Genomic DNA, 72,089 nt, shown 5'->3' with positions numbered 1-72,089 from the left:
TGGTCATCAAACCGTACCAAGGTATGACGTCTTCCTCAGGCCAGGGTGACGGATCATATGTTTGCCTATCAGCTGTCTCCCCTCACAATCCGTGTTTGTCTCTATGCCAGTGTTATAATTAACAGAATGCTGGCTCCACAAATGAGAGCTCAATCACAGGCATGTCTTTGATGGCCAATGTATTCATCATCTTGCGTTGCACCGATGAAGCAATCTTAACAGGTAAGAAACAGGGCGATGGAACCCACTGGTACCTCTGACCCAAGCAGCCCATCTCTGTCCCTCCAGGAGCTTTCAGACTGACACCTACAATTCATCCGCTCAACATCGAGCCCATCCGTGACCTCACCAGCTCCAGACACACAGGCACGTGCACAGCATCTGGCAGCGCCAATACACCAGTTACAGGTCAACACACCATTCATCTCACAAAAGCGCAGGAAAGGAAGAGGGTGGCTCCAGCCTGCTGCAGGGCTTATCGGCCAGGGAACATTCTGTGTTTTTAGTGATACAACAATGCTTGTACTTGCAGCGGAAGGCACTAAATTGTAAAGCTGCGCGGCACGTAATGGGCACTTCCATTGATGCAGTGGAACGCCTGTGTCCTGGTAGACGGTGGCGGTTCCAATTGACAGCCTGCTGAAACCAAGATGTTTGTTATGCATTTCTCAGGGCAGAAGCATGCACACTAGTCAGTGCTTGCGTATTCATAGAGCAGAGTATTCATATCCACCAAGTTCAGCATCGCTGTGCTTCCCTACCACAGGAATGAGGCGAAATCATACAGTGGCGAACACTTACACACGCAAAGAAGAAGAGCATTACTGTGATACGAAGAAGAAGGGGTGGCTGCAATGAAACAGGGAGACCCAAGAAGTGGGGACACCTTAGGGGTCAACTCCGTGCCAGTATAGGGACTTTTTCTGAAATATCTGGGGCATTTCTTACTTCTGTTAATTATTTTCATGGATAACATGTTTCAGGAATGCAACACGTTGTTCTTCACTGGAACCATTTCTAGATGAGAACAAATATATGTTTCTGATTTTAATTTGCTTTGTCCATTTAGGCTTGGAAACAAGTGGGTTTGTTGTTTTCAAGTATATATTGCTGAACAATTCTGCACATTTTCAGAAAACAATATTTGGCCCTCTCCCTTTCCCCACATGACGTGTGGCAACGGTGTTTTATCAAATATAGCCCATACCGATCAGCACCTGCACAAAGGTTCATCTCTTTCATTCTTGATTTAAAAAATGAGCTGGGCCACAAAATACCCCACAGACCTTACAATCCCCATCCAGTTGCCCCGTGCCCTTTATGTCCTTCATCGACAGCCCACCTGCCACCATGGACCGCCCCCTGTGATGTTGCACCACAGATGCATTGATTTAAACTTCTCATAAAGAACAGTACTTGCTGGCCATTTTATTTTTAAGATTGCTTCTTATATGCAACTTTAGCTTAAGTATAAACTTCCTCAACCAGTCACTATGTAGCAGGTGTGAGACACTCTGTCACTAAAGTGTAGCATGAGAATGGTTAATTACCACTGTGGTTTATGGTGGCAGAACTCCCCAACAGTGTACGTCTTGGACACAAGTGTGCATCGGCTGTTGTGCAGAGATTACCTTGAGCACTAAGGATTTAGAATATTACGTAGGTTTTAGGTCTAGTCACTTGTAAACAAACACACCGTGGACTTGGTATTAGCATAATTGACCTAAAAACATTTGACCGAAAACATTTGATCGATTTTTTTTTAAATTTCTTTTCGGTCAAAATGTATTAAAAATATATATGGGGTTGTTAAGGGTATACAAAACACTGAGATAAAGTGTAAACATGCATACTGTGGCAAAAGAGTAACATATCACACATAGGCATGTGACTGCAAGTGCCAATCATCAAAGAGGGAAGTGGTTGCAGGCTTATGCTGGTTGGATTTAAACACTATTTTACCCTGCTTGAAATTCACAATCTCCGAAATTAGGCCTGTTGGTGGACCCCGCTGAGGTAGAACTGACAGCAAATGAGGAAACGCGGTTGCCGAATGTATGTCAGACTGATCTAGGCGATGTAGCTGTCCCAATCTTGCTGTGGTGCATAGAATCAAAACGCAGGAAGGGCTCAGTCTCTGGGCAAAGAAGAAACAGGGTGTGCAAGCAAACAACACCTGGCATGATTACACACAAATAATGGATAAGTGGCTCAAAGACAGTGCACTGCAGCTGAGGTGGCAGTATTGGTTCTGAAACAGGAGGTTCTTGCAGGGTACCCATGGGTGAGTGACATACATTCCCACGCAACTCTGTCATGAAAGATTGCCATTTATGTGTAGTTTTCCCTCCAGTTGTGTACCCCCCAACTTTTTTCTGATGTCTGAACACCATAGTCTGACTTTACCAGAGGAGCACAGTCTTCTGCTGAACTCCCCAGGGCTTTTCTCTCACTTCTTATGTGGAAACTGACATGCCCTTAAAGACAGTCAGTACTGGGAGACTTTGTCAACATTTAACAAGTGCACAATGTAAACAAGTGCACAATGTACCTTCCAGTATAGTGCATGTGGGTCAATTAGTAATTTCCAAAGGCTCTAGATACACTTGAAGGATTTTTTAGGAGATGTGCAGATGTGCCTTGGACAGGGCTGGTGGCAGCTTATCATTTCGCATATTTTTTACCCTTTCCTGCCAGGTAAACTACGATCACCGCATTTGGCAAAAACAGGTGGCCTGGCTCCAAAATGGCCATGCCACGAGGTTCTTTGTCCTGTCCTTTGGCCATCTTGCCCCTTCACCTTCCCCAGGTCCAGCCGACTCAGGTCAGTCCTTATTTGAGCATGCATTCTCCCGTGAAGCGCCAAGCTTTCACGGACTTCAGCATGCCTTGTGTGTGTGCCTCCAGGATGTGGACTGGAACGTCTGGTTCCAATACACATCCTGGATGCCAGAGAGTCTGGAGTGCTGTGAATGCCTGGGACCATTGTGGTCCCTGATTGGTCCATGTATGGTATGCCTGTATGTGAGCAGATCTCCCATTGGGTCCTTCTGGATAAGAGAAGGCCCCAAACACCCATACCATGTCGATCTCTGGAGTTCTCACTGAACGAAGGATAGGATCCAAGTATCCTGAAACTAAGAAGCTGAGTCGAGGAACCGCTGGAAGGTTTGGCACCCTGAGCCCGCTGTCGTCTCGCTGGACCGCTCTGCATCTGATTGTCCTAGAAGGACTGCGAAGGCGCTTCGACCCATTGGAATGGTGGGACCAACTTTTCTCTGCACCTCCATCTTAACCTCCAAGTGAACCGTTTCGGAAGTGTCCCTGGGCCATCCAGTGGACTGACAAGCTTGCACAGTCATTGGGCTCTGATACCGCCGCTGTTTCAAGGAGGCCCTTGAAACTTTGCACATCACAAGCTCTGTGTTCACGGCACTCTCACACCGAATTTCATACAGTTGGCATTCCCAGGTCTGGAGTAAAGTGAGTGCGCCCGAACCAGAGTTTTCGTGGTTGCCGTGCCGCCCAGCCATGGTGACAAACTTTGCAAGTTCATTGCAGCTGTGGTCCTCTGTGCCGTGAAGCCTGCTGCAGCAGAACTGGCCTGATCCATCCACCTGTAAAGGATAAATTGGCATTGTGCCGTAGGGGAATCAACGCTGTAACATTGTCGCTGAATGCCGCAGAGCCGCGTGATTGTCGCATTTGAACCTGCAACTGAAGTGGACTCGACTGCCGAAGTTTGGTCCGGAGTACGCCGGGGCTCGGTGAGTAATCGCAACCCTAACCGGTGGACCCTAGCACATTCATCCATTTCTATGCAGCAGTGGTCCCTCTACTTTCCACTGCTAGTGCAAACTAACAATCTATTCCCAACTCTTGGAATCGACTCTGCCCTCAAGTGGAGGCCCTCCTCGAATAGTGGGAACCTATTCTTAATTGCCTCACCCACCTTCCTGAGCTGCTACAGACCCTTGAAGAGACCCCGTTTTGCCCATTTGAACTACTGCGTGCGCCAGCAGTGCAAGTACATTTGAGCAATAAGCTCCACTCTTCTTAGGGATTCGAATGCCTCTTAGTTAGGAGTGTGTTGGATGCAGAAGGGACTAAAGACTATTTGCACTGCCTGTTTCCTTCCCCTTTTAGGTTGTGGACCAAGTTCATGCATTAACTCTTTACACCCAATTGGTCTTGTATATATGTATTTAGATAGGATTGTGTTGGTCTAAAAGTATTGCTGTGATTTGATTTGATTTGTGTGTTGGAACTCAAAGGCCTTGAAATACAAGTATTTGTATTTTTAATATATCTACACCTGACTGGGAGTGATTTGTAAGTGTCCTTTGCTCTAGTGCTCATTGAGGTCTTTCAGTCACCCTCACACCTCCTCAGACCTAGTCTTGACCGCCGCCATAGCTATCTTGATTGGTCTGGCTTGTCTGCCCAGCAGGTCGCAGTTCAGAAATCCATCTTAACAAACTCCAATTATAAATACCACCCACTAATACCGGAATAGGTAGAACATTCCATAAAATGGAGCTTTGCCCCAACAGAATCTGTCTCAGCTTCTGGATAAATATCTGCAAGAACTCCCAACAGGGTAAACAAGTTCTTATTCTCTGGGGTAATCAGCATAGTGAGAGGTGTGTACCCGTCTTCTGGGTCTCTCACTTTCCAAGAAACAACCAATATTTGAGTAGGGACAGAATCTGACCCATTGTCCTCTTTGGACTCCAAGTTCTCTTTCTTTCATAAGCAGGGAGCTGAGTGCGTAGGGATCTGGTACAGGAATTATGAGACTGGGTCTCCACTGGCATGAAGACTGCATGATGACAGGCTTCCCTCTGAAGGGGAGAACAAGGTATCAGGGCACTCCCTAGTCCCTCCTTCCACACTCCAGTGACAGACTCTCTTCAGCCTCTTTACACTGAAAAGGAAACACTGTCATTTATCATTGTCCCTTGTATGTTATATTCTTAAAAATTAATATATTGATTGCACAGACACTGTTATGTAGCTTACTGTATCTTTATTCCTTAACTAACTGAAGATTCTCCCCATCCCACATTCTAGAATTCTCCACACTAACCACTCTACATTCCATCATTTTATCTGTCCTAATGCTACCTTGGCTTCCTAATACAACAATGATACATAACAACACCCCCTTACTTTTCATCTAAATTCTTATCTAAATACAATAAACATTACATTTGCTCAATCAACCGAGCTGGTTTGCGAATAATTCCTTGAGGCCTGTAATTACCTGCAAGGTCCCCAGTCTCTAACATTCCATGTGGTCTGTTATTACCTTCCAGGTCGACTGCCTCGGACATTCCATGTTCATCATCAATCCTCACTTGTCTGGCATTGCGATCAGAACCTTCCCCATCCTCTTCATACAGCCATGCCATATCAATGTCAGTGTCATTTAACTAGTTCATCTCACCATCCTCCCCCCTGAATCACTCTGAAACAATCTTTTGAAAAAGGATACATTTCTGGTTATCTCACAGTCACTTCCTTCCGCTGTGATCATGGACCCTTTGATATCCGTAAGACTTATTGGCATTGGCCAATATTTGGAATTCTTCGTTGTTTCTGTCGAACCACCACTACATCTCCTTCTTGAAGGTTGCTTTCCCCAGCCTTCCATTTGCGATCCCTCCACTCTTTTGTTTTTGTTCTTTTCACTTGATCTTTCTCTCTGATCTCATTGTCCTCTTCAGCCGTGTAATCCTCCACGCATGGAAGTCTTGTACGGGGTTTATACTTTATCATCAACTCTGAAGGAGAATGTCCGGTCATAGATTGTGGAGTATTCCAATAACTTCTTAACATCTGTGACACAGCCTGTGGGAATGGTATATTATCTACAATTGCGTTTTGCAAAGTTCTCTTTAAATTGCTCATAAATCTTTCGACCATGCCATTTGCTTGAGGCCACAAAGGTGTTATTTTTTGATTTTTAAATCCCATGTGTAAAGCAAACTTGCTGAATTCATGACCTTGAAATGGCGGCCCATTATCTGTCTTCACTATTCGAGGAACTCCCCATTCACTAAAAAGCACATCTAAGACCAGCACCACATGATGAAACGCAGTGGATCTAACATGTTTCACTAAAGGAAACTGCGAATATTCATCTATGGCCACCAATAAGTATCCCCCTTCATCTAGTGGTCCAAAGAAATCAACAGCAACCCAGTTCCATGGGCCAGAAGGAAGGGGCACTATTTGAAGAGGCGTTGTCTCGGTATTGGATGCCGCCACTTGGCACGCAAAGCAATTTTGCAGGATATCTTCCACAATGACATCCATACATGGGAGCCATACTTGAGTCCTTAGAATTTTTTTGTGTTCACAACTCCTCTGTGACCTTCATGAGCCAGCATTACTAGGGTTTTTTCTCAGACTTTTTGGAGCCACTAGTCTGTTTCCCCTTAGAAGCATGTCTTCTTCCGTCGCTGATAGTTCATTACTCATCCTTGACAGTTTTTGGAGATCCTTCATGTCTCCTTCCTCCAACCCTTCCTCCATGTTGAGTCAATGCCATTTCCCTGCCCTAGTAAGCCTGACTGCCACCCGAATAATCAGATCTACTTGGCTTTTCTCTATGAACATTTCTTTGGTAATAGCTGGCGGTAGAGCATTCAGTGAAACATACAATATATATTCCTCTGCCTCCTTTTGCATTTCACTATCTGCTGTGCCTGTTGGATGTCTCGATAAATAGTCAGCCGGATTTGCCTCTTTCCAGGTTTGTGAACAATTTTATAATCGTATTCCTGTAGTCGCATGCCCCACCTTTCAATTCTGGGAGGCATCTTGTTTCTTGGGTTTCCAAATAGGGAAATGAGGGCTTGATGATCCGTAACAAGAACAAAAGGTTTTCCGATTACAAAATGATTAAACTTTTCACATGCCCATACAGCGGCCAAGCTTTCTCTCTCTGCTTGGGAGTATGCTTGTTCAGTTTCGTTTAGCTCTCTGCTAGCATAAGCAACAATATGTGGTTCACCTTTCTGTTCCTCAATTGGATCTATCTGTGCCAGGATCGCACCTAAACCCACTGGACTGCCATCAACAATTATCCAGCGCCTTCAGACCATACCAACGGTATATAAGGCGCTATATAAATGCAAAATAACATAACATAACATCTCAGTCTCCAGTTCCGGATTAAAATATGCCAGCCGTCTGTCATTGACTAGTTCCTCCTTTATGTTCTTGAAGCTTCTCTCACACTTTCCATTCCATACAAATGCTGTATCCTTCTTTAACAGTTGTCTCAGGGAGTCAGTGAGAGTTGTATAGTTTGGTAGGCATCTTGCACAATAGCCGGCCATCCCAAGGAAAGATCTTATTTCCGCCATGTCCTTAGGAGGCTCTAGATTCAGGATGCTTCTCACTTTTTCTGGATCTGCTCTCATTCCATTCTCTGAAAATATAGGTCCAAAGAATTTTAAACTTCTTTCATTTATGTCACATTTTTGTCCGTTTAGAGTCAGACCATTTTCTTGCAGCAGTTTGCACACTTGTTCCAGCACTTCGTTATGCTGAGGTTGATTGATTCCGTAGACTAGAACATCATCACTATAATTAAATGCATTTTGTACTGGTGCAATGAATTTTCTTATGGCCTCTTGAAAAATTTCTGCTGCAGACGAGATTCCAAAACTGAGTCTATTATACCTAAACAAACCTTCACAAGTGCTAAAAGTTGTTATGGGTGGAGGTTCTGGATCAATCAGCAGCTGATGATATCCTTGATTCAGATCCAGTTTGCTGAATCATCTGGCCTGATTCAGATGTATTATCACGTCATCTATGTTAGGTCCCGGATGTCTTTCCCTCATGATGGCTAAATTAGGAACTCTCATGTCTACACATAGACGAAGACGTCCATCTGCCTTAGGTACTACCACCAATGGAGATACCCAAGGTGTTGGCCCACTTTCAACCCTTTCAATGATATCATTGTCTCTCAGTTGTTTCAACTCCTGTAATACCCTTGTTTGCAAATGAAATCCTATGCGCCTTGGATGCTGAGGCACCGGTTGAATTGATTTGTCGATGTGTAGATGTACCATATTGTTTTTTAGTCTCCCAATTCCTTGAAATAAACTCAGACATGTTACTTTCAGCTTTTCCAAGTCTATTACTTCCTCTGATATGAATCTTAGATCATGACATCCTGATGGGACACCTTCTATCATTTCTGACTGTTTGTATCGCACATCAATAAGTTTTAAATCCGTGGCAGTTTTACAGCTATTGAGGCATCTACCAACAACAGGACTTTTTCTGACATGTATATTCGTTGATACACATTGCCCCTCCTGAATCAAATCACATTGAAAATGTCCTTTGTTCAGCAGTGGCTGTTCGGCTCCCCAATGAAAAATTTCAGCCTTTGATGACTGTAATGGATATTGGCTAGCAATCTTTCCATATGCTTCCTCACTCATGACATTCACTGTAGCTCCAGTATCCACCAGAAAAGATATTTTTTTTCCACATAAATTCACCATTACCTTTATGGCAGCTTCACCGCTTTCATTGTCACATATCAACCTCACATATTCTTTGCTGTATCCATCATATTCCTGATAATGATCCATTACTAGTTCCTCCTCCACACCAAGCATGGGCAGATTTTCATATGGATCTTCATATTTTATTTCCTCTTGACTTTGATCTTGATGAAATGATGCTGTCCTTTGGCTCAGTTCTGGATCACTTTGATCTGTTACTCCAATCTGTAGACTATCCACGGCTCTAATAAAACCTGGTCGGGTTATTTGTTGACTTGGTCTTGAAATAGGAATGGGTCTTGTTTCTCGTTCTGTATAAATTCGTCCTCCCAGACTCCTCTGGTTATTATATCTTCTATTAGGTATTATTTGAAGGTTGTGGCTGCCTATCAGTGTTGTTATTCTTTCTCTACACATTGTTGGAAGTGATTTTCCTGCCCGCATCGTAAGCATACTTGGCCAAGAGCAGGGCAGGGGCCCTTGTGGGGAAACTCAAATCCGAACCTATAGCATTGTGCCGCCACTATGCTTCTGCGCACTAATCCTGGTGACGCCTTCCAGAGTATCTTCTTTGCCACTGTGTATTTTTATTCATGACAGCGATTGTGTCCATCCTCTTTGGATTTTCTATGTTAGCTGCTTGTGTGTCCAACCTTTCATATATTCTGCGAGTTCTAACACTTCTTTTAGGGGCAGAGGTTTTTTTAACAGATGTTTTCTGAATTGCGACAATAGGCATCCCTCAATGACCCTCAGGCGTATTGCTTCGTCATCATTGAAGTTGATGAATTCACAACATGTTGCCTTTTTTGCAACCTTACCACAAATTGAGCTATGGTCTCATGCGGGCTTTGTGTGCATTGATAGAACACATATCTTTCATAGTCTCTGTTGAGTGGAATTATTATTTGGGCATTAATTGCCACTATTAACGACTGATATGTTGTTCTGTCTTGCATTGGTATTGTTTTAATTATACTCTTTACTTCATTTCCCACCAGGTTCATGAAAATGTCCAATTTATTTGTGGCATTTTGATCCCCTACAACTCTTAAGAATTCCTGAAATTCATCAATCCACTCCTGCCATCTTTGGCCTTGTGTTTCTTGTGGTTCTAAGTTGAAGGGATTTGGGCGCCGTAAATAATTTAGTGGATTAGCTGCCATAAGCGTAGCCGTGTTGCTTTGAGATATTCCCTGTTGTCCACTTATATCTCCACTTGCATGTTCTGTTGAAATGTTTATTTATTCAATTTACCTTCAATATTTCAAATTTTCAGTTGTCCTATTTCTTTTGAGGTTCACCTGTGGGTCTAACTCTGTTTCCAATATGGCTTTTTATTTTATTTAATATGTTCACAGTTTGTTTTATTGTTTATGGACAGATTATTGTTTTTTAGTTCGTTCAGTTCAATGTTTCACTTTTGTGTACATTAAAATCGTTCACTACTCAATGTTAATGCTTTCACTTTTTTTTTTCTTTTTTTCTCTACGATCGTACACCATATGTGTCAAGCTGATCATCCGTTTTATGTTATAGGATGTTTACATTCCGGCTTTGGTTATGTCTGTGCTGACGTTCGGCCGACCTTTTCTGTGTTTCCTTATGTTGATGTTATAAAGATGGCAGCATTTGTTATTTGACACTCATATGTCCTTTCCTCTGATGGTTTCAAGCCTGTTGGTTTATTTCCTGAAATACAGCACATACTGGACGTATTTTGGGTCCCCCCCTTTTTTTTTTACATTGATCCTAACGTGCTCTGCCGGTATGTAGTTCAAAAAATGCTTCAATGTTTACAATAACTTCTTTGCGTTTAACTTCAATTATAGTCAATATTATGCTTTTTATTCCTTGTGCTGCATGCACTTGCTTTAATTTCTCCCTTTTACTTTGATGTGCGGTTTACCGTTTATGGTATCTGTTATTCCTGCGATCAAAATTGTATCATGTTCATTCTTCTCCATTTAACTCGGTGTGCTTTCCCAGCATTTTCTGTTTTTGTGGACTTTGTTTCCTCCTCGTTGCCACTGTTATATTCTTAAATATTAATATATTGATTGCACAGACACTGTTATGTAGCTTACTGTATCTTTATTCCTTAACTAACTGAAGATTCTCCCCATCCCACATTCTAGAATTCCCCACACTTACCACTCTACATTCTATCATTCTATCTGTCCTAATGCTACCTTGGCTTCCTAATACAACAATGATACATAACATTGTAGGGGTCATTTAAGTTTCCTGGTCTCTTGTAGATTCTCTTATTCCCACCTCATTACCCCTCTGCCACTCCGAGGGATTGGAGGGAGAACAGCAACCATTTGGTTTCCACATCACCTCAGGGAAACTCCCTCCCACTTATCCAAGACTGACAGACCGATGCTAGAGACTACCTTATGTGGTTGACCAATGACATCTGCCTCTGCATTACCTTTGTACCATCCCTGGCAGCAGTAGCCTCCCTTTTCTAATCAGGAAAGGACTATGCTGATACCAGGGACTATCGTACATACTGGTTTCAAACTATAGGCACATTTCGGCATGAGTGTGACCCGCCGGGTCACTTTGTGGTGCTAGTGTCCAACACATATAATATAGGGATTCCTGTGATTGGCCAGGGCAACAGAAGCGTGGGGAGCTTTTCATATATTTAAGGAAGTTACTGCCACACTTCTCCCTGTTTGTACAGTGCCAGTGACTGATCTTTGGTGCCCCCAAAGTATATCTTGGGCTTGGGGCTTTATTTGTGGACCAGCTAGTGTGGGTCCTACAAATGGGCATTGTTCCTCCTCTCCCTCGTTTGTACATGTCCAGTGCATTTATTTCAGGCCCATTGCAGCCCTTCCAAGTGCTCGGGGAACAAAGGAGCAAACGGAAAATCCCCCAAAATTCATTCACCAGCTTTGCATGCTAAAACTCCCTTGCCTCTACAGTCCCCCTATTTCCAGCAAGGTGAACATTGTCTGAGTGGCCCGACATGTTGTGGATCCTGTTTGGACTTGTGTCCAGATCCAGAATCGATTGATCCCCCCTGCTGGCTCTTTTGCTGGCAGGCAAGTGAAATAGACTTAGTGGAAGCTCATGTGTGAAAATCCTCAAGGAATGCAGGTAGACCGGTCATGTGGAAGCAAGTTGGAGGTGTACAATGTCCACATCCGTACAATTAAATCATATGAGAATAACTATGCCTTTCATGCAATGCCATTGAAGAATGCATGGAACGTCAAATATTCAAGTACAATCCAAATGGTGCCCAAGAGGGAAACATCATTCGTGTGGCCCACTATAGCAACAGCTTGTTTGTTTGTTTGTTTATTTAATATGGTGCTCAAAACCCAGAGGTAACAGGGTGCAACAGAGAACAGGAAGATAAGATTACATAAAAACGTATTTACAAGGTAACGAGCTATGCACTCATTGTATTACCCATTAGCACCCTGATGAGGGGAGCCACCAATCAGGTGGCTAGGAACATAAGCTGAAACCGGCGTCTCAGATCACGTTCCAAGGCACCTCATGGCCATTTTGCCCCACTGCCATATTCCCCCACCCCGCAATTACTTCATTTCGGCAGCAACACTGGCTGCCTCTGCACCCGCTCCTTCCTCTCAGCCCCCGAAGGCCACCATGGAAATGGAAGTGCTCCGTATGGAGCCCACCTTCCCTTTCCAGGGCAGCCATTTTTTAATAGTATTTTCCTTCTGACGAACGAAAATACTTTTAATTAGCTCTACCCAGTCCTTGGCTTCTCCCTTCATACCTAAAACCCAGGACATCCTGTCCACCCTCTTAGCTTCTCCTTCTTCTCCCTCCACTCTCTTTTCTTCTTCTAGCCCCATTGCGGCCACCCCCTCCCTTCTCTGCCTTTCCTCTCTTCTCCCCTGATGAGGTTTCTAGACAAGTCTGATCTATGAAAACCTCATCTAAGAAGGTTCTTCCCTGTTCTTCCAAAACCATCAAGGACCACATTGACACCATTGCTCCAGCCTTGGCTGACTTCTGCAACCAGTCCTTCACCTCTGGAACCTTCTCCTCACTCCTTAAGCAATCTATTGTGGACACTCTCCTCAAGAAATCCTCAGCCGACCCCTCCCTCCCAGCTAATTATCACCTGATCTCTATACCTCCTTTCCTGGGCAAACTCCTGGAAAAGCTAGCCATCTCCTAGCTTAAACTTCACATTGAATATGTTGGCTGTCTCCATGACCATCAGTCTGGCTTTCAAGCAGCCAAATGCACGGAAATTACACTCCTGAACATCTGTGAAAACCTGCTCTCTAACCTTGATTCTAACCTCCCCTCTTTCCTCATCCTACTGGATCTCTCTTCTGCCTTTGACACAGTCAACCATGCCATCCTGCTCAACCGGTTCTGAGATAATCTGGGTATCGCTGATCAGGCTCTGGACTGGCTGACTTCTTTCCTCTCTGACCGACCCTCCCAATTCAAACTTGGATCCTTCTTCTCCTCCATCTCTCTCTCTACCTGTGGTGTTCCCCAGGGGTCTAACCTTTCTCCCTGGTTGTTCAACCAATACCTTGCACCTCTCGACCACCACATTGCTGAGCTCTTCTCCAACTACCAGTGCTATGCAGATGACACGCAACTCGACTGTATGTCTGCAATACCGGAGTGGGGTGCCGCTAAAATAAGACAGATATCCTCCTCATCGGCACACCTGCACCCTCCTTTCCCAACTCTCTCTGGCCTGCCTCCCATGGCCCTCTTCCTGCTCCCACCTGTGAGGCTTAGAACCTCAGGGTTATCTTTGACTTCTTAGAGATGTTGGAATTGTGAGGGGAGAAGGAGAGGGTGGAATCAAACTACCAACTGCACCTACTCAGAGGTATTCTTACTTTACTCGCCTTTCCCCAGAAACTCACAGTCTCCTGAGTTCAAGTTTTCTCCAGGCTTGACTACTGTAACAGCCTCCTTTTAAATCTACCCTCCTCTACTCTCCACGCTCTGCAACTCATCCAGAACAGGACTGCAAGACTTGTCCTTGGCCTCAAGTCCAGGGATCGTATCTCTCAAGTACTGACATTTCTCCATTTGTTCCCAGTGGCTGCAAGGATAAAATTCAAGACCCTTTGCATTGTTCACAAGGCATTCTGGGACCTGGTACCAACATACCTCAGGCTTTCTCTTCAGAAGTATATTCTTTCTCCAGCTCTTTGTTCTTTCACCTCCAACTCCCTGAGGGTCAGTTGCTTTTCTAAGCAACGAGTTGAGGGCAGAACTCTCTCTTTGGCTGGTGCCTACCTCTGGAACAGCCTGCCGGCCTCTCTCAAACTTGAGCAGAGCCATTGCTGGTTCCAAAAGCAGCTCAAGACTTTTCTCTTTGCTTGTGCCTTATTTCTTCCACTTCCCTGCTGATCTCATGTCTTATAATTCACTGGTTACCTGATTACCTTCTGAATCAAGGCCCAGGTCTCTGCCCACCCAGTTGCACACTTGCACCGCCTCCTGGCAACCCTGCACTTGGGGGCTATATCTACATCCATACAGTCCCCCTACCTGCACTTATCCAACACTTGATTGAACTTAACCCTGCACTGCCACCTGTTGGCCGCACTCTTTTTCATATGTCTTGATCCTATGCCTGGCACTTCTCCTACTCCCCCTCCTCTTGCACTTTTCCCCTTCCCTCCGCACTTGTGCAATCTCAATGTCACTTGGCCTAGTAAGATAAGTGTCTTGTCCTCCCTTGTTCCCCCCTTGCCCTGTCGTGCCTTGAAACACTTGTGTATATGCATGCTATAATATAATATAAAATCGGTGACTCCGATCTGCTCTTATTTGCTATCTTTGTTGTGGTGGCTTGGCTATGGTCACACTTGTTATTGCTGTTGTGGTTTCAGTTAAGGTCTCAGTAAGGGTGCTGGTAGGCTACTTATCGGTTATGGTTGCAATCCTGTTAGCCTGAGGCATGCTGATAGTTGTCAGTATCTAATTTATGGCGTACCTTTGTGTCAGTTACAGTGTCTGTTTTGTTCCCACCTGTGATATTCATTATGGTCTCAGGGCAATTGTTCTGTACTTTTCATCCATCAAGGCTAATCTGTCACACATACCATCAACTAGCACACGTTGCTGATCAAGATAAATGTCTGCTATTTCTCTGAGATCTCCAGTGGCATTTGAAATGAAAGTCTGTGCAGTGATTACAAGCAGGAGGACTCTGCTAAGAAGCCATACATGAAGTTGTGTTGTAATTGGTAATTTATAACGTGATTGATCCCGAATAGGTTTCTAAGCGTGGACCCGGGGATCAAACCTGTGTTGCTCCACATTGTTTTGCTTCAAAGGTGAGCGTGTTGCCCCTGAGCTATCCTCCAGAGTTAATTATTATTATTTATTCATTATGAATAAACCTTTGTCATCCCAATGCCCCTCCCACCAGCCATCATTCCTCCCTATTCCTGACTATGAAAAGCCATCAGGGCTTTACCTGATTAATTTCTTATCAGAGGCTTCCGAAAATCTGCATTGTGCGCCAGTGTTGCATCATTTCAGCATACAGGGCGTCCAGAAAAGAAGCAGGGTGAGTGAGCACGAGACCCACCACTGAGCTATTCATTTCTTGTTTCATCTGCTCACAATGCAAAGTAAGTCCCTGATCCCGGCTGTGTAACTCCTTTGAGCCGCTCCATCCACGCTTACTCTACAGGCAACTCATCACATGACAGCATTAATTGAAGCAATGTAGAGCGGGGAAGAAAATCCACTCCCTACATAACCTTTGTAACAAGCATGTTATTAAAGCAATGTTGGGAGCTCTCCAGGGGGCCATGGCCTTATATGATTACATAAAATCATAAAAAATAGATGGACCATCTCCACGAGGCAGCCGTGATGAATGCGCCTAATATGGATGTAAAAGTCCAATGAAAAATGGATTCGAAATGTTTAGACAAGCATTCCGAGAGTTGGGAATCGCTACCCGGAGCCCCTGAGGGTTCCCGCGCTCTGGTTAATGGCATTTTAATGCAATTGATGCAGGGGTTTCATTTCCTATTTGCCACACATGAACAACAGAACCCACGTTTCAAGCTGGTCTGGTGGGGGCAATGCTCATGCATCCATAAACTCGCCTCTCTTGGGGGCTGTGGCGGAGAAGGATGACTGCGGTGTACTGCCCAAAAGGATCTAGGAAAGGTTTGCCATCCTTCCCCTCGGCTCCGCACAGCCACAGCAACTGAAGAAGAATCATCAGATCTGCAAGTTTATCCACAGTGTTCCTGGAAATGGGAATAACAATGTTAATGTTTGGCCTGATTACAAGTTCGGAAGTGTGGGAAAAATATGTCAGTAATTGCGTTAGCACTACCTTTTGGGGAATTACTCCTGCTTTTAGCACACCTCAGAATTCAGAGCTTGACCTTGAAGTGGAAGATTTACCACCAGCATCATGCTGCATTTGAATCCTCCACTTTAGGTTAAAAAAGAAATCAGTCGATTCACACCCAAATTACCACCAAACTCGTAATGAGGCCATTACAAGTTTCCCATTACGATGCTGATATGTCCACCAATACAGTAGCATCGTTACCAGCTACCGGCAAATAACAACTCTGCGGGTGCGCGCATCCCGCAGATCCGGAAACTGTGACACCAGCAACCTGGTAATAGGTGAAAAATCGGAAAAATTACAGTGGCTTTGCAGTAAAATATGCTAGTATCAACGGATCCGTCCACATGTTGCCATAAACACACGCACCGGCAACACTAGCCCCGGAAAAAGCTTCATCACAGGAACTGAAAGTTCATCGGCGGCCATTTTGGAAAACCCAATCCAATTTAAATCAGGCTTTTCCTGTAGGCATCCACATTCGGAAACACTGCCAGGATGTCAGGGCGCAGCAAATATCAGTCGATTCACCCCCAAACTCATAATGAGCCCATTACAAGTTTCCCATTACGATGCTGATGATTCCACCAATCCAGTAGCACCGTTACTAGCTAACGGCTTGGCAGGATCACTGGCAAATTACAACTCTGCGGGCACACGCATCCGGCAGATCCGGAAACGGTGACACCAGCAACCTGGTAATAGGGGAAAAATCGGAAAAGTACAGTGGCTCTGCAGTAAAATATGCTGTTAACAGCGGATCCGTCCACATGATGCCGTAAACACAGGCACCGGTAACACCAGCACCGGAAAAAGCTTCATCGCAGGAACTGAAAGTTGTCAGGCGGCCATTTTGAAAACTCAATCCAATTTAAATCAGGCTTTTCCTGTAGGCATCCACATTCGAAAACACTGCCAGGCTACCAGAAGTCTGGCTCCGAAAAAAAAAACTTTTTGAAGGCCGAATTGTCAGCCCTGACAGACCATATAATGGACAATGCTGACACACTGTAAAACAGTGACAACTGCTGCACCAGCCAGTGGCGCAAGAATATGGCTGGAGGTGGCCAGTAGAGTAACTGCGGTGGGGTCTGTCCCCAAAACCTCCAGGGGCTACTACAAGAGGTGGGATGACTTGTGGCTGTGGGTGCCAACCCTGCTGGCAACCCTCTGCTGTGAGTCAATGGCTACTGGAGACAGGACAGTCTCTACCATCAGACTGATGCCCTGGGAAGAACGATGCAGCTCTATCATGCATTTGGAGGGCATTGAGGGTGTCGGAGAAGCAGAGGCCAGATTTGGGACCCAGGAGGATGGCGGTGAGTACAACAAGCCACATCAGAATGCCCTGCATCAGTCAAAACAGTCCAGTAAAATGTGCACAAGGAAAGGGGTAGTAGTAGTGACATCAACTTCTAAAGTCCCCATGCACACATAGATGACAGGGGTCAGGTCCAAATTAGGACAAGCAATTCCATCCTACCCAACAAGCATCTATGTCCATGTGCACATGTCACATGTAACATGGCATGACTGGACAGTTACCACTTCTCCAATGTACACACAAAAACAAACTATGTGCCATGAGTCATCCAAAACGGACAGACCCCATACATACATGCACCCATCAGTCCACAATCCACCCCCACACATCTTGACCACCAGGCCACGGAACATGCAATTTTCAAGTAGCTTAATGCAGTGATCAATGTCAGACACAGACTTCTAACTGCTATGTATTCTCACCCTGACAGGCACATCCACTGAAAGCAACAACGACGGTCCGTCCACAAGATGTACAAGACCCAACCAAGCAGCCCAACAGTCCACCCGTACACCATCTGTGGCCACGCCAGCCCCACAGGCCCAGCCAGCTGCCCAGGAGGAGCAACCACCACCGCAAGCCCAGCCACCACTGCAAGCCCAGCCACTACTGCAATCCCAGCCAGCGGCCCAATCCCAGCCAGCTTCCCCAGAACACCAGCCTGCTCCACAGGCAGTGGCACACCCACGACAGCCATCTAGAGCGCCCATCAGCCATCAGGCCCCCACATCACACAGCACCACCTCTGATGAGGCTGAGGTGGCAGATGGTGGGCAAAACACGGACAACAAGCCACAGTGCTCCACCTCCCCCACCTTCAGTCCATCCAGCCTACAGAGTCCAAGACGACGACCAATGCCGTCTATCAGCGGGACAGATGAGCACATACAACAGATGGAAGCCCACCATGAGGAGAAGGTGGATGCAAAGGCACATATGTTTCAAAATGAAAATATCCAAAGACTGATCACAAAGGATGACACATTTACACAGCATGGAACAGGCTTGCTCAGAACATGTCTTTTTTCTTTTGGATTCTTAATTTGCACTGCCTTCTTTTCTTCCTCATCACTCTCCTTCCCCACACTCTCTCCACGATCTCTAAATTCCTCACACTCCCTCTTCTGTTCTTTCTATCCCTCCGATGTTCTGTCACCCTTCCCTCTCTCCCTCCTTTGGATGTCTGGTCTGCACTCGTACTCACTCTTTCACACTCCCTTTTGTCTTCTGATATTCCCCCTTGCATTCCTGATAAATGTTCTTCTTCATTCGCTTACTATTTAGTATCCTTTGTCAGTCCATTATGTTCCTTCTGTATCACTTCTTTTCCTCCTATCGAGACTTGACATTTTGTTTAGTTTCTTCCCTTTATGACTACTATTGTCTTTGCTCTCCCTGTCATGCAGTCTCCGGTTTCTCCCTCACTTCCATTCTGTCTACTTACTATCTCTTTTGTTTGTTCAGTCGCTTCGATTGTCCTCCATGGCATTCTCTTTCTTACTCTCTCTCATGTTCTTTGTCGTTTATTCCCTTTTGTTATCTTTTCTCTCCCTCCCATTCTGACTCTCCTTTCTCCTCCTTTTGGTATGCTCTATTTTCACCTCCAATTTTGTGTTTTGTCTCTCTTACTCCCCTTCTCCAGAGCACTGACGTTGCCCCATGCCATCCATGAGAAGGTCATTCATTCCTGGTGTTTCTTTCCCAGCAAGACCAAATGTCCCAGTACGCAGAGTAAAGCCTTAAATGGATGACACTGTTATATATCACAAGGGAAAATGTGTCTCTCTCCCTCCTTCTCTAGCATTCTGTCCTGTTATATACCTCTTTCTCTCTCTCTTTCCTGTCCCCTTTATCCCCCCTCATCTTCAGTCATTCAATCTCTTGCTTCACTCACATTCTCTTGCCTTGTGCTCGCTCTTACTCATATCGCCACTATCATTCTTAATGCCTCATCTTTTCAGTTTCATCTGTCTCTCTCTCTCACACTCCTTTCTTAGTCTGGCTCTCTGTATCCTTTGACCTTTCATCCTGTCTCTCTTTCTCTCCATTTCGATCTGTCACCCCTCTCCTTCACCCTTCACATGTATGTTGCTGTCGCGCTTCATGCTTTTGGCTCTGTTTGTCACTTTGTCTCTGCATGTGCTACTTATTCATATACAGTGCCTCTGTCCTTTTACTTTTATCCTACTCTGCTCTTTCACCTCCTCCCACCCCCTTTCCAGTTTGTTTTTCCTCCCTTCTGTTTTTCTGCTCTCTGTGTATTAACAGCCACAGTTGTCCCAGAGTGCCCCATTCAGGGGGCTCAGCTGTTAACTTCAGCAACCAATAAATAAACACAGCCTGAAACTTGTTTTCATGCTGTGCTTATTTCCATTACTGTGTTTATTCGCTGGGGGCAACATGCACAGAGCCTCGGTTGAAATGCAGATAAGTCTAAATGGTAGGTGGTGCTTCACGTTGTGGGATTCGTACCGCGTTGAGAAGGTGCCAGGCCTCCCCCAAGGGAGCGAGCCCCACCCTTTGAAGACCACTGGGGGTCTAGTGATATTGCCTCTGCATGCTTCAGTCCACTGCCACTGAGTTTGCTGCTGCCGGGAGAACAGGTAATGAGTGTTAAAATACACTGAGGTGAGAAATTTGACAGACTCTTGCAGTCGGAGCAGGCCTCACATCTGTTGACACCTTCTGCCTCAATCCAGCGCCAGCCATGTTTCCCATCCCAGAATGATAGCTAGCACCATTGTTTAATGTGCCTGGTGCAGAGATCTGTGTTATATGTAGGCACATCTCCCTATGCCAAAATAAAATAATATGGGTCCATTTAACTAATCACAACCACAATTAAAATAATAAACAGAACCAAACGATTATGAAACCTGGATCTTGACAACAAACGTTCCTTTTAATCCCAGGATAATCAACTCCCAGGCCCAAAAATCACAGTTTCAAATTCAAATTGTGAGGAGAATTGTCCCCTACCCAAAAATAACATATATTTGATGTCACCAGAGCACTAAAATTATCATGAGTAGGCTGCTGCAATGGTCTCTACCTAAAAATGAACAACTACCAGGAAAAGCAACCAGAACAAATCCAAAATAAAGCAGCCGGGGTCACCATAAGCCTCAAACAGAGGCCTCAAAGGTCCTCAATCTGGAAAGTTTCTAAATGACTCTTGATAAAGAAACACATTGTACTTAAGATAAGGCACTATGCCTCCCACTTCTAAACCTGGAATGAACAGGGCCTGCATATCTAGATACTTGAATCTGCTAATGTGTCCCAAGAAAAAGGTGAAGATCTGCTGTGAACAGCAACTCCAGCTATCCCTCGGATCACAGTGGGAGATACCGTTGAGCAGTGTTGGCCAAACACGGAGCAATCTGGCATCTAACCTAACATCAGGGCCCCATCGTAGGACGTTAAACTAAATACTGTAATCAGGGCTCGCAAAATAATGCATTTCTCCTCTCAAATGGAACCCACTCAAAGGTAGCAGCCACTCAACTATGTCCATTTTTTACACAGAATCAGACAACCAAACGCAACCCTCATGAATGATAAGCACTTCCCTCTCACCTTAAGCCCAAGGCTGGACTGGGAACCAAAAGTGTCCCTGAACATGTTTTTCAAATTGGCCCCGTATTAACATATACTGGAAGCTTTGCAACACATTATTTACTTCATCTTACTCAAAAGGGCAAGGTTGCACAAGGGTTCGGGTATGTTTGCCCAAATTTATTTTGTTTGCGGCAAACTGACCGAAAATTATTTGATCGGGGCCCAATTTAAATGCATATGCGTTTTTGGTGGTGGGGGGGTTTGTCCCCAGCCTCCGATTTTAATGAAGCGGGGGACACCCCTGTGCCCCCAAAATTGCAAAATATCAACCATGGGGAGAGGGGAACACCTCTGCGGCCCCCATCTCCAGGGTTGGTATTTTGCAATATATACAACCAAATTGCCCCGAAGCCCAAATCACCCATGCAAAATTCGATCAAATTGGTCATTAGGTCATTTGTTTTAGGTCAAATTGGCTAATACCTGCAGAAGCCCACCTGAAAATCTCCAGCGTTCCATGTAGGCCAGTGCACCACCGCTTACGCTATTGCAGCTGCCCGGTGATTTCCTAAAACCTGTTAACACTGAATCTGCCTCCGTTGGTTTTACAAAAGGTCACCTGAATTCTTACCACCTCACTCAGCATGCACACATCTTGGCAAGTTAATGAGCAGGAAGGGTGGACTGAGGCTGGCGGCACCTCATTAGGTGGCATGCTGGACCGACTGGCCAGGGTGAAGACAGCACAAAATAAGTCATGTCCATGTCATTGTGTACATCATCCACCCACAAAATGTCCACAGGCATTAGGTGCTGGAGAACAGGATTAGCACCTTACTTTCATTGCCTCCTATTTCTTCTGCCTTCATCTCCAGTTTTGCTCCCGTTTCTAATTCTGATGAGCTACTCCTGCTAGCCAAAGTTCATCCCACTGCAACTCCCACTGATCCAATTCCATCTGCTCTCATTTGTAAGGTTTACCCTCTTCTTATACCATATCTTGTCTCTTTCTTCAACACGTGTCTCTACTTCTGTCTTTCCTACAGCCTTCAAACACACAACAATCATTCCTATCTTGAAAAAACCCACAGCTAATCCGCTTATTGTTTCCAATTTTCATACTATCTCCCTCCTACCCTTGCTCTCTACACTCTTAGAGTGTCTAGTGTACTCTCAGATTTCTTCCTTTGTCACTGATCTATCTCTTCTTCCTCGCTTTCAGTCTGGTTTCCGTCCTCTTCACTCTACTGAGACTGCTCTAATCGGTGTGCTTTATTCCCTTCTCTCTGTTCGCTATTCTAAACAATCCTCTTTTCTTATTCTTCTCGACTTATCCAGTGCCTTTGACACTGTGGATCATTCTTTGCTTTTAGAATCTCTCCCCTCTTTTGGTTTTAGACATTCTGTTCTTTCCTGATTCTCCTCTTATCTGTCTCAAATAACTTTTTCTGGCTCCTGGGCTGGCAAGGGTTCCTTGCCTTTCCCCCTCAAGCACGGAGTTCCTCAAGGATCAATCTTGGGTCTTTTCTTTTCGCATTGTATACTTCTCACCTTGCTGCCATAATCTCTTCTTTTGGTCTCTCTCATCACTTTCATGCCGACAATACTCAATATTTTCTATCCTTTTCGTCCTTCACTCCTGAAATCCACCACACCCTTACAGTCTGTCTTTCTGCTGTGAAATCCTGGATGGCCTTTCACTTTTTCACTCTAAATGCAGGGAAGACGAGGTTCTCTTCTTCCCTGCTGACACTCTTCTCCCTCATCCTCCAACTCCTTTCATATCCTTGCCTCCCTCTAGTCTCTCCATTTCTCCTATAGCTCATAATCTTGGCCTCTACTTTGATTCTAATCTTTCTTTTGCTCACCAGTTTTCTCTTACTTCTCATTCCTTTCATTTCCATCTCTATAATATTCATAAAGTTCTTCCTTTCCTCACTTTTCAAGCTACTAAACTTCTTATTTCCTCCCTAATGTTCTCTCGACTTTTCTACTGCTCTAACACTCTGTTTGGTCTCCCGAGCTTTCGTCTTGCTCCCTTAGAATTAATCTATGATTCTTCTGTTTGTCTACTCTGTCTTTTCTCTTATTGAGAATATATTTCCTCTTCACTTGCCTCACTTGGCTGGTTACTATTTCACTCCCAACTCAAATTTAATTTTCTTTGCTTAGTTTAAATCCCTCTGTGGACTTGCACCTGATTATCTTGCTGCACTCTTATGTTTTTATACTCCTTCCCGTTCTCTCCGCTCCTCTTGATTCTTTAGATTGAATGCTCCCTTCCTCCATGTGCCCAGTCCCATTTCCGATCTTTTCAGCTTCTTGCTCCTTTACATTGGAATGCTCTTTCACTCTCTCTCTGCTCTATCACTGTTTACTCTCTCTTTCGTCTCTCTGAAAACCCACCTTCTTCATTGCCCTTAATTGCTTGCTACCAGAATTGATGTTTTGATGTTTACTACCTATCATTAGTTTGTACCGTACTATGTTTTTAAAATGTGCAACACTTTAGATTAAGGCGCTATATAAAATACAATAAAATACAAAATGGATGAGAATAGCAGGGCATGTGTGTAGGTATTATGTCAGGTGGATTTGCAAAATGTTGTAATTGATCCAATGCATTGGGATAACCATCAGAATGTGGGACTGATTGAAGAGCAAAATGATGACTAAAAATTGGATACTTATAGAAATAGATTGGGAACTTAGATGTCAATTATTGTGTTTTTGTTGTGTGTTTTGTAATAAACGTTTGTACAAACGAAATGTTAAAATAAACATTTAAAAAAAATGAAAAATACAAAATACAAATACAAATTTCCCACAGTTGACATCATCAACTGTGCGCTGCTGATAGTGGCCCTGTAGGTGCCTGTGCTGCAGTGATAGGTGCTGGAACGGGGCGAAAGTGTGTGACAATGGGAGCTGAATTTGCTGCCTCTCATGGGTTCCTGTGAGTGACAGTACACTGTAAGTATGCACGTTGTGACCAATATGTCCACAACTTAAATCTCACATAAAAGCATGAACAGTTTGGTGTATTCGCAATGAGCATCTCTGTGGAACCTTCAAGGAGGAAATGTCATTGACATGCACTTTCATGATCGAAATCGAGCATAATTCCCTTGATGTAAAATGTCCATTTTGGTCTCCATAGTGAATTCAACCGTGAAGCAAAACTGTACAGGGGCAAGTACTAAGTGAAGGGGTGGAAGTGAAACCAACTGGGAATGTTATGGAGAGTGGGTTTCGCTGAATAATTGCCATTTCAATGGAATTTTATTCTTCCATAAAGTCATAGTGCCTCATTATAAGATGTGCGGAATGAGTTTAACGGTGCTGGTAATGGTGCGGCGCCGCTAAACCCACTCCGCACTATTTCGAGGTTCCCTCGCGGGACCCGCTGTGGACGTCTGGTTTATCCAGACGTCCACAGCGGGTCCCTCGAGGGAACCAGGGAGCTAACAACGGGCCCATTATGAGTGGGCCCGTTGTTAGCTCCCTCCCATTCCCATTGAGCCCTATATGAGCTCAAATGGGAATGGGGAAGGACAGGGCCCGGGTTCTCTGAAGGAGGAATTACCAGGCCCTCCATACTTGGAATGGCCCGGTAATTCCCCATTCAGGGAACCCAGATCGGGACACGATTTTGGACTAGCGCCATGGCTACCTCCAAAGTCGTAATGAGGCCCATAGTCATGCCAGCATGTCCCATTTCATTCTGGAAGTCCTTGTCCAGTCATGTTGTTTTCTTTGCACTCTGGCAACTGCAGTCTGGGATTTGCTATTGAAATCTCAGGACGGCAAGCCCCACAATGCAAAGATACTCCAAGACTGAACATACATATAGCAAATTAAATGGTTCACGTTGTCATATATGGTACGAAATGGCAACTAAATTCTATATGTTCTCTGAGGACATTCTTGTTTCTATACACCTCTGGAACCTAGCAGAGTTATCTTAGAGTCCGGCTGCATCACATTGCCACCTGCCAGACCTCATCGGGGGTTTCAAAGTGTTTCACATCGAATTGACACTTTAGATTGATTGCGGCTCTCCAAATGATGTGGTGTTCATGCAAATGCTGGTGACACCTTATGCAGATTACATGGATAAAATAAACTTTTGATTAATGGTAGCTCTCCTTACAAATCTCTGATGCGTAAACATGAGCACATGACATGAAGAGGAAACAGACAGCGACCTGGACCCTGGGATGACCACCATGGGATACATGAAGAACTTCCGACATGGAGGCTCCACGCAGCAAAGGAGGTTGTGATAGGACACACACTTCAGGATTCTCCTTCTACTGGGGAGAAGGGTCTGATTTTGTCATTATGGCTTAAGACATGATGCCCCCCACCTTAGTGATTAGTGCATTTTCTGTGTTGTTTCTCTATCAAATGTCATAAATGCACCTCGACAGAAGCCTTTTGAAAAGACATAGTGCCTAGCCCAACACTGAAATCTGTTCCTACATCAACAAAAATCTTGTAGCGTAGGTGTTGTGTTTGGTCTTCACCTTCCCACCCTATCACCATGCCTTCACCTCCCTTAAAGGAATAGTGCGCTCAGAAATATTATTGTCACGATGGTTCGGGCATGTGTTTTTAAGCATACGTTGATCGATCGTACAAACATTTCCTATGCACCTTGCCGTAGTTTTCCACTTTTGTACAAATGCGAAATCAAGCAACATCGTGTGGCCATTTTGTGATACTCTTATCCGTTGCCGCATCGCCCAAGCAGGACTGCCCTTGCAGCACTAAATCATATCCCCTGAGCCTGACATCACCAAACCTAGTGATATTCTCCGCCTTTCTCCATGACGTTACTGGGCAGCGTAGCCAAACGCTCCCAGTCATCACTTATGTGACGTGACGCAGAACCCAGAAATCAATACACATCATCTCACAACACAGCGCGGCACAATTTGGAATATAAATCTGTACTTTAAAAAGAAACAACAAGACTGTAGACTTTTATTTCACAATAATGAGAACATCCGGCTATCGCCATATTCAATCACATTGGATTTTTTTTTTCTTTGCTCTCGATCCGCAAATGTTTATCATGAGTCACGCGTTGTTTTTTTGGGTACACAAAATGTTTGTTTGGGGTAAAAGAAGCGCTCTGATCGCACAGTGAATTGCAAGGCTTGTGCATCAACTTGGGGCTAGACCACCGTAAAGGATGTTATGTTGCTCCTAATGGGTCGTACCGCGTAAGGGCATATCTTCCCTTGGCGATCATCCCAAAGAAGAGTCAAATATATCCAGTTATTGACATGTATCTGCAACTGCCGGTTGAAAAATCCATCAGTTGGTATCTGGAATCGATGACAATCGCAGAATGGCAGGATGTACCTGTTTGGAAAACATAATAGAAATGTGTCTCAGTAGCCGATCTTTATTACAATTTTTACAATTTATCATTTTACTTATTAATTCAGCAACAAGTTAAAACTAACGATTAGCACAGACGTGAAACAATGTGAACAGAGAGAAAACAATGTGGAAAGTACTACACAATTTGCTTCCGAAGATAGCGCTATGGAGTATGTTCAGCTCTAAATGGGATGCGGAAGCTGACACTACAATTTGAGGTGCACATAGATTGCATTTTAATGAACTATTAGCATTGAACTTGGGGGAACCGAGTGGTGGTCTACATGCATCTCGATGCTGGACTGCTCATGTGCCCGATAGAAAGACCAGTACACACAAAGGTTGTACTTGTGTTTCATTGCAATGTGCCACACAGAACAAACAAGTGCAATGTAACCCAGCAATAACGGTCAGCTAATGATAAGTTGATGCTCGTTCGGGTATAAAATCGTTGCAAGTCAAACTTACATTATTTTCGGCATTTCCATTCTCTTGGCGTAACGCAGACTGTAACGCAGACTCGGTTCGCATCAACGATTTTTCATAAACTGAACTTGCATGTTCCTTAGTCCAGTTTTGGAATGGGGAACCTTATCACATCGCACGTTATTACACCCCTCCTTTAATTCAATTCCTTTTGGAATGGTCCCTTTCTCTCAAGGTCAAAAAACGATTGAACCTTATAATGTGTGTGCGATGCGTGGGCTTCCTTAGCTCGCAAGCAAAAATTCAAAGCTGGTGACCTTCACTCAGAATGAAGATACATTCTTAGTTTGCAACATCTTGGCTCACCGCATCCATGAGAACTGGAATTGTGAAGCACGGGCACAGGAGGAAAAATGTGGGGGCTGTCATTGCTCGATGTTCGTGGCGCTGCTGAGGGATAGGAGAAAGTTAGCAATGACAGAATGCACCCTACTCCAAGATTGGAGTTGAGGGTATACAAAGTGGAGCCAAAGTGTGTCTAGCAATAGCCCCACCTCTTCTTATGTCACGCCCTCCTTCCCTTATGTAGCCTAGGTCTCAACCCCTTTGTGGGACAAGCAGTTATTAAGCTATTTGGGAAACTGTATGGTAAGGCAACTGCCGAACCGCAAAGTTTATTTCACACTGTTTTCCATCTGGCCCTCCCACGATCAGTGAAGGTCCCACAGTAGATTGATGAAACTGTGAACTCTGAAAGCACAGCGTTACATTGTATGGCCATCATAAAAAAAGTACTGGTTGAAAAAAAAGGATAAAGAGGATACATTTTAAAGGACAAATTGGATGCTTTATTTGGACACTTCATAAAAACATTGTTGATTAAAAAAACACATGGTAATCATTTGTACCTGGATTTGAACTGTTCCACAAGCTCTGCTTTAGGTGGACAGGGCAAGTTTGCAATCTTTTGTGGCAATGTATGTGTACTCGGAAAAAAATCATGCTCAATTCCGTGATTATGCAACTCCAAAAGATTAATAATAAGATCTTTCATAAAATTGAATTCCATTTCCTCAAATACTGGCTTGATCACCCATTTTTTGCTTCTTTTCGTAAAGGCCATATTGTCGCGAAGCATACCAAAGTTTCCCGTAGTCCTCGATTGTTCACGGCCTACATTCTCGTTATGCGCTAATACCGCAAGTGATGTCCTAAATTTCATCCCTTCAATGCCAAAATGCAATCTCGTTGGCCTGTACTTTAGGCACATATTGTGGAACACCTCCAAATCTCTTGTGTGACAGAATTCTGTGAGTCCCTTCAGATCTCTTAATAGAGTTTTATCAAACACAATCTTCTCAAGGGCTTTGTGTGGAGGTGAAGATGGAATCAACCACTTCTCCTTCCGTTACTGCTCCGGTGACAAAGGGCCATGTTCACATTGGTGGAAATGTTGGTTTTCTATCCAAGAGTGAACGTTGGAACTGTGGTGCATTAGTGACCACCATTTTTCTATTAGAATATCCACAGACCCATCACAAGTTTTGGAGCTCCACCAAAGATGGTTGCTGAAAGACTGGGACCACTGTGAAATACTTTAAGAACCTTTTTTTTCCCTGCAGCTGAGATTTTTTTATTGATGGATTTGGCAACGTGCCATACATCAAATTGATGGCGAATATTTGGAAACTGCTCTCTCATTGTCTTGGCTATTGAAACATGTCTATCCGTGGCTATGAGGTCGATTTGCATTCCCCTCAATTGTAGATCTTCCAGTGATTTTAGAAAACCAAGTTTCTCCATGGCCACTGAGGATTTAGATTTGGACACCTGTAAGACCACCAAACTCACAATTTCTTTACTTTCCATGTCCTGAAAGTGGTATGTGGAGTAGTTTGCTAAAAATCCGGGGCTGTCACACTGTCCATCGCCAGCTAGACTGAACTGTTTTTCATAGAATGTACTTTGAATAGACAATTGTTTGATTTTCCAAGCTTCACTGAAGGCAGGGAATATATATTGACGTTGATATTTGTAGTACTGCGTTTTAGAAATGAAATGGAGTCCCACAAATTGACAGAAACTGGACAACTTAATGAAACTAGAGCCATTGAAAAGTAAAGCTGCTGCACACAGTAGATTGCCAGCTGGCAGTTTCCCCAGTATTGGTTGAGCGGACCATGAATATTTTTCAAGGAACATTTCACAGGTGGCATGTATTTTGAGGTTACTGCTTTGTGATACACGAGTCACATTCACCAACGGCTTCCCACATATTTCCCCTCTCACTGAATGCACACATTTCAGCATCTTTATAATCTCCATCAAGCTGCTGTCGAATACTGTGTATTTGGCCTCCTTTAATAGACTGTGATCCTGAATTAATGTTGTTTCTGACTGAACTATGGTTGACATATCAGCCAAACTGCACATACTGTAGTCGAGATCTTTGTCTAGTTCCTCGGTCAATTGTATTGATGCTTCAGTCTCTGTCATTTCAGCGTCTGTTACTTGAACCTGAATCAGAGAAAAAATCAATGTCGACTGGTTTTTGGGTGGCCCTTTTTTGGCGGGTGTGGATTGTGTCAAGTGGTCAGCAACTAATTCAAAAGCATCTTCAATACATTCAGTTTCGCTTTTCGTAGAATGTACTTTGAATAGAAAATTGTTTGATTTTCCAAGCTTCACTAATGGCAGGGAATAGATATTGACGTTGATATTTGTAGTACTGCGTTTTAGAAATTAAATGGAGTCCCACAAATTGACAGAAACTGGACAACTTAATGAAACTAGAGCCATTGAAAAGTAAAGCTGCTGCACGCAGTAGATTACCAGCTGGCAGTTTCCCCAGTATTGGTTGAGCGGACCATGAACATTTTTCATGGAACATTTCACAGGTGGCATGTATTTTGAGGTTACTGCTTTGTGATACACGAGTCACATTCACCAACGGCTTCCCACATATTTCCCCTCTCACTGAATGCACACATTTCAGCATCTTTATAATCTCCATCAAGCTGCTGTCGAATACTCTGTATTTGGCCTCCTTTAATAGACTGTGATCCTGAATTAATGTTGTTTCTGACTGAACTATGGTTGACATAGCCAAACTGGACATACTGTAGTCGAGATCTTTGTCTAGTTCCTCGGTCAATTGTATTGATGCTTCAGTCTCTGTCACTTCAGCGTCTGTTACTTGAACCTGAATCGGAGAAAACATCAATGTCGACTGGTTTTTGGGTGGCCCTTTTTGGCGGGTGTGGATTGTGTCAAGTGGTCTGCGACTAATTCAAAAGCATCTTCAATACATTCAGTTTCATCTTCATCTGCTGGAGCAGACACATTGTAGCAATGGTCCAAAAACACTTTGCTGCCTTCGCCGGTCACATTAAATTCATTTTCTGGCTATTGGGCAAATGCATCTCGAGTCTGAACACGCCGCACCTCAATTAATAGTTGCTCCATGGTGAAAACAGTTTGGCAAGCAGCATCTCTCATTTGTGTCACTGTCTGTGTCTGCATAGTCCGTATACCATCGGGCAACTAGAAGACGTGTTGGAAAAAGATGTTCAAGGTAAATCCAATATACAGTATTGGACAGTTTACATTAAAAAAAAGCATATTATGAAGGCCCCAGCACAGAACACTGGTTAAAAATGGAAATTGTTGATAAATTACCTAATCTTTCTTTCTTTTCGTTGAAACCTTCTTTACTGTAACGTCAGCAACAGCAAGCTGGTCCACCGAATCAGATCCACGTGCCTCCTCTTCTATATCTGGATCTTGTATACATCCCTAGAAAAGAGTATCCATTTAAAATAAGTCATTTGTTAAGTCATTTGTATTCAAAATCAAATTATTTATTCGCACACTTGGCTTACACAGATAAATTCGTACATTGTGTACGTCATTTAGTCAAAATATACATTTGGGATTTCACCTGATTGATGGCTAGTTTACTTGATTAAAGTTGACTGTCCGAAGCACACTCTTCGAAATGTTGCACTCACACAATTTGCAAAAACTGCTTGTTTCTAATACTGTTACTATCTAATAGTATCAGATCTAGGACAGACTTTCTATCATTAGAGGGAACTGTCAGTACGCATACCTCTGGTTCTCGATCAACTACAAGGGATGATATAATTGCAGTCAAAGCTTCATCCTCTACCTGTAATACAGTACTTGTATTAGTATGATTGAAAAAATTTGAAATTTACACACACAATGTGACACATACATTGGTACATATCAATAGCAAACCACAAATGAATCATTGTATAAACAAATGACACGATACGTAAATATGATCAGATTATCTCAAATTGTTTGAAATGTTGCAAGCAAGTAATTTGCAAAAACTGCTAGTTTCTAATATTGTCACCGTCTTATAGTATCAGATCTAGGACCGACTTTCATTCAAGGGAACTGTCAGTACGCATACCTCTGGCTCTGGATCAACTACGAGGGATGATGTAATTGTAGTCGAAGCTTCAGCATCTCCATGAAACAAAGTACTTGTTTTAGTATGGATGAAACAATCGAAATTGAACACACACATTGTGATGCAGGCATTGGTACATATCAATAGCAATCCACGAATGAAACATTGTGTAAACGAATGACACGGTACGTAAATATGATCAGATTATCTCAAATTCCATGTATAAAACAATTCCGGAACTGAATAGCTAAGTAAGACTACCTGATACGCGCTCGAAGTGGTTGTTGACTCCAGGCAAGTCATGGATGCTGAATCTTGCTCCTTAATATTCAGTGCATAGTCATGGAGTTTTAAAGGGAAAATATTATTTGATTTAGAAATGCTATTCTTAAAAATTGGCATGTAAGGAGACGGATGACAAAAACATTATGCTTATTTCAAAGGACACTATAGCATAGTTATCTATGCCCATACATCAATTTTCTATGAGGCTTCTAAAACCAAGGACAGATGTTTAGCAAAATGATCTTTATTTAAAAAGCAATACAATCTTACTAATATGAAGAGTATTATAAGGGATAAAAAACACATAAAACAGCAATCTGTCCATTTAGTTACCTGTTCACTACCCCAAGGGCTACAGCTAAATCCGGAACCGTGACTCACCTGAGGCGACATGTGAACAAATAGAGTCGGTATTGCATATGGGAGCAATTTTTTCGAGTAGTTCTGAGTTGATTCTTCTTTGTGTACATGGATGGGTCATACATATTCTGGGTAAAGTGAAGGCTTTAGATGCAGAATCGAGCACCCCTCTTGTCCTCCAAGACATTTTTGACTCTACTTTCAACCTCTGCCAGCGCATATCCACAATATCTGACCCATTCTCTTATTCGATCTACAGTCTTTGGCAATACATGCATTGTAGTGCCTTCAGATTTCCCATGGGTTTTAGAAGGGCAACCGAAAATCGCACATGCAGGCATTGTAAATTCTGCAAAAAAAGGTCAACATTACTCTAAAGTTACTTTGCATAAAAACGTGAGAAAGAAGGCTTATACCATACATTCTTCTATGCAAGGTATGTTTTGGTCACCACAGCAAAACCAGTGTAGCGTGGGCGGCTGTATCATAGAATAACTTTCAGAAAAAATTCTTTGATGTGACGAAAATCAGAACATGTTACTCGTCCCTTGATTGTACTGTTTTGCATCAAAAGGAAACATGCTTATAATATTGACACGGTCTGCTAAGGATGAAATTCGATGCCAATTGACACTGATGACAATTGATATATCAATAACATAACAAATTAAACTCAAGTCAATGGCAATACGACGAATGGACATAACACTACTGGGTACGTTCGCTCGAAATAGATAGAAATTTAGAGATCAAGGAGATATGATTAGGAGACATGCCCTTACCTTGACCAACAAACAGTTAGATTCAGCAAGCTGGGTAGTTAGTGGCAGGAGAACAGGGAGATGTTCACAGGTAGCACGACGACGAGCTGAGTCGCAGTGGTCACCGAGGTTCTCAAGTAGCACGTTGGCGAATTGACTTGCAGTGCTCAAAAATGCTCCCATGATAAATCTCAAGTGGTTTATAAAGAATTAGAAAAGCGGGTGTGTATGCGAATGGATGACGTGTATATGTTGTGGTCTTATGTGGATTGCAAGGGCACGGCCTGCTTCAGCGGATCCTGCCTGGAGACACGGGGTCTGTATAGGCCATGTGTAGAGTGACCCCTGTGCAGAAGATACCTTTGAAGTGTACATGGTGTTTGGCACCTTGGCCGTTCCCGCCCCTGCCAGCCCCCTTTGGCAGCGCACATCCACTGGTGCCAACTGCCTTTGATAATGGAGGGGGGATGGATGGGCCTGAGGCATGCAGACAAGGGCCGGAACACTGCTGAATGAAGACACACCTATGTGGATTGGAGGGGCGTGGCCTGCTTCAGGGGATCCTTCCTGGAGACACGGGGTCTGTATAGGCCATGTGTAGCATGGCCCATGTGCGGAAGATACCTTTGAAGTGTACATGGTGTTTGGCACCTTGGCCGTTCCCACCCCAGCCAGCCCCCTTTGGCAGTGCATATCCACTGGGTGCCAACTGCCTTTGATAATGGAGGGGGGATGGATGGCCTGCAGCGTGCAGACAAGGGCCGGAACACTGCTGAATGGAGTCACACTTGATTCACTGAAAAACGGAAACAACCATTGATAAAAGTTATGTTGTGCTTTATTTTGTTTCTTAATTTTATGGCACAAATGTACTACATATTACATATATAAGTTCAGGTTGCAGCACAGTGAGGGAAAATCCCCTGAATTGACCGCTGTCACTGGGGAATGTGTCTCTAATGGCACCAATGGCACAGGCAGGTATTACTCGTCCAACTCGGTGTCCAAGCCTCCCATGAAGCCACCATGTGTATGAATGATAGGCCACCAGCCTGTACCACCTGTGAAAGAGAAAGATACAACTGTTTTAAAATGACCAAGATAAGTGTATTAAACCTTAGTTGCCAATGACAATTCTTGTATCCAATGGCATTGTTGCCAGTGCAAATGCTACCTAGACACTGTACAATATTGAACGACTATTATACGAATATTACTAGACAACTGCAAGACTAAATTGGTTTGACAATGACATATTGAAGTTATGACAATATAGGAGACAACGGAGGCCACCAGGGGGCCCACAGGCAATGGCTTCCTGAGTGTACTGCTCCCTCCGAAGCCAAGCAGTTACAGAGGATAGATCCCCCCTTTACCCCCACAGGCGGACTCAACTTGGCAGATCGGCGTGGTGACCCCACCGGGCACCCCACACGCGAAAGAATGACGCTCGAGAACCCCAGGAAGCCCGAGAACGAGACCGAGGCTTCCGGGGGAAAAGCAAAATGAGGCCTCGGCGGCCGCGGCGCTGGTGGAGGAGAAGCGTCCCTGTGGAGCGTCATGGATGCATTGGACGGGCCGCCCCACCCCCAATCAACACCCTACACTGCCGGAGGAGTGGCCCGGCCGGGGACAGTGTCCCCAACAGAACGAGGGAGTGGCCACAGAGCGGGAGGCGGGCCCCCGCCCCCCCCCCGAGACGGGGCATAATACGCCAGAGGCTCAATTCGGTGGACAGCGAGCACGCTGACTGGGGACCGGTGCCCGGGAGACTGGGGCTGAGGTGCCGGGGCCCGACGTTCCCCGGAGCCTGCTGAGACGGAGGGAAGAAGCAGGGCGGGCTCGGGCGTGGAGGCCCCCCGCGAGAATCCTCGGCGCTGGCCATAGGGGCCCATTGAAGATCGCACAGGCAGGCGGGAGCCTCCCGCAACACAGCAAGGCCTACACCTCGACACGGGGGACCCACGAGAACACAGGAGCCGCTTTTGTCAGGAGAGCGGGCAGAGGTAAGGGGCCCCCTCGCATGTGACCCAGGCGGGTAGGGGTCCCTGGATTCTCACCCGAGGCACGGGCACGCCGGCCATTGCCCAGGAGGGATAGGAGGCACCAGGTGGGGAGGGCGAGTCGGCACTGCCGGGCCTTTTGCCCAAAGTGGGAGCCCCTGGGGCTATTGGCGTAACACAAAATGTGGGGGCCCCCCTGCGAGCCATGCTGAGGGAGCTCCCCAACTCGGCAACAAATCACAAGTCGCGCCACACTCTGGACTGGCCTAGATTGTCACGCTTGCACAATACGGATGAACGTGCTGCTGAAGGGGTATGCAGCACACTGCACTAGGAGAAAGATATAAATACGTGTTTTAATGCAATATACAGCACACTTTCTGAAATAAATTGGCTATAAAGCCAGAGTGTTTGCAATTGTTTTGTAGGGTAACACAATCCAATACATGCAAGTCACCAGCAGTGCACAGGAACATTAATGCTTTGTTATTAAAAATGCCATGCCACAATGAAAACATGTCCAACTGGCTGCACAGTGTAGACCAGTGTAAACACGTAATAACATTATAGTAAAGCATGACAGGCCACATTTAGACATACCTAGAATGGTTGCACCAAAATGCCACTCCAAGCAATAACACTCATCAAGAAGAGAGCACACATTAAAGCGTGTGTCTCCGCGGCCTCTAACAACAGGGCCAAACTCTTTAAAATCTGCAAGGAACTGGTCAATCCTGTTGTGGTCTATACCACTCCTGTTCCCTCCCAGGCCCTCTGTAAAGCTCTGGCCTCTCACTTCTCTGCTAAATCTCAGGACATCCTGTCCTCTATCTCCTCTTCCACTCTCGGCCTCCTTTGGCCATCTCTACCTCTCGTCCTCCTTTTTCCTCTTTCTCTCTGACAACACCTGACAAGGTTTCTAGACAAGTCCGATCTGTGAAAGTGTCGTCCAAACAGGTGCTCCGCGGCTCCTCCAGAACCATCAAAGACCATATCGACACCCTCGCTCCAGCCTTGGCCGATTTCTGTAATCACTCTTTCGCCACTGCAACGTTCCGCTGTCCCTTTAAGCACTCCCTTGTGCACCCACTCCTCAAGAAGCCGTCTTCTGATCCTACCTGCCCGGCATACTATCGCTCAATCTCCATCACCCCTTTCCTGAGAAAACTCTTGGTTCCTTGGAAAGCCTAGATTCTAAGCTTACTCTCCACACTGAATCTGTTGGTTGTCTCCATGACCATCAGTCTGGCTTCAGATCTGCTAGAAGCATGGAATCTGCTCTCCTTAACACCCGTGAAGATCTGCTCTCTAACCGTGATTCCAGCATTCCTTCTGTTCTCATCCTTCATCTTTCCTGTGCTTTCGACAGGGTCAACGTCACCATCCTGATCAATCGACTCTGTGAGAACCTGGGCATCACGGATCAGACCCTAGAGTGACTGACCTCCTTGCGCTTGGACCGCCCTCCGCTCCCAGGTCCATCTAGGTCCCATTCTCTCTGCCACCTCTCTCTACCTGTGGCGTTCCCCAGGGCTCTATCCTCTCACCCTGGTTTTTCAACCTCTACTTGGCCACTTTGGCCTCCCTGATCTCTACCTTCTGCTCTACCTTTCAGTGTTATGCGGATGACTCAGCTTTCCTTCAGGCTCCACTCAGCCTCCTCTCAACTCTTGCTCATTCCTGACTGTCTATCCACAATTGAGGATTGGTGCGCCTCCAACGATCTCTGCCTTAATGCCAGTAAGACGGAGATCCTTCTCATTGGGACCCTTGCCTCTGCGTTTCCTCTCTCACTATAGCAGACCGCCTTGGGCCCTCTTACTTTGCCTTCCTGCGAGGCAAAAAACCTTGGTGTCATCTTTAACGCCACACTCTCTTTCCCTCCTCACATCTCGGACATCGCCAAGAAGTCCCACTAACAGCTGCTCCTCCTCAAAGGGACACTTCCCTTTCTCACTTTCCACCAGAAGCTCACTGTCTCCAGAGCCCTAGTTCTCTCTAGGCTGGACTACTGCAACAGCCACTTTCTGAATCTGCCTTCCTCTAGTTTCCGTCATCTGCAACTAATCCAGAAAAGGACTGCAAGACTTACCCTTGGCCTCAAGCCCTGGGATCGTATTTCTCCTGTAAGCGATATTCAATCAACACTACAGCTAAGTCAATGCCTAGTCTGGGATGCTGAGGAAAACCCTTATTGATGTATTTTTATATCCAGTTCAGTACTCTGGATGACAACCCTTGTATAACACCCCCCTCTTAGAATCCCCCTGCCCCCACTGAGCCAAGAAGTAGGTTTGTTTTGCAAATTAAAAGTTTTATTTGAAAATTTAAACTATATATATATATATATATATATATATATATATATATATATATATATATATATATATATATATCACACTTCTATAAATAATTTGATAATGGATATTACACTTGTGAATATGAGCAGTAGTCAGCAAGAGGTAACTTATGAATAGGAACAGAAGAATAAGGTGGGAAAGAATGCTTTATATGGTTCAAGGAAACGCAAGGTGGAATAAAATGCAGTACAGAAATAACTTGTTATGATTTTAGCAAAAGGTAATATGATCCCTTTTTCTTTTGACAATTCGCTCCCCCCCTATGCAATACAAGAAATGGAAGGAGAGCACACAGTCTTCAAGAATCCCAACAAATCACACTTTATAATACAATACACAGTTCCAGTTCTCCCAGCAAGCTTAGGGAAAACAGGGATGAGTTTTAAACACAGGCGAATTACTTTAATGTGGTTTGCAAGGAAGTGCAAAAGTGCTAAAATCGCTTTTAATTCCCTCTAGAGGTTCAGGGTAGGTGATGGCTACTTTATATTAGTTCAGGCTCACTTTAACAATACTCTATGAATGATTAGCAGATTGCAAATGAATTTTAGCAAAGAGAAGCAAAAAGCTGCTGATTTCTACAGATGAAGAAATCAGGCCAAATCGCAAATCGCGGTAAATTTCGCGAGTGCGTGTCTCGCGATTACGGAAAAAGTATAGGGAGTAGTAAGGTTCTAGGTTCGTTGGGAAGCCTAGATTCTAAGCTTTCAGGTGAAAGTTAAATCTTGTTCCTAGCACAAACGGTTCCGGAGATACGGATGATTTAATAAAGATAGATTTTCGGATTTAAATTAAAACTCAAAATGACAGGTGACAGCTTGCAGCTTCAGAATTGACAGGTGACAGTTGTGCAGCTTTACATATGACAGATGACACGATTTCTAGGAGGCAGTTCTAATTAGGTTAAAATAGTTTGGATTAGATTATTTTAACTAAGAGATTGGGTTCTGCACAGTTCTGGCGGATACTCACTCCTAATTTTGAAATGAATGGGCCTCGTCACCGATCTGGTCAACTGGACTTGACTGGGCGGTTCTGCTCACAGCGTCTGGGTCAGCTCTGCTCTGCTGGTCTAGCCTCTCTGGATACGGCGGGTCAATCAGGCACCGGTTCTGCTCACAGCGGTCTGGGTCTGGCCTGCGGTTCCGGCAACAGTTCTTGGCAAAGAATTCAAACAGCTTGCCCGGCTGTTGAATAGTTTGGTTAGGTTTGCTGGATTCTGAAGGCCTGCTGAGAATACTTTTGCTTGCAGTGGGCCTTCTAGGTTCAAAGTTCTGTAGTTTATCTCTAGCCTGGAAGTCTAAGTGTTTGATCTCTGGATGTGAAGTCATCGGTCAGCATGCTCCGCAGCAAATGGAATTGAATGGCCCTACCTGTCCCAGCAGTCTCTTTTTATGTGTTTTAAAAAATGGGTGTAGAGGCTAGCATCCCTAAGCCTGCCCCTCTCTTGATTTGATAGGTCAATAGATTCTTTGGTCCCTGATTTGGGAAGGGATATTGTGTCAGAGTGATGTCATTTTTATGACCTGCAGAAATGACACTCCCATGGTCAATGCGCACACATCTATTCCGGATCCAAATACATATTTCCCTGGTACACAGTTGTTTGACATCACATACACACATCATATATTACTAAAGATAGTCCCTGTCCCGACTCTGGCGTTTCTAGGAGCTTGCATTCAGAAATGGCAGCTTATTTTAGATTTTAGTGGGTTTTGCAATATGGGATTTTCATCAAAAATTATAAAGGTACATTTCCCTTCCACATATATCCCAGTAACTTTCCATGTCTCTAGCTTAAACACATTGTCTACAATAATCATAATTAGCAGGGTTTTGCCCCAGAACATGGTACAAATTGGAGTTTGGACTCAAATCGTGAGGGCATTTTTCAAACTAAGATTCACAAAGTTGTACATTCCTGTCATTTGGTTACAATAAATTATCACTGTTTCTATAAACTATATATTTGTTGCAATTCAACTCCCCAAGTGTTTGGGTCCGCCTTCAGAAGTCTGGGTGGGTCAGTGATCACATGTCTCTCCTTGCTGGCAGAGGGCTGTTGACAGGAAACACTCAAAATTAACATACCCCATTCAACAGAAAGAGCCTTTTGTTTGGGCTCCAGCAGGCTGCCTGGAAGTCTCTCCTCAATCAATCAACAGGGTCATGTGATATCCTGCCTCCTGGTGTGCGAATCTCTGAGGTGTTAAGAGTTCTCAGCCACTTGGCCTCTGGGAACAGCAGGTGGCTAAGGTTTCCAATTAACCAACAAGCTTTGAAGTCCCTGCCCCTCTTGCAACTCCTAAATACAGTTTCCCTGTCAGAGTTTAGACTGTAAGCGCCACCTTGGGGAATTTGTCGGTACTGCATCCATTTTTGAGTTGTCTTGAATTACTGCATTTCAATAGAGTGGTCTTTTGCTTGATAGTATAGGACCCTTGCTTAACATTGTTTTGATGGCATCCTTACAGTAGAGTGGTGATGTGGAATCCCCCACAAGAAGGTTGCATCTTTAGAGTGGTCTTGTGCCAACTGCGCAATTCTCCTATTCTGTCGTGAATGTGGGCGGCAATAGCTCATCCCCACATCCACCCAGTCTATTGATTTAGTTTGTCCTGGGATAGAATAATGGGCAACGACAGCTCATCCCCACATCTACCCAGTCTATTGATTCAACATGGGTCAAAACCCTTGACAAATCCCCCTGCCCGACTACGCTTTGATTCAAGTCGAGGGGAAGTCGGGTGCAAAGGAGGTTTTGAGCCCTTGCGCTGGTATGTCCGCATTATGCTGGTATGCGCTGGTATGTCCGCATTATCTTCTTCCAATTCTGTAGATGGCACAGTTCAGCATCTTTTCCTCCACCCAGTTGGATCGATCAGTTCTCCTCGCCGGTCCTGATGGGAATATTGGGCGGTACCCCGGGCCCCTCGGGTCTCTGCTCCCGGTCCCCGGATCCTCCTTGGCCAGTCTCCAGGTTTTCTTTCTCCTAGGACGACAAAGGAAAGCGGCAATACCTATTCGTAGACATTTCTTCCCCACCATTGATATAGTGGGGTGGCATATACATTTTATAGTCAAAACATTTGCGTTCTTATTTTAACAAAAAACAAGATACAATTATAAGACATTTTTTTTTCCAAATCATAATATTTTAGAGACTATATGTGGGATATTTTAGGGTTGGAATTGAATTACTCTGGAGCGGTCCCCTCTGGTATTGCAGAGGACTCCTCCAGTTGTTGCAGAGTGTGCCTGGGATGGAAACACTTTAGCTGATTTATATGTACCCACTTGTCTTCCCCCTCTGCCGAACTGCCTTTGGGGATGCAGATCTTGTATGCAACAGGGGAGATCTTGTCTATAATTTCAAATGGTCCCTTCCATGTAGGCAAGAATTTTCGCTGTTTGGCCTGGTTCCTTTGGAAATTGTATAGATAGACCCAATCACCCACCTTATATTCCTTTCGGGTAGTTTTTAAATCATAGTGGGTCTTCATGCTATCAGCTGATCTTTCTAGATTCTGCTGAGCATAGGCAGAAGCATGCTGAAGGTGTTTCCTTAAATTCTCCACATACTCATGAGTTGTGGAGGCATTTATCAACGTTTGCTCTTGGGTTCTGTAGAGCAAATGCTGGGGAAGCACCATCTTGCGTCCAGTCATCAACTCAAATGGTGACATTTTAGTTGCAGATGAAAGGGTAGATCTGATGGCCATTAGGACCAGAGGTAATCGGATATCCCAACTTGGCCCAGAATCTGCCACAAACTTTTTTAAGATGCTCACAATCGTTCGGTTATATCTCTCCACTGCTCCAGAAGAAGCTGGCCTGTAAGCAATGTGTAGCTTCCTTTTAACACCCAGTATCTCCCACATCTTTGTCATTACTTCACTGGTGAAGTGGCTACCTCTGTCTGACTCAATCCTTTGAGGTAGACCAAAACGGGAAAAGATGTGGTTAATCATCAGGGCAGCTGCTGTTTCTGCCTTACAGTTTGGGGCTAGGAGACATTCCACCCACTTGGTAAACAAGCATGTAACGGTCAACATGTACTTGTTTCCTCTAGACGAGCGAATTACAGGGCCTACAAAGTCGATTTGCAAATCTGACCATGGCAGTGTCATCCCCCTCATTTGGAGAGGCGCACGGTGTGTGAGGGATGATGTCTGAAATTGTGCACACACAAGACACCCCTTCAAGTATTGGTCGAGGTCCTGCCCCATGTGTGGCCAGTATGCAACCTCTCTTAAGATTTCCATTGTTGTGTGAAACCCCCTATGACCGGCGGTGGCCGCATCATGGGCGTGACTTAACATAAGGCTTCGGAATGTGGTAGGAACCACCCACTGATCATGGCCAGCTTGGGACTTCCTTACCAACAAACCGTCTTGGATTCGGAACATTTTTGGACATTTCATCAACACTCTAAGGTCCTCCTTCCCAATGTAATCGGTATCCGTCAGGGGAAAGTTCTCAGGGTACTCAATGTGTTGGTAAAACTTACCAATTATTGAGTCCCCCTTCTGAGCTGTAATCAAATCAGCATCAGGGGTCTCCTTACTCCATTGTGCAGTTGAAAGATCATTGTGAGCATTCGTCTGGGACCTAGTGATAGCAGTGACCTTGATTTCCCCCAACAGGGACTCTATTTCTATTAGATCCCCTTGGATGGCCCCGGTTTTGGCCAGCTGATCAGCTAGGTCATTTCCAGTTTTGTCTGGTCCCTCTACTTTGGAATGACCCTTGATCTTTTTCCAGTAGATGGTCATCCCATTCGATGTGACCAGATCATCAATGTTTTGGATTAACTTCCCATGTTTCAAGGGTTTGTTATTAGCACACAACATGCCTCTGGTTTTCCAATTAACCAGGTGCTCCACGAACCCGTTCCGTACATAATCCGAATCTGTGATTATGACCAGTTTGTGGAGTTGATGTTGGACAGCAGTGAGGATGGCCTGATGCACAGCCATCAATTCTGCCACCTGACTACTTCGGGGACCAATGTTGTATCCAGCAGAGGGTTCTGGTGACTCATTCACCCATGCATTCCCTACGCCGGCCACCAGTTCTTTCTCCCCGTTGTCGTCAACATGGTACGAGCATCCATCCACATAGACAGTGAGCATTCCCTCACACTTGTCTTCTTCAAAGACTTTGTGTGGCGAATTAAGGTATGCCTCCATGTTGTCCTTGATTTTTAGACTTTCGTCCTCGAGACAGTTTTCTCTGGCACAATCATGCAAGTCAGCCAGACCTTGCGCGAGGGGACTCTTCTTGTTTTGGCCATATCTGACCTCCACAGGAAAGCCTTGCGTTGACAGAATCCAGGAAGTAATTCGGGAATTACTCACATTTCCGGCCCGGATTCTGTCACTTTGGAGGTATTGCAGAGGCTGGTGTGGAGTCTCCACTATGATGTGTTCCCCCTGGATAAACGGGCGGTAATTCTTCAATGCCCACACCTTTGCCAGGAGTGCCTTCTCACAATCGTTGAATTTTTCCTCCACAGAGGATAAAGTTTTGCTCACATAGGAGATTACTTTATTGACCTTGTCATGCTTTTGGTATAATACTGCCGTCAAGCACGTATTAGAGAACCCTGTCTCCAGGAAGAACTCCTTGTTTCTGACAGGGTAAGCTAGGCAAGGCGCTTGTGAGAGGCTTCTTTTGAGTTGTCTTACTGCCTCGGATTGTTCTGGAACCCATTCCCACTTGACCCCCCCTTCAAAAGATGAATCAGGGGTCTGGTGATCTCTGCGTAGCCTTCAATTAACTTTCTGCTGTAATTAGTCAGTCCAAGGAGGCTCCTTAGTTCCCGCAGAGTTCAGTTTCTGACGTGCTTCCACGTTCTTTTCCTGGGGACAGAGACCCTGAGGAGTAATCTCATGCCCCAAGAAATTAACACAAGTTCTACACCACTGTGCTTTCTGAAAGGAAAGTTTTGCTCCGGCGGCCCTCAACTGTGTCAGAACATAACGGATCTCCACTATGTGTTCCTCCACAGATGAACTTTTGATGAGGACATCATCTACATAAGCCAGGTTACCCCTCGCACCCAGGTCGGGCATGGCCTTATGTAGGAAAGAGTTGAATTCATTGCCAGAGTTGAGGTATCCGAAGGGAGTCCGGGTCCAGGTGTACTGCTGGCCCCCAAAGGTAAAAGCCAGTTTGTATTGGTCCTCCCTACTGACAGGCACGGTCCAGTATCCATTGGTCAGGTCTATTGCAGTGAATACCTGTGACCCCTGAATCTGGGCCAGCCCTTGCTCAATGTAGGGCAGAGGCCAGCGGGAAGTATGGACCCGTGTTTTGAGCTCCCTAAGGTCAGCACAGAGTCTCCACTGGCCGTTTGGCTTCAATATTCCCAACACCGGATTATTGAAAGTGCCGTGGACCGGACTGATTATTCCCCGGGACTCAAGGTTCTTAATTATTTCACTAAGGGACTCCATGGATGCGAGAGGCAAACGATATTGCTTCACAAACACTGGAGTCATTCCAGGGTCCGTGGGAATTGTTGTGGTGTGGATGTCGGTGCGACCACAGTCATATGAGTCTACGGCAAAGAGATCTTGAAAATCCAAGAAAACTTGTTTCAACTTTTGCTTCTGTTCCAGAGTCACACAGGCATCAGCTAGGTTGACTCTCTCTTCCACCATCTGCCTGAAGCCTGGGAAGACTTCTGGTTTGGCTATCTCAGCGGCCTCCTCCAGCTGGGTGGAGAAGTCCCTGGTCAGAGTGCTGATTTGGACTGGAGGCTTCAGGTGGGAAAGGCCACCCTCATGGACCTGGAAAATCACCTCATACCTCCTGAAGTCACAAGTCACATCTTCCTTACCATAAGGGCAAGAAGTGTACACCTGGAAGTTCCCCCCATGCCGGGTGAAAATCCTGTCTGGTGTTGTATTGTCCTCACTGTCACTGTCAAAACAGTCCTTGGGGATTGGTCCTAACAGTTCATTTCCTAAATCAATGGAGAAATGTCGGTCATCAACCGCCATTCCAATGATGGTGCCTGCGGCTAGAGTAATACTCTGTAAGTCGCTGTTATCCACCTCTATTGGAATGGTGTCATGTTCTATGTTGACTAATGGTGTTGGGTTTACCCCTAACCCTTGTTGTTGGAGAGAAGCATTTAGATGAATATAAGCATCAGGGTTTTTCAATTTTTGTCCTCTTTTAACTTTCACTTCCAGGGAGAATTGTCGGGTCCTTTCTGGGATGGTGACTTCCTCTTTAATCTGAATTTCAACTGCATAAGGTAGCAATTGAGCTGACCTAAATGCTTTTTCTGAATCATCAAAGCCCATGGGATTATCCGCTAATCGGTACCAAGCTTTAAAGTTTATTAGGTCCAAACTAATGGCAAAGCGATTGAGAATGTCACTGCCTAAGTAAAAGGCGGCAGTGACGTCTCGCACGACCCAACAATTATGGACTATGCTCTTGTTGCCAATGGAGATTTTGAGCATACACCTGCTTGGCAGGAGATGTTTGGAATTAAGTGCTTCCAGGTCCATTTCCCATTTGTTTAGCAGTTTGAATGTGGGAATGGCTGGATCTTTTGGGAGTTGGCGGAACATGGCTTCGCTGATGAAGCTCTTACCGTTGTTCACACACACTCGAGCGAGAACAGAGTCCTTCCCATCATTTAACTGAACAGGGATGAACAACTGCTCTCCAATTTTCTGAATATCAGCCAGGCTTTGAGCTGATTTCATATCTTCCTGGACTATAGGAGTGGGAGTTTCTGATTGTGGATTAGTAAAGAATTTCAGGGTGTTTCCTTCCAGTGTGGAATACCACCTTAAACTGGAAGGAAGGTTGATTTTCAGAAATAGAGAGGACCCCCCATCACCAGTCTGTTGTCCTACTGCTATTACTGTCACGTCTGGAATGTGGTTGTTCTGGAAGTGAAATTCTACTTGGTCAGATTTTTGTTCAACCATGTGGCAGGTGCCGTTTAAACTGACATGGTTGACACTCTGTTTTAATTTTATTGGTCGACTAGTCTGGGTCCAGAGGACCTTGTTTACGCAATCTATTAGGGGTGACAACCTTCTCAGGAGGTCATTCCCTAGTAAACAAGGGGTGCCCTCTGGAGTCACTACTATGACCGGGTCTTTCACCTTGTGTCGCTCAATTTTGATGTCCAAATCTGCAGTCCTTTCGACAGGAATTTCCTTCCCATCAAAGTTCTGCAGTTGTCCAGGAAGAGAGGTGATAGGAATACGGTAATTCTCCCCCTTCCTGCATTTAGTTCTTCAAAGGCCCTTTTGGACAGAAGGGTAGCTTGGAATCCAGTGTCCACCAGTGCCAAAATTGTACCCTGCCCCTGTACTTGTATCGGGACATAGTATTTTCCTTCCTTCTCCTCAAGGGGGCACAGATAATGCACATGTTTGGACAACTGGTGGGCTAACTTTCTGGTTTTGGACATTGCTAGCGAAGAGATTCGGGCAGAATTCTGTGAAGAGCGTTGGGAATCTGAAAGAAAAAGTTGGCAACTGGAGATCAGAGCCATTGTGGGTTCCCCTGGTTCCGGTTCTGGGCCCCCCTCCCTTTTTGGAGGCAGTCACCAGGATGGGTTTGAACCAGGGGATTTTGGTATTGTCGGTTCTGGGATGAGATGATGGGCGGCGGTAGCTCAGTCTCCACATCTCCCCAGTCTGAATTGACATCCCTTGGGACCAATTTTTCCTTGGGAGGAGTTCCCCCCTCTCTGAAGGAGAAGATCATTTTCCCAGGATCTTCTGAGGATCCCTTTCCCTCAAATTGGAAGACCTGTACCTCCTCCACAAAGTGGGTCTGTTTGGGTCCTTTGTTTCTCCTACCCCCCCTCTGCTCCTTGGGAGGCAGGCTTTCAGGGGCAGGAGATTTTGTTTCCGGTTCCTGTGTTTTCCAGGGGCTGTTTACAAGTTGGGAAGGAAGCTTCCTCCAAGGCTTCACACCCCCCTTCCCCTTGTGCCTCCTCCCTGGGAACCGGTGGGTTATCGGGGTGCTGCCCCCGTCATTGTTCTGGAGCACCAGGTCCAGAGTTTGGGGCATTCTGCGGTGGGATGCTCATCTGAGGGTTCTGTTGAGCCCTCAGTATGTGACCCAGATCCCGTGCCATATTTTGGACTTGGCGCTCAAGTTGTGAAATCCGCTCAGGCTGATACGGGCTCTATTTTCTCCCCTGGGCTGATCCCGGGAAGGGTAGCTATCCCTTCTCTGGTAGTACCCCTGGTTGGGAAGATTTTGGTACCCCCTCCACCCTTGGCCTCCCCTCTCCCGGATTAGGTGGTCGGGGCTCAGGGAATTGGGAAAAGAAGGATGGATGGTTTTGGGGTTGGACATTGGGTGGATACCTGGGAAAAAAGTTCTGCCCAGGATTTGGTGAATTTCTGCCCTCCTGGGGGAAGTTAGGAGGGAAGTTCCCTGGGTCAGGTGCTTGGCTGGATCCCCCCCTTGGGCTGGAGGAGTCCACACATAACCCAGGATGGGTCGGTTTCCCTTGTAGCGGGGACTTACATAATCAGGGGAGCGGGGGACCCCATTTGTGGGACTACCTCCTCGACTCCCTGTCTGTGACTTGCCCGAGGGCCTTCTGGGCTGTGAATTATTTGGTGCAGGCAGGTTTTTAGGCCCCCCCCATCTCCAAATCTAAAACGGGGGCAACCTTTACCTCCGCCACCTTGGCAGCAGCAGGGGTGCTGTTGGTTTTGGGGTTTTTCTGCGCATTACTTTTATTTTCTATGGGCTTCTGCACCTCATAGATCCGGGAAGCCTGTTCAATGATCCAGTCTAAAGATCTTTTCTTACGAAAATCTCTCACGAGCTGGGTCATTATGTATTTGGGTAAGGCATGGAAAAACGTATTGATAAATTCTCTGCTATCCGTGCGCACCCTTCTGGTGGTCTGCGCAAACGCACGCTTTAATTCTTGCACAAACTCTTGTGGGGCCTGATCCTCCCCACATTGCAAATTGTAGGCTGCCCTGCGAGCCTCTTGAGGATTTCTGTGCACAGAAAAATGTTTCAAGATGGCCGCCCTGTATGTGGACCACCTTGAATGGTTTTGATCCTCCAGCCCTGCAAAGAAACTGGAGTATTCTGGTGAGAAGGTCCATTTGACGTACTGGATGCAGCTACTGCTGTCCTTCAACTGGAAAGTCTCCATCATTTGCTCATAGAGCTCCAAGTGTTCCCAAACAGAATGCTTGGCGTTCTTATGATAAGGCGTGATGACACTCCTTATTGCCTTTATTTGTTTCAAAGGGTCCTTAAGCAAGGCCCTTTTTGCCTTAGTGGCCTTTTTGGTTCGGGTAACCCTGGTCCATTCATCCTCTGACTCAGAAGCACTGCTCCCAGAGGTGCCTGTCTGATCTTCCAGGTTTTCCTGGATTCTGTGAGCCTGGGAATGGCTGGAAGAATGTGGGGACCTGGTCTCCTGTGTCCTGTAATGCTCAGAGGAGTCTTCAGATCCCTCCTTGCTGCCAGGATTTGATGGGTACCCCCCTCACTGACCTAACTGGGAAGAGGTTTTCAGGATGCCCTTAATGGGCCTACTCTCCTGGTGTTCCCCACTAAATTGCACTGTGCTTGGGTGCCCATACACGGATACCCGCCCATCCATTCCTGGGAGGTACTGGCCTATGAGCCCCATACTTCTAGCTGGATAGTAATCTGCCATCCCCGTGGCCCTGGGCTCATGTGCGTGAGTGGACATGGGTGTGGCAGAGTCCAGGGACTGGGAGAGATGAAGGCCTCTGGTACAAGGGCTCCTGAGGTTATGCTCAGGAGTTTCTCTTTCCCAGCGAACCTCATCTCTATCCGCCCCTGCTTCCTGTTGCAATGCAAGAGCCTGCGCTTTCAGTTCCTCAGTTAAGGCCTTAGTAGACTCTATCAGTCGCTCCTGCATCGCTACCTGTTGCTGGAGCCTATCATTGTGCTGGCAGAGAGCCTCATTTTCTCTCTGTGCCTCCTGATTGGTCCTGGAGTACTGGGCCAGTCTCTGCTGCAGGAGGGTTACCTCCTCAGTCCCATCCCTACTGGCCTGCTCCTTTCTTGCCAGAGCCTCCTCCACCCTGCTGGTGTGATCTAGCAAGCCCTGATGCTCTTTTTGGAGGTCACCCAGCCCCTGGAGGGCCATGTGAATTTCTTCAATTTTTCTTTTTAAATGGCAGACTTCCTGGCCTAAGGTATCTCTTTCCTGACCAAGAGCCTGCATTTGTGATGCCAGGTCGTCCCTCTGCCTTTGAAAGGCACCAGCTTTCTGGTGTTCTTCATCAAACTCTGCCTGGGTATCCAGGTCTTTCGAAATCAATTTATTGCTTTCCTCTTTCTCTCTGTCTAGTTGGATTTGCAGGGTGGCTACCTGCTCTGTGCATGCCCTGTTGAAATTGATCTGTTGCTCCAGCTTTTTCTGGCTCTGCAGTAAGGAGTCCAAACTGTCTTGGTGCTCCTTCTGCAAAGCCAGCATTCTGGTATCCTGGTCTGTCATTTCCTGTTGCAGTATATCCATGTCATCTTTTATTTTAATGATATACTGCCTACTATCATTTTCTGACCCCTGGCTCCTCTGCAGCCTCTGCTCAGAAGAGAGCAGGTCAGATTGGGCCTTTTCTAATGCTATCTGTTGCCTATTTGCCAGATCCTGGCCTTCAGCACATTTGTCCTGCATGGCTCCATTTTATAGATACAAATATGCCGTTATCCTGCCAATCTTATTGTGTTCATCTTTGGCCTTAGAAGCCATATATAATTCACTCAGGGCCACATGTAATGGACCCTGATCTCTCCATTTATCTGACCCTGTTTCAGTGACCTGTTGCGCGATTGCCTGCAACCAGACCGTTTGGTCCTGATGAGTCCACTCACCTCTCACAAATAGCTTATGTAAGAAGTGCTCTCTGGCTATTTTCATATCTACCAAGGTCGTCATTCTGGAATTTGAGTTCCTTCCTGACTTACAGAAGTTTGTATTTTATTTTGCAAAACAGACCGTTTCCTTAGAGCGTTCCTTTGAGGGATGCTTTCACAGTGTAAAACAGCGTGGTGATCTAACCTGATATGTGTATCTGGTCAGTTGGCACACTGTATTAATCTGCACAAGTGGTAAACCTAACCCAGAATATCCCGGGTCCGAGCCCCCCACTTTTGTAAGCGATATTCAATCAACACTACAGCTAAGTCAATGCCTAGTCTGGGATGCTGAGGAAAACCCTTATTGATGTATTTTTATATCCAGTTCAGTACTCTGGATGACAACCCTTGTATAACACCCCCCTCTTAGAATCCCCCTGACCCCACTGAGCCAAGAAGTAGGTTTGTTTTGCAAATTAAAAGGTTTATTTGAAAATTTAAACAGTATATCTATATATATCACACTTCTATAAATAATTTGATAATGGATATTACACTTGTGAATATGAGCAGTAGTCAGCAAGAGGTAACGTATGAATAGGAACAGATGAATAAGGTGGGAAAGAATGCTTTATATGGTTCAAGGAAACGCAAGGTGGAATAAAATGCAGTATAGAAATAACTTGTTATGATTTTAGCAAAAGGTAATATGATCACTTTTTCTTTTGACAACTCACTCCCCCCTATGCAATACAAGAAATGGAAGGAGAGCACACAGTCTTCAAGAATCCCAACAAATCACACTTTATAATGCAATACACAGTTCCAGTTCTCCCAGAAAGCTTAGGGAAAACAGGGATGAGTTTTAAACACAAGCGAATTACTTTAATGTGGTTTGCAAGGAAGTGAAAAGGTGCTAAAATTGCTTTTAATTCCCTCTAGAGGTTCAGGGTAGGTGATGGCTACTTTATATTAGTTCAGGCTCACTTTAACAATACTCTATGAATGATTAGCAGATTACAAACGAATTTTAGCAAAGAGAAGCAAAAAGCTGCTGATTTCTACAGATGAAGAAATCAGGTCAAATCGCAAATCGCTGTAAATAGGTTCGTTGGAAATCCTAGATTCTAAGCTTTCAGATGAAAGTTAAATCTCATTCCTAGCACAAACGGTTCTGGAGATACGGATGATTTAATAAAGGTAGATTTTCGGATTTAAAGTAAAACTCAAAATGACAGGTGACAGCTTGCAGCTTCAGAATTGACAGGTGACAGTAGTGCAGCTTTACATATGACAGATGACACGATTTCTAGGAGGCTGTTCTAATTAGGTTAAATTAGTTTGGATTAGATTATTTTAACTAAGAGATTGGGTTCTGCACATTTCTGGCGGATACTCACTCCTAATTTTGAAATGAATGGGCCTCGTCACGGATCTGGTCAACTGGACTGGACTGGGCGGTTCTGCTCACAGCATCTGGGTCCACTCTGCTCTGCTGGTCTAGCCTCTCTGGATACGGCGGGTCAATCAGGCCCCGGTTCTGCTCACAGCGGTCTGGGTCTGGTCTGCAGTTCTGGCAACAGTTCTTGGCAAAGAATTCAAACAGCTCACCCGGCTGTTGAATAGTTTGGTTAGGTCTGCTGGATTCTGAAGGCCTGCTGAGAATACTTTTGCTTGCAGTGGGCCTTCTAGGTTCAAAGTTCTGTAGTTTATGTCTAGCTTGGAAGTCTAACTGTTGAATCTCTGGATGTGAAGTCGTCAGTCAGCATGCTCCGCTAGTGCCACCTTGGGGAATTTGTTGGTACTGCATCCATTTTTGAGTTGTCTTGAATTACTGCATTTCAATAGAGTGGTCTTTTGCTTGATAGTATAGGACCCTTGCTTAACATTGTTTTGATGGCATCCTTACAGTAGAGTGGTGATGTGGAAACCCCACAAGAAGGTTGCATCTTTAGAATGGTCTTGTGCCAACTGCGCAATTCTCCTATTCTGGCGTGAATGTGAGCGGCGATAGCTCATCCCCACATCCACCCAGTCTATTGATTCAACATGGGTCAAAACCCTTGACAAATCCCCCTGCCCGACTGCGCTTTGATTCAAGTCGAAGGGAAGTCGGGTGCAAAGGAGGTTTTGAGCCCTTGTGCTGGTATGTCCGCATTATCTTCTTCCAATTCTGTAGATGGCACAGTTCAGCATCTTTTCCTCCACCCAGTTGGATCGATCGGTTCTCCTCGCCGGTCCTGATGGGAATATCGGGTGGTACCCCAGGCCCCTCGGGTCTCTGCTCCCGGTACCCGGATCGTCCTCCTTGGCCAGTCTCCAGGTTTCTTTCTCCTAGGACGACAAAGGAAAGCGGCAATACCTATTCGTAGACATTTCTTCCCCACCATTGATATAGTGGGGTGGAATATACATTTTATAGTCAAAACATTTGCGTTCTTATTTTAACAAAAAACAAGATACAATTATAAGACTTTTTTTTTCCAAATCATAATATTTTAGAGACTATATGTGGGATATTTTAGGGTTGGAATTGAATTACTCTGCAGCGGTCCCCTCTGGTATTGCAGAGGACTCGTCCAGTTGTTGCAGAGTGTGCCTGGGATGGCAACACTTTAGCTGATTTATATATACCCACTTGTCTTCCCCCTCTGCCGGACTGCCTTTGGGGATGCGGATCATGTATGCAACAGGGGAGATCTTGTCTATAATTTCAAACGGTCCCTTCCATGTAGGCAAGAATTTTCGCTGTTTGGCCTGGTTCCTTTGGAAATTATATAGATAGACCCGATCACCCGCCTTATATTCCTTTCGGGTAGTTTTTAAATCATAGTGGGTCTTCATGCTATCAGCTGATCTTTCTAGATTCCGCTGAGCATAGGCAGAAACATGCTGAAGGTGTTTCCTTAAATTCTCCACATACTCATGAGTTGTGGAGGCATTTATCAACGTTTGCTCTTGGGTTCTGTAGAGCATATGCTGGGGAAGCACCATCTTGCATCCAGTCATCAACTCAAATGGTGACATTTTAGTTGCAGATGAAGGGGTAGATCTGATGGCCATTAGGACCAGAGGTAATCGGATATCCCAACTTGGCCCAGAATCTGCCACAAACTTTTTTAAGATGCTCACAATGGTTCGGTTATATCTCTCCACTGCTCCAGAAGAAGCTGGCCTGTAAATCTCATTCCTAGCACAAACGGTTCTGGAGATACGGATGATTTAATAAAGGTAGATTTTCGGATTTAAAGTAAAACTCAAAATGACAGGTGACAGCTTGCAGCTTCAGAATTGACAGGTGACAGTAGTGCAGCTTTACATATGACAGATGACACGATTTCTAGGAGGCTGTTCTAATTAGGTTAAATTAGTTTGGATTAGATTATTTTAACTAAGAGATTGGGTTCTGCACATTTCTGGCGGATACTCACTCCTAATTTTGAAATGAATGGGCCTTGTCGCGGATCTGGTCAACTGGACTGGACTGGGCGGTTCTGCTCACAGCATCTGGGTCCACTCTGCTCTGCTGGTCTAGCCTCTCTGGATACGGCAGGTCAATCAGGCCCCGGTTCTGCTCACAGCGGTCTGGGTCTGGTCTGCAGTTCTGGCAACAGTTCTTGGCAAAGAATTCAAACAGCTCACCCGGCTGTTGAATAGTTTGGTTAGGTCTGCTGGATTCTGAAGGCCTGCTGAGAATACTTTTGCTTGCAGTGGGCCTTCTAGGTTCAAAGTTCTGTAGTTTATGTCTAGCTTGGAAGTCTAACTGTTGAATCTCTGGATGTGAAGTCGTCATTCAGCATGCTCCGCAGCAAATGGAATTGAATGTCCCTACCTGTCCCAGCAGTCTCTTTTTATGTGTTTTAAAAAATGGGTGGAGAGGCTAGCATCCCTAAGCCTGCCCCTCTCTTGATTTGATAGGTCAATAGATTCTTTGGTCCCTGATTTGGGAAGGGATATTGTGTCAGAGTGATGTCATTTTTATGACCTGCAGAAATGACACTCTCCTGGTCAATGCGCACACAAATCAATTCCTGATCCAAATACATATTTCCCAGGTACACAGTTGTTTGACATCACATACACACATCATATATTACTAAAGATAGTCCCTGTCCCGACTCTGGCGTTTCTAGGAGCTTGCATTCAAAAATGGCAGCTTATTTTCGATTTTAGTGGGTTTTGCAATATGGGATTTTCATCAAAAATTATACAAAGGTACATTTCGCTTCCACATATATCCCAGTAACTTTCCATGTCTCTAGCTTAAACACATTGTCTACAATAATCATAATTAGCGGGGTTTTGCACCAGAACATGGTACACATTGGAGTTTGGACTCAAATCGTGAGGGCATTTTTCAAACTAAGACTCTCAAAGTTGTACATTCCTGTCATTTGGTTACAATAATTATCACTGTTTCTATAAACTATATATTTGTTGCAATTCAACTCCCCAAGTGTTTGGGTCCGCCTCCAGAAGTCTGGGTGGGTCAGTGATCACATGTCTCTCCTTGCTGGCAGAGGGCTGTTGACAGGAAACACTCAAAATTAACATACCCCATTCAACAGAAAGAGCCTTTTGTGTGGGCTCCAGCAGGCTGCCTGGAAGTCTCTCCTCAATCAATCAACAGGGTCATGTGATATCCTGCCTCCTGGTGTGGGAATCTCTGAGGTGTTAAGAGTTCTCAGCCTCTTGGCCTCTGGGAACAGCAGGTGGCTAAGGTTTCCAATTAACCAACAAGCTTTGAAGTCCCTGCCCCTCTTGCAGCTCCTAAATACAGTTTCCCTGTCAGAGTTTAGACCGCTAGTGCCACCTTGGGGAATTTGTTGGTACTGCATCCATTTTTGAGTTGTCTTGAATTACTGCATTTCAATAGAGTGGTCTTTTGCTTGATAGTATAGGACCCTTGCTTAACATTGTTTTGATGGCATCCTTACAGTAGAGTGGTGATGTGGAACCCCCCACAAGAAGGTTGCATCTTTAGAATGGTCTTGTGCCAACTGCGCAATTCTCCTATTCTGGCGTGAATGTGAGCGGCGATAGCTCATCCCCACATCCACCCAGTCTATTGATTTAGTTTGTCCTGGGATAGAATAATGGGCGGCAACAGCTCATCCCCACATCTACCCAGTCTATTGATTCAACATGGGTCAAAACCCTTGACAAATCCCCCTGCCCGACTGCGCTTTGATTCAAGTCGAAGGGAAGTCGGGTGCAAAGGAGGTTTTGAGCCCTTGTGCTGGTATGTCCGCATTATCTTCTTCCAATTCTGTAGATGGCACAGTTCAGCATCTTTTCCTCCACCCAGTTGGATCGATTGGTTCTCCTCGCCGGTCCTGATGGGAATATCGGGTGGTACCCCAGGCCCCTCGGGTCTCTGCTCCCGGTACCCGGATCGTCCTCCTTGGCCAGTCTCCAGGTTTCTTTCTCCTAGGACGACAAAGGAAAGCGGCAATACCTATTCGTAGACATTTCTTCCCCACCATTGATATAGTGGGGTGGAATATACATTTTATAGTCAAAACATTTGCGTTCTTATTTTAACAAAAAACAAGATACAATTATAAGACTTTTTTTTTCCAAATCATAATATTTTAGAGACTATATGTGGGATATTTTAGGGTTGGAATTGAATTACTCTGCAGCGGTCCCCTCTGGTATTGCAGAGGACTCCTCCAGTTGTTGCAGAGTGTGCCTGGGATGGCAACACTTTAGCTGATTTATATATACCCACTTGTCTTCCCCCTCTGCCGAACTGCCTTTGGGGATGCGGATCATGTATGCAACAGGGGAGATCTTGTCTATAATTTCAAACGGTCCCTTCCATGTAGGCAAGAATTTTCGCTGTTTGGCCTGGTTCCTTTGGAAATTATATAGATAGACCCGATCACCCGCCTTATATTCCTTTCGGGTAGTTTTTAAATCATAGTGGGTCTTCATGCTATCAGCTGATCTTTCTAGATTCCGCTGAGCATAGGCAGAAGCATGCTGAAGGTGTTTCCTTAAATTCTCCACATACTCATGAGTTGTGGAGGCATTTATCAACGTTTGCTCTTGGGTTCTGTAGAGCATATGCTGGGGAAGCACCATCTTGCATCCAGTCATCAACTCAAATGGTGACATTTTAGTTGCAGATGAAGGGGTAGATCTGATGGCCATTAGGACCAGAGGTAATCGGATATCCCAACTTGGCCCAGAATCTGCCACAAACATTTTTAAGATGCTCACAATGGTTCGGTTATATCTCTCCACTGCTCCAGAAGAAGCTGGCCTGTAAGCAATGAGTAGCTTCCTTTTAACCCCCAGTATCTCCCACATCTTTGTCATTACTTCACTTCACTGGTGAGACATTCCACCCACTTGGTAAACAAGCATGTAACGGTCAACATGTACTTGTTTCCTCTAGACGAGCGAATTACAGGGCCTATAAAGTCAATTTGCAAATCTGACCATGGCAGTGTCATCCCCCTCTTTTGGAGAGGCGCACGGTGTGTGAGGGATGATGTCTGAAATTGTGCACACACAAGACACCCCTTCAAGTATTGGTCGAGGTCCTGCCCCATGTGTGGCCAGAATACAACCTCTCTTAAGATTTCCAGTGTTGTGTGAAACCCCCTATGACCGGCGTGGCCGCATCATGGGCGTGACTTAACATCAGGCTTCGGAATGTGGTAGGAACCACCCACTGGACATGGCCAGCTTTAGATTTCCTTACCAACAAACCGTCTTGGATTCGGAACATTTTTGGACATTTCATCAACACTCTAAGGTCCTCCTTCCCAATGTAATCGGTATCCGTCAGGGGAAAGTTCTCAGGGTCCTCAATGTGTTGGTAAAACTTACCAATTATTTGATCCCCCTTCTGAGCTGTAATCAAATCAGCATCACGGGTCTCCTTACTCCATTGTGCAGTTGAAAGATCATTGTGAGCATTCGTCTGGGACCTAGTGATAGCAGTGACCTGGATTTCCCCCAACAGGGACTCTATTTCTATTAGATCCCCTTGGATGGCCCCGGTTTTGGCCAGCTGATCAGCTAAGTCAGTTCCAGTTTTGTCTGGTCCCTCTACTTTGGAATGACCCTTGATATTTATCCAGTAGATGGTCATCCCATTCGATGTGACCAGATCATCAATGTTTTGGATTAACTTCCCATGTTTCAAGGGTTTGTTATTAGCACATAACATGCCTCTGGTTTTCCAATTAACCAGGTGCTCCACGAACCCGTTCCGTACATAATCCGAATCTGTGATTATGACCAGTTTGTGGAGTTGATGTTGGACAGCAGTGAGGATGGCCTGATGCACAGCCATCAATTCTGCTACCTGACTACTTCGGGGACCAATTTTGTATGCAGCGGAGGGTTCTGGTGACTCATTCACCCATGCATTCCCTACGCCGGCCACCAGTTCTTTCTCCCCGCTGTCGTCAACATGGTACGAGCATCCATCCACATAGACAGTGGGCATTCCCTCACACTTGTCTTCTTCAAAGACTTTGTGTGGTGAATTAAGGTACGCCTCCATGTTGCCCTTGATTTTTAGACTTTCGTCCTCGAGACAGTTTTCTCTGGCACAATCATGCAAGTCAACCAGACCTTGCGCGAGGGGACTCTTCTTGTTTTGGCCATATCTGACCTCCACAGGAAAGCCTTGCATTGACAGAATCCAGGAAGTAATTCAGGAATTACTCACATTTCCGGCCCGGATTCTGTCACTTTGGAGATATTGCAGAGGCTGGTGTGGAGTCTCCACTATGATGTGTTCCCCCTGGATAAACGGGCGGTAATTCTTCAATACCCACACCGTTGCCAGGAGTGCCTTCTCACAATCGTTGAATTTTTCCTCCACAGAGGATAAAGTTTTGCTCGCATAGGAGATTACTTTATTGACCTTGTCATTCTTTTGGTATAATACTGCCGTCAAGCACGTATTAGAGAATCCTGTCTCCAGGAAGAACTCCTTGTTTCTGACAGGGTAAGCTAGGCAAGGCGCTTGTGAGAGGCTTCTTTTGAGTTGTCTTACTGCCTCGGATTGTTCTGGACCCCATTCCCACTTGACCCCCCCTTCAAAAGATGAATCAGGGGTCTGGTGATCTCTGCGTAGCCTTCAATGAACTTTCTGCTGTAATTAGTCAGTCCAAGGAGGCTCCTTAGTTCCCGCAGAGTTCAGTTTCTGAAGTGCTTCCACTTTCTTTTCCTGGGGACAGAGACCCTGAGGAGTAATCTCATGGCCCAAGAAATTAACACGGGTTCTACACCACTGTGCTTTCTGAAAGGAAAGTTTTGCTCCGGCGGCCCTCAACTGTGTCAGAACATAACGGATCTCCACTATGTGTTCCTCCACAGATGAACTTTTGATGAGGACATCATCTACATAAGCCAGGTTACCCCTCGCACCCAGGTCGGGCATGGCCTTATGTAGGAAAATGTTAAATTCATTGCCGGAGTTGAGGTATCCGAAGGGAGTCCGGGTCCAGGTGTACTGCTGGCCCCCAAAGGTAAAAGCCAGTTTGTATTGGTCCTCCCTACTGACAGGCACGGTCCAGTATCCATTGGTCAGGTCTATTGCAGTGAATACCTGTGACCCCTGAATCTGGGCCAGCCCTTGGTCAATGTAGGGCAGAGGCCATCGGGAAGTATGGACCCGTTAGTTGAGCTCCCTAAGGTCGGCACAGAGTCTCCACTGGCCATTTGGCTTCAATATTCCCAACACCGGATTATTGAAAGTGCTGTGGACTGGACGGATTATTCCCCGGGACTCAAGGTTCTTAATTATTTCAGTAAGGGACTCCATGGATGCGAGAGGCAAACAATATTGCTTCACAAACACTGGAGTCATTCCAGGGTCCGTGGGAATTGTTGTGGTGTGGATGTCGGTGCGACCACAGTCATATGAGTCTACCGCAAAGAGATCTTGAAAATCCAAGAAAACTTGTTTCAACTTTTGCTTCTGTTCCAGAGTCACACAGGCATCAGCTAGGTTGACTCTCTCTTCCACCATCTGCCTGAAGCCTGGGAAGACTTCTGGTTTGGCTATCTCAGCGGCCTCCTCCAGCTGGGTGGAGAAGTCCCTGATCAGAGTGCTGATTTGGACTGGAGGCTTCAAGTGGGAAAGGCCACCCTCATGGACCTGGAAAATCACCTCATACCTCCTGAAGTCACAAGTCACATCTTCCTTACCATAAGGGCAAGAAGTGTACACCTGGAAGTTCCCCCATGCCGGGTGAAAATCCTGTCTGGTGTTGTATTGTCCTCACTGTCACTGTCAAAACAGTCCTTGGGGATTGGTCCTAACAGTTCATTTCCTAAATCAATGGAGAAATGTCGGTCATCAACCGCCATTCCAATGATGGTGCCTGCGGCTAGAGTAATACTCTGTAAGTCGCTGTTATCCACCTCTATTGGAATGGTGTCATGTTCTATGTTGACTAATGGTGTTGGGTTTACCCCTAACCCTTGTTGTTGGAGAGAAGCATTTAGATGAATATAAGCATCAGGGTTTTTCAATTTTTGTCCTCTTTTAACTTTCACTTCCAGGGAGAATTGTCGGGTCCTTTCTGGGATGGTGACTTCCTCTTTAATCTGAATTTCAACTGCATAAGGTAGCAATTGAGCTGACCTAAATGCTTTTTCTGAATCATCAAAGCCCATGGGATTATCCGCTAATCGGGACCAAGCTTTGAAGTTTATTAAGTCCAAACTAATGGCAAAGCGATTGAGAATGTCACTGCCTAAGTAAAAGGTGGCAGTGACGTCTCGCACGACCCAACAATTATGGACTATGCTCTTGTTGCCAATGGAGATTTTGAGCATACACCTGCTTGGCAGGAGATTTTTTGGAATTAGGTGCTTCCAGGACCATTTCCCATTTGTCTAGCAGTTTGAATGTGGGAATGGCTGGATCTTTTGGGAGTTGGCGGAACATGGCTTCGCTGATGAAGCTCTTACCGTTGTTCACACACACTGGAGCGAGAACAGAGTCCTTCCCATCATTTAAATGAACAGGGATGAACAACTGCTCTCCAATTTTCTGACTATCAGCCAGGCTCTGAGCTGATTTCACATCTTCCTGGACTATAGGAGTGGGAGTTTCTGATTGTGGATTAGTAAAGAATTTCAGGGTGTTTCCTTCCAGTGTGGAATACCACCTTAAACTGGAAGGAAGGTTGATTTTCAGAAATAGAGAGGACCCCCCATCACCAGTCTGTTGTCCTACTGCTATTACTGTCACGTCTGGAATTTGGTTGTTCTGGAAGTGAAATTCTACTTGGTCAGATTTGTGTTCAACCATGTGGCAGGTGCTGTTTAAACTGACATGGTTGACACTCTGTTTTAATTTTATTGGTCGACTAGTCTGGGTCCAGAGGACCTTGTTTACGCAATCTATTAGGGGTGACAACCTTCTCAGGAGGTCATTCCCTAGAAAACAAGGGGTGCCCTCTGGAGTCACTACTATGACCGGGTGTTTCACCTTGTGTCGCCCAATTTTGATGTCCAAATCTGCAGTCCCTTCGGCAGGAATTTCCTTCCCATCAAAGTTCTGCAGTTGTCCAGGAAGAGAGGTGAGAGGAATACGGTAATTCTCCCCCCTTCCTGCATTTAGTTCCTCAAAGGCCCTTTTGGACAGAAGGGTAGCTTGGGATCCAGTGTCCACCAGTGCCAAAATTGTACCCTGCCCCTGTACTTGTACCGGGGCATAGTATCTTCCCTCCTTCTCCTCAAGGGGGCACAGATAATGCACATTTTTGGACAACTGGTGGGCTAACTTTCTGGTTTTGGACATTGCGAGCGAAGAGATTCGGGCAGAATTCTGTGGAGAACCTTGGGAATCTGAAAGAAAAAGTTGGCAACTGGAGATCAGAGCCATTGTGGGTTCCCCTGATTCCGGTTCTGGGCCACCCCATCCCCCCTTTTTGGAGGCAGTCACCAGGATGGGTTTGAACCAGGGGATTTTGGTATTGTCGGTTCTGGGATGAGATGATGGGCGGCGGTAGCTCAGTCTCCACATCTCCCCAGTCTGAATTGACATCCCTTGGGACCCATTTTTCCTTGGGAGGAGTTCCCCCCTCTCTGAAGGAGAAGATCATTTTCCCAGGATCTTCTAAGGATCCCTCTCCCTCAAATTGGAAGACCTGTACCTCCTCCACAAAGTGGGTCTGTTTGGGTCCTTTGTTTCTCCTACCCCCCCTCTGCTCCCTGGGAGGCAGGCTTTCAGGGGCAGGAGATTTTGTTTCCGGTTCCTGGTTTTTTCAGGGGCTGTTTACAAGTTGGGAAGGAAGCTTCCTCCAAGGCTTTACATCCCCATTCCCCTTGTGCCTCCTCCCTGGGAACCGGTGGGTTATCGGGGTGCTGCCCCCGTCATTGTTCTGGAGCACCAGGTCCAGAGTTTGGGGCATTCTACGGTGGCATGCTCATCTGAGGGTTCTGTTGAGACCTCAGTATGTGACCCAGATCCCGTGCCATATTTTGGACCTGGCGCTCAAGTTGTGAAACCTGCTCAGGCTGATACGGGGCTCTATTTTCTCCCCTGGGCTGATCCCGGGAAGGGTAGCTATCCCTTCTCTGGTAGTACCCCTGGTTGGGAAGATTTTGGTACCCCTCCACCCTTGGCCTCCCCTCTCCCGGATTAGGTGGTCTGGGCTCAGGGAATTGGGGAAAGAAGGATGGATGGTTTTGGGGTTGGACATTGGGTGGATACCTGGGAAAAAAGTTCTGCCCAGGATTTGGTGAATTTCTGCCCTCCTGGGGGAAGTTAGGAGGGAAGTTCCCTGGGTCAGGTGCTTGGCTGGATCCCCCCCCCTTGGGCTGGAGGAGTCCACACATAACCCAGGATGGGTCGGTTTCCCTTGTAGCGGGGACTTACATAATCAGGGGAGCGGGGGACCCCATTTGTGGGACTACCTCCTCGAATCCCTGTCTGTGACTTGCCTGAGGGCCTTCTGGGCTGTGAATTATTTGGTGCAGGCAGGTTTTTAGGCCCCCCCATCTCCAAATCTAAAACGGGGCAACCTTTACCTCCGCCACCTTGGCAGCAGCAGGGGTGCTGTTGGTTTTGGGGTTTTTCTGCGCATTACTTTTATTTTCTATGGGCTTCTGCACCTCATAGATCCGGGTAGCCTGTTCAATGACCCAGTCTAAAGATCTTTTCTCATGAAAATCTCTCACAAGCTGGGTCATTATGTATTTGGGTAAGGCATGGAAAAACGTATTGATAAATTCTCTGCTATCCGTGCGCACCCTTCTGGTGGTCTGCGCAAAAGCACGCTTTAATTCTTGCACAAACTCTTGTGGGGCCTGATCCTCCCCACATTGCAAATTGTAGGCTGCCTTGCGAGCCTCTTGAGGATTTCTGTGCACAGACAAATGTTTCATGATGGCCGCCCTGTATGTCGACCACCATGAATGGTTTTGATCCTCCAGCCCTGCAAAGAAACTGGAGTATTCTGGTGAGAAGTTCCATTTGACGTACTGGATGCAGCTACTGCTGTCCTTCAACTGGAAAGTCTCCATCATTTGCTCATAGAGCTCCAAGTGTTCCCAAACAGAATACTTGCCGTTCTTATGATAAGGTGTGATGACACTCCTTATTGCCTTTATTTGTTTCAATGGGTCCTTAAGCAAGGCCCTTTTTGCCTTAATGGCCTTTTTGGTTCGGGTAACCCTGGTCCATTCATCCTCTGACTCAGAAGCACTGCTCCCAGAGGTGCCCGTCTGATCTTCCAGGTTTTCCCGGATTCTGCGAGCCTGGGAATGGCTGGCAGAATGTGGGGCTTTGGGCTCCTGTGTCCTGTAATGCTCAGTGGAGCCTTCAGATCCCTCCTTGCTGCCAGGATTTGATGGGTACCCCCCCCACTGACCTAACTGGGCAGAGGTTTTCAGGATGCCCTTAATGGGCCTACTCTCCTGGGGTTCCCCACTAAATTGCACTGTGCTTGGGTGCCCATACACGGATACCCGCCCATCCATTCCTGGGAGGTACTGGCCTATGAGCCCCATACTTCTAGCTGGATAGTAATCTGACATCCCCGTGGCCTTGGGCTCATGTGCGCGAGGGGACATGGGGGTGGCAGAGTCCAGGGACTGGGAGAGATGAAGGCCTCTGGTACTAGGGCTCCTGAGGTTATGCTCAGGAGTTTCTCTTTCCCAGCGAACCTCATCTCTATCCGCCCCTGCTTCCTGTTGCAATGCAAGAGCCTGCGCTTTCAGTTCCTCAGTTAAGGCCTTACTAGACTCTATCAGTCTCTCCTGCATCGCTACCTGTTGCTGGAGCCTATCATTGTGCTGGCAGAGAGCCTCATTTTCTCTCTGTGCCTCCTGATTGGTCCTGGAGTACTGGGCCAGTGTCTGCTGCAGGAGGGTTACCTCCTCAGTCCCATCCCTACTGGCCTGCTCCTTTCTTGCCAGAGCCTCCTCCACCCTCCTGGTGTGATCTAGCAAGCCCTGATGCTCTTTTTGGAGGTCACCCAACCACTGGAGGGCCAAGTGATTTTCTTCAATTTTTCTTTTTAAATGGCAGACTTCCTGGCCTAAGGTATCCCTTTCCTGACCAAGAGCCTGGATTTGTGACACCAGGTCGTCCCTCTGCCTTTAAAAGGCACCAGCTTTCTGGCGTTCTTCATCAAACTCTGCCTGGGTATCGAGGTCTTTCAAAATAAATGTATTGCTTTCCTCTTTCTCTCTGTCTAGTTGGATTTGCAGGGTGGCTACCTGCTCTGTGCATGCCCTGTTGAAATTGATCTGGTGCTGCAGCTTTTTCTGGCTCTGCAGTAAGGAGTTCAAACTGTCTTGGTGCTCCTTCTGCAAAGCCAGAATTCTGGTATCCTGGTCTGTCTTTTCCTGTTGCAGTATATCCATGTCCTCTTTTATTTTAATGATATACTGCCTACTATCATTTTCTGACTCCTGGCTCCTCTGCAGCCTCTGCTCAAAAGAGACCAGGTCAGATTGGGCCTTTTCTAACGCCATCTGTTGCCTTTTTGCCAGATTTTGGCCTTCATCACATTTGTCCTGCATGGCTCCCATATATAGATACAAATATGCCGCTATCCTGGCAATCTTATTGTGTTCATCTTTGGCCTTAGAAGCCATATATAATTCACTCAGGGCCACATGTAATGGACCCTGATCTCTCCATTTATCTGACCCTGTTTCGGTGACCTGTTGCGCGATTGCCTGCAACCAGACCGTTTGGTCCTGATGAGTCCACTCACCTCTCACGAATAGCTTATGTAAGAAGTGCTCTCTGGCTATTTTCATATCTACCAAAGTCGTCATTCTGGAATTTGAGTTCCTTCCTGACTTACAGAAGTTTGTATTTTATTTTGCAAAACAGACCGTTTCCTTAGAGCGTGAGGGATGCTTTCACAGTGTAAAACAGCGTGGTGATCTAACCGGATATGTGTATCTGGTCAGTTGGCACACTGTATTAATCTGCACAAGTGGTAAATCTAACCTAGAATATCCCCCTTCCGAGCCCCCACTTTTGTAAGCGATATTCAATCAACACTACAGCTAAGTCAATGCCTAGTCTGGGATGCTGAGGAAAACCCTTATTGATGTATTTTTATATCCAGTTCAGTACTCTGGATGACAACCCTTGTATAACACCCCCCTCTTAGAATCCCCCTGACCCCACTGAGCCAAGAAGTAGGTTTATTTTGCAAATTAAAAGTTTTATTTGAAAATTTAAACAATATATATATATATCACACTTCTATAAATAATTTGATAATGGATATTACACTTGTGAATATGAGCAGTAGTCAGCAAGAGGTAACTTTATGAATAGGAACAGAAAAATAAGGTTGGAAAGAATGCTTTATATGGTTCAAGGAAACGCAAGGTGGAATAAAATGCAGTACAGAAATAACTTGTTATGATTTTAGCAAAAGGTAATATGATCACTTTTTCTTTTGACAATTCACTCCCCCCCTATGCAATACAAGAAATGGAAGGAGAGCACACAGTCTTCAAGAATCCCAACAAATCACACTTTATAATGCAATACACAGTTCAAGTTCTACCAGCAAGCTTAGGGAAAACAGGGATGAGTTTTAAACACAGGTGAATTACTTTAATGTGATTTGCAAGGAAGTGAAAGGGTGCTAAAACTGCATTTAATTCCCTCTAGAGGTTCAGGGTAGGTGATGGATACTTTATATTAGTTCAGGCTCACTTTAACAATACTCTATGAATGATTAGCAGATTGCAAACGAATTTTAGCAAAGAGAAGCAAAAAGCTGCTGATTTCTACAGATGAAGAAATCGGGCCAAATCGCGAATCGCGGTAAATTTCGCGAGTGCGTGTCTCGCGGTTACAGAAAAAGTATAGGAAAGAAGGAAGTAGGAAGTCGGTTCTAGGTTCGTTGGAAAGCCTAGATTCTAATCTCGTTCCTAGCACAAACGGTTCCGGAGATACGGATGATTTAATAAAGGTAGAATTTCGGATTTAAAGTAAAACTCAAAATGACAGGTGACAGCTTGCAGCAAAAGAATTGACAGGTGACAGTTGTGCAGCTTTACATATGACAGATGACACGATTTCTAGGAGGCTGTTCTAATTAGGTTAAAATAGTTTGGATTAGATTATTTTAACTAAGAGATTGGGTTCTGCACAGTTCTGGCGGATACTCACTCCTAATTTTGAAATTAATGGGCCTTGTCACGGATCTGTTCAACTGGACTGGACTGGGCGGTTCTGCTCACAGCGTCTGGGTCAGCTCTGCTCTGCTGGTCTAGCCTCTCTGGATACGGTGGGTCAATCAGGCACCGGTTCTGCTCACAGCGGTCTGGGTCTGGTCTGCGGTTCCGGCAAAAGTTCTTGGCAAAGAATTCAAACAGCTCACCCGGCTGTTGAATAGTTTGGTTAGGTTTGCTGGATTCTGAAGGCCTGCTGAGAATACTTTTGCTTGCAGTGGGCCTTCTAGGTTCAAAGTTCTGTAGTCTATGTCTAGCTTGGAAGTATAAGTGTTGGATCTCTGGATGTGAAGTCGTCGGTCACCATGCTCCGCACCTAATGGAATTGAATGTCCCTACCTGTCCCAGCAGTCTCTTTTTATGTGTTTTAAAAAATGGGTGGAGAGGCTAGCATCCCTAAGCCTGCCCCTCTCTTGATTTGATAGGTCAATAGATTCTTTGGTACCTGATTTGGGAAGGGATATTGTGTCAGAGTGATGTCATTTTTATGACCTGCAGAAATGACACTCCCCTGGTCAATGCGCACACAAATCTATTCCTGATGCAAATACATATTTCCCAGGTACACAGTTGTTTGACGTCACATACACACATCATAGATTACTAAAGATAGTCCCTGTCCCGACTCTGGCATTTCTAGGAGCTTGCATTCATAAATGGCAGCTTATTTTTGATTTTAGTGGGTTTTGCAATATGGGATTTTCATCAAAAAATATGCAAAGGTACATTTCCCTTTCACATATATCCCAGTAACTTTCCATGTCTCTAGCTTAAACACATTGTCTACAATAATCATAATTAGCGGGGTTTTGCCCCAGAACATGGTACAAATTGGAGTTTGGACTCAAATCGTGAGGGCATTTTTCAAACTAAGACTCTCAAAGTTGTACATTCCTGTAATTTGGTTACAATAAATTATCACTGTTTCTGTAAACTATATATTTGTTGCAATTCAACTCCCCAAGTGTTTGGGTCCGCCTCCAGAAGTCTGGGTGGGTCAGTGATCACATGTCTCTCCTTGCTGGCAGAGGGCTGTTGACAGGAAACAGCCAAAATTAACATACCCCATTCAACAGAAAGAGCCTTTTGTTTGGGCTCCAGCAGGCTGCCTGGAAGTCTCTCCTCAATCAATAAACAGGGTCATGTGATATCCTGCCTCCTGGTGTGGGAATCTCTGAGGTGTTAAGAGTTCTCAGCCTCTTGGCCTCTGGGAACAGCAGGTGGCTAAGGTTTCCAATTAACCAACAAGCTTTGAAGTCCCTGCCCCTCTTGCAACTCCTAAATACAGTTTCCCTGTCAGAGTTTAGACCGCTAGCGCCACCTTGCGGAATTTGTCGGTACTGCATCCATTTTTGAGTTTTCTTGAATTACTGCATTTCAATAGAGTGGTCTTTTGCTTGATAGTATAGGACCCTTGCTTAACATTGTTTTGATGGCATCCTTACAGTAGAGTGGTGATGTGGAACCCCCCCACAAGAAGGTTGCATCTTTAGAGTGGTCTTGTGCCAACTGCGCAATTCTCCTATTCTGGCGTGAATGTGGGCGGCGATAGCTCATCCCCACATCCACCCACTCTATTGATTTAGTTTGTCCTGGGATAGAATAATGAGCGGCGACAGCTCATCCCCACATCTACCCAGTCTATTGGTTCAACATGGGTCAAAACCCTTGACACTCCAGCCCTGTAATCTCTCCACTGGCTCCCGGTGGCTACAAGGATCAAGTTCAAGAACCTTTGCATTGTCCACAAGGATTTCTGGGACCGGGCCCACACTAAATCCAATGCTCTCTCCAAAAATACCTTCTTTCTCTAGCCCTTCACTCAGCTACCTCCAACTTTCTAAGGCTTAGACTTTTCTCCAGGCAGAGAGTGGGGGTAGACCTCTCTCCTCTGCTGGTGCCTCCCTCTGGAATGCCCTCCCTGCCCCTCTCAAACTTGAGCCGGACAACCTGAAGTTTCGGATCAAAACTTTCCTCTTCTCTGCTGCTTTTTCTCTCTCTCTCCCTCCCCTGCTGACCTACCTGACTGGCTGCTTGGCTACCCTCAGAGTCTCTCTGAGTCCAAGCTCTTCCTTGATTGGTCACCCTTGCACTGCCTTTGGGCCTACCATGCACTTAGGGGCTGGAACTGTAACCCTGCAGTCCCTTGTTCTCCTTGCACAACCAATAGCCGCTCTGCACTGGCTGCACTTACTGAGAGCATTGCTGACCTGTTTTCCCCTCCCCTCTCACTTGCACTTCACCTCTCCCTTCCCCCTTGCACTTCTCGTTCTTGCAATGACACAAGGCCTAGTGAGATTGTTTGTCTTGTCCTCCCTCTATCTTCCCTCCCTTTGTGTACACTTGTGTACAGGCGCGTTATAAATGACTTGTATCATATCATATCATTTTATCACGGATGTCTAGAAAAATATACAATGCCGCAGTAAGAAATGGCTAGACTGGCAGCACCCAAATGCCAATCTAGCCAGGCAAATAAACTTAGCAGGACTGATTTATCAGAAATGTCCATTTAAAAGTAGTCATACCAAACTGAGGAATGACTAGACTGGCTGCACCAAAATGCCTCTCTAGCCACTAATACCACATATCATGCCTGCTTAGCCTGGACATGGACATCCATTATGATTTATCACACAATCCCGCCCACCCACACATCCCCTCTCCCTCCCACCTACTACTCAAACCTCCACAATCAGCTCCTTGGCCCAGAATTACCTTCACGTCCCCCTTCCTTGTCCCAGAGCTTACGTATGAGGCTCCTTGTCTGATAGGTAAGTACTGGGATGAGGAACAGTGGGACTAGGAGTGATGAAGATTACAGGTAGCTAAATCAGGCATTACCTCCATGTACCTCTACCTCTTACCAGTACTTGTGTATGAGGCAGAGTGCCTCAGAAAGTACTGCCTCATACATAAGTACTGGCACGAGGAAGAATAGGGCCAGGAGTAAGCAAGGCATTAGACACAAGTAGTGGTGCAACACCATTGAGTTGACTGGGCTTCAGCACTACCCCCCTGAAATGTTGGGCTATATTGACTCAACCTGGCTAACCTTTAGTGCAGTTCCCGGACCGAATAGGACACAGATATTAAACGCCACCTGGTTAACAAGAACCCAGCAATTACCAACGTAAAGCATTTCACTGTTAGTACCTGCATTCAAATGCCACATTGTTTAGGCAATTGAAATCGTGATGTGGGTTTAGTACTTGCATGCCAGGGGAGTAATTGGAAGGGAAGAGAGGGAACAGGAGACTTAAAGAAGAGAGTTAACTGCTTGTAACATTGAATATGCACTAGAATAGTCTCACTGAAATGTGTAGATACATTTAAGTGTGCACCCTTTCACCATACTGGCACACTCAGGCAGCCACCCGTACATTTAAGTGTGCACCCTTTCACAATACACTCACACAGGCAGCCACCTATACATTTAAGTGTGCACCCTTTCACCATGCAGGCACACCCAGGCAGCCACCTATACATTTTAGTGTGCACCCTTTCACCATACACACACAGGCAGCCACCTATACATTTGAGTGTGCACCCTTTCACCACAGACTCACACACGCACACGTCATGGAGTGGAGGGGAGCCCTATTACTTCAAAAAGAAATTGGGGCTCATTACGGGTCCAGCGGTAACCGTGCCGGTGCTACCGGTGGGTTGCCGCCTGACCCGTAAAAAATTACTAGCACCTGACTTCCTGGTGCAACTGTGCTATTTCAAGTCCAGCGGCCGAGAAATCAGGCGCTGGTAATTTCGTTAATCCTCAGACTCCACATGAATGGAGACACGGAAGCACCTGCACCTTTGCTAACAGTGCCGGTGCTTCCGTGACGGGTCTGCCTACCGTGGCTGCTGTGCCTGGCAGGGTCAGACCTGTCAGGCACGGCAGCCCCGGCATGCAGACCTGTAATATGCCGGTCTGGAAACAACAGTGCCTGTAAGCTTACCAGCACCATTGTTTCCAGACCGGCATGGTCAGAATGAGCCCCATTGTTTCTTTTTTAAGTCACTGGGCCTCATCACGAGTCTTGCGGTAACCCTTAAATGCGGCGGTAGTGCTATTACCGCCGCATTTAAGGGTCCGCCAGATCATGGCCTTGGCGGATTTCCCCCCAGCTCAGAGCCGATTTTCAGCGCTAATACCGCTGCCGGGAAATCCGCCAGCGATAATAGTACAAAATTTCTCCATTGGGCACAATGGGGAATGAGGAATTCCCGAATGGGCCCAATGGGAGATGGACACTAACCGTTCCGCCAAACCCATGATCCAGCGCTAATTGCGCCGGGGGTTTGGCGGTAGGGCTAATAGCGCCGGTGGCAATACCACCGGCGTTACCACACAACTTGTGATGAGGCCCACTATAACTTCATGAAGAAATGATTTCAGTTAAGGACCGAACCATAACCAAAATAATTTCTTTATGAAGGCTGAGTGACTTCAAAACAAACTATTTCTTTTTGAAGTCATAGGGCTCCCCCCGCCCCATGACATTGAGGCCTACAGTCTAGGGTCTTCCATGTCATAGGGTAGGGAGGCCTTAGGACTTCAAAAAGAAAGTTTCTTTTTGTAGTCACTCTGCCTTCATAAAGAAATGATTTCTGTTTCAGAAATGTTCTTTATGAATGCAGAGTGAATTTCAAAAGAAACGTTTTTTTTTGTTAGAAAAAAATATTTCCATTTTATTTTTTTTATTGGGGCCCAGAGGACATGTGCTGGTGGGCCCCCTGCACCGCGGGGCATGCGGGGGCCCCTGTTACGCCAGTGCCTGGGGCTAGTGCCTGCTGCCACAGTTGAACATTTCATCCCCATCTTGGGACACAGAGAAACCACTGTTAGTCCCGGGGGGATTCTGGGTGTGAGGCCCCCGCCCTGTGTTGGTGGGGCGCGTGCCCGCCTGGAAATTACCCCCCCCCCCAGGACCACAGTGCCCACGATTGACATTAAGTTGAGGGCAAGGATCTCGGTGCCCTGCCCCTCTACCCTGTGGAAAAGGCCTTACGGGCCTGGTCAAACAGATCTAGCTGACCACACCGACCTCCACGAGGAGGCCAACAGAAGTCCCCAACTGCAATGGCGAAGCTGGACTGGGTGAGAGGCCCCCACCCGGTGGTGGTGGGGCATGTGCCCACCCAATAGCGACCCCGTGCAGCAGCAAAGGCATATTACAGTCAAGTGGGGGGAGACCTTATCCTGGCCCCCCGCCTCCCCTCGAGTCCCCTCTGGGTACCCCAAGAAGGAAATCACCGGCCGACCCGGGAGGGTTTCCCCATTCCCCGCCGGGGCCGCGGAGGTCTCGGCAGCAGGACACAGGGGGTGACCAGATGAACTGGCAGGAAACCTTGCAGGAATATCGCTTCCAGGAGGCAGCAAGTAGTAACAAAGGTGCAAGCCTCAATAGAGACATGGCCCAGTCGGAGTCCCCGGCACCTTCCACAGCAGCAATGGAAAGGGGCTTTGCCTCAATCCTGCAGGAAATCAGGGACATGCACTCCGACATCGCCCAGAAATTCGAAAAGATGGACCAAAGGGTGGACAAGGGGCCTCATTAGGACCCTGGCGGAGAGGGTATTACGCCAGCGTAGTGCATGGCGTACCTCTCCGCCATACTACGAGTTCCCGTAGCGCCATGGAGGTTTTCTCCGCCTGGTTTTACCAGCCGGAGAAAACCATGGCGCTACGGGACCTCGTTGTTAATTACGCCACCGTATTTTACGGTGGCGTAATTAACTCCTTCCCCACTCCCATTATACCCTATGGGGCAAAAATGGGAATGGGGAAGGGCAGAATGGGGATTGGGGATTTACCGCTCCGCCGAGGTCGGAATGGGGCGGTAAATCCGCCAACCCCCATGGCGCTATCGGCGGCTTTCCGCCATGCTTCGCGGTGCATTTAGCACCGCGAAGTCCGCCTGGGTCGTAATGAGGCCCAAGGTCAAGGACAGACTGTTACAGGTGGAGACCAACCAATCAACATCAGCGTCCCAAGAATTACAAATAGGCATGAGGCTAGCTGCCCTGGAGAAGAGGGACGAGGAACGGGCCAGGCAGATGGATGACTTCGAAAACAGGGAAAGGAAGAACAACCTCAGAATCTTTGGGGTGCCCAAATTAAAAGGAGAAATGGAGAGAGACATCCCCCGAGCAGTGAGAAATATCATCACCCTCCTGTTTGCAGGAGAGATGACAACGGAACTCACATTCGATAGGGTGCACAGGGCAGGAGGTAGAGCAAGGGGCCCCCGGTCGATCTTGGTCTGGTTCCACTACTACTCGGAAAAGACAAATGTGCTGGAGGAGGCCAGAAAGGCCTGGGAGATCTCTTAAAATAATGCCCAGATTTCAATTTACCAGGATCTCTCCGCCTATACATTGGCCAAACGCAGAATGTGCCGCCCCCTAACACAACTGCTCAAGGAGAAGGGAGTGCGCTACAGATGGGGCTACCCCTTCTCCCTGGCCTTCGAATATATGGGTAAACGGTCAACTTTGATCACGGAAGATGACATACGGGGAGCCATCCAGGATTACGTGGTAGAATCGGACCCCCGGAGGGGCCCATCAGGTCCGGAATTGGGCAGACCCAAGCAGCCCTGGCCCGTCGGGAGACAGGAGAAGGAAAACTGGCGTGAGGAAATTCAGAAAAATGAACACTACGTCACCAGAGAAGGACGGAGAGCGGCACGACTCTGAGGACTGAGGACGGGGCCAACCCGTCAAGCTCTGGATAGAGGAGAGATGACTCAGAGGTTCTACCACTAACAGCGTCCCCACGAACAGCAAGTATAAGGGGTCCATTGAGGGGACGATGTAGCAGGGAGGCAGGGGGGGCTCAAAGCGACAAGCTTTACAGGGATCGCCTGGCCGAAGTGGGCAGGCCGGTGGTTCAGCCCAAAGCCAGCAATGGCAGAACTAACTGGCTGGGAGGAGGGTGGGGGACACACGAAAGTTGGGGTTGCTCAGTTAGGGGTTGGGAATGGGGGGCAGTTTGGGAAACATTTCAGGCTCACCCTGGGGGTTAGGGGTGGGGGGAGAGGGGGAAGCACAAAACAAAATTAAGGGAGCGCGCAAGGAAGGGTAATGTGATGAAGTTGACCGAGAGAGAAGAAAACCTAGATTATGGCTGATAGTCTGCCGGCCCTGAGAGTGGGTTCCCTCAATGTACAGGGCCTGAACACCCCAACAAAGAGGTCCCTGGTCTGTAGGGAATTTAGAAGGGCGCACCTTGACCTTCTCTTCTTGCAAGAGACTCACTGGGCACGGGGGAAGGAGCCCAAAATGCGGGGGGGAGGAATTGGGGAGGTTTTTTGTGCATCCCACAAGGCCAAAAAAAGAGGGGTGGTAATTTCCTTAGCAAGAAATGTTGGCTTTGAAAAAGAGGCATAGTGAAAGACCCAGAGGGCCGCTACTTGCTGGTACGGGGGTCACTGCAGGGCACCCCACTTACTCTTGCCTTAGTATACGGCCCAAACGAAGGTCAAAATCATTTCTGGGAAGAAGCTATTTGTTCAAGGCACGGTGTTGGGGGGGACTTCAACATGGTCCTGGACCCATCCCAGGATAGAAAACGCGTTGGTCCCCAGATCTCCAGGGCAGCAGACGAGACCATGGCACAAAACTTCCAAAGGGTTAACTCGGAATTAGGCCTTGTGGACATGGTCCCGACCCCCAGGACGGGTGCCCCCTCTTTCACATATTACTCAGCCATCCACA

The sequence above is a fragment of the Ambystoma mexicanum genome, chromosome 2q, assembly GCF_040938575.1.
Source record: "Ambystoma mexicanum isolate Mex_15411 chromosome 2q, UKY_AmexF1_1, whole genome shotgun sequence".
Classification (NCBI taxonomy): Eukaryota; Metazoa; Chordata; class Amphibia; order Caudata; family Ambystomatidae; genus Ambystoma; species Ambystoma mexicanum.
Note: the sequence above shows the minus strand (reverse complement) of the source record.